The following is a 71,324-nucleotide window of genomic DNA, read 5'->3' as shown; positions in this document are numbered from 1 at the left end:
ATGCAGCATTCAAAGTAAGACAACCGCTCAAAATGCATTAAGTTGAAACGTGGCTCAATAAAACCATTTTGGAGTGAACGTAATGAGCGGAGGAGCATGCATGAGTGACGCTTTATGAAGACTCTGGTTCTGTTTTGGGCACCGCTGGTTTGACAGTCTCCTCGCCGGAAGGCTTGAACTTGGGCAGGTGCAGACCAAATTTTCTCTCCACGCCGGCAAACGTTGCAGCAGCCAGATGGTAGCCGCCCACATGGTCTGCAGTCACAGAGGGAAGGTCGTGGCTCTTGGGAACGGGCTCAGAGCCGACGGGACGACTGAGGAGAGAGCGAGATAAGAGTAAGGCGCACTTCATGACGCTGACGAGGTGCGCACTGGTGCAAAAGGGGTTAAAGTCAGAGGTGGACAAAGTACTCAGATCTTTAGCTTCAGTAAAAGTAGTAATACTGATGTGTATAAATACTCTGTTGTAAGTAAAAGTCCTGCATTCAAAATACACTTCAAGTACCAAAAGTACTTCTTCTGGCCCATTTCAGAATAATTCATATGATCGATTTATTAATGTGAAGCTTGTTTTACTACATATACGGTCAGGTAGCTTGTGAATTTCCCCAAGGGATCAATAAAGTTTATCTTAACCTACAATAATAATAATACGTGTTTGTTGATTAGATTTCTGAATCTTTAAAGTAACTCAAGTTATCAGATAAATGTATTGTAGAGTTAAAAGTACAATATTTGCCTCTGAACTGCAGGGGACTAGAAGTATAAAGTAGCAGGAAATGGAATTACTCAAGTAAAGTACGAGTACTTCATAATTACGTAATTAAGCAGGCTACAGTACTTGAGCTAATGTACTTGCATTCCACTACTGGTTAAAGTACTTACTGTCCTCCGAAGTCAACGTAGAGCCATCTCTGTAACAGTTCATAGGTCACCAGGGTTACACCAAACTGCGGTGAAGATCTGCAGACGCGAGCTAATGGAAGATAGTTTGAAAATTACAATGTAGGATTTAATATTCTTGCGGTGCCTTCGAGACAATTACAGCCTCCACATCGAGCCTCATTTCCCAGTCATGAAACCACTTATAGGACTGTGTGTGTGTGTGTGTGTGTACACGTGTGCATGTACCTCCTGTGCCCTTCCAAAACGCCTTGAAACCTTCCTCCTTGTGGATCTTCCTGAAGCAGTCGATGACTCCGCTGTATGACGTCTGGCCGGCTCGGGCCGCCACCTGGAGCCTGGTCTTGATGACATCAGCAGGGGTCACCAGCGAAGCCGCCGGTATACCTCAAGAGACGTTTCAAAACAGACATAATGAAGCACTTTCACTATGCACAGATGGGTGTCACATCCTGACATCCCTGCTGCAGCATCATGCAGGGCTTGAAATGGGTATAGCTGTATAGTGTGCTATGACAAAAGCACTGTATAGATATATATATATATATATATATATATATATCTATACAGCCAGGGTATTGTGAGGGAGAAAGCACAAACGAGAGAGAAGCAAAATGCATTTCTTTGAGCAGAAAATGTGACACATCCCTCATTTAATCCCCACAGACGCTGAGCTTTCCAGATGTTTGTTACCTGCAATAGCTCCAGCAGTGAGCAGCTGTAGTGCCCCCAGCCTTCCGTCCTCATCTGCCATTTTCGCCTTAGTGTGGGCATAAACAGGGAAGTAGATGGCGGAGAAGGGGATGTCACGCAGGAAGCATGCTTTGGCCCCCTAAGAGAAAAAAAAAAGAGATCAATTAGAATATATATACATCATGAGCACAGTCAGTCACGGGCAGAGGCTGTCGCTGAGGAGGTTTGTCTTGAGGATTAAGTGGTCTGGGAACCGTCTTATTCAACCTACAGGAGGCTTTAGGGTTGATGATGGAGCCAAAGAGCCCTCAGGCAGAGCTGCAGCACTGGGCCTCCAGAGAGAGATCCATCACACACACACACACACACACACACACACACACACACACACACACACACACACACACACTATGGAGTACTGCCATAGACCCCGGTGTGCTGGATTCTTCTGCCAAGAGGAAGTCAGCTTTTTTTTCGTCTTCTTTTTCACAAGCCACACACTGTCTGCTACTCATTAAAATAAGGAGTATGAACACATGACTCGAGCTGCAAGTAAACCCACAAGGATCTGGAAAAGGAGCAGTAGCAAAGCATAATCCTTTACTAATTTGCTGTTGGTTGTTGGCCACAACTCCTTCTTTGCATGTTTGACGCTGTTTTGGAAAATTGCAAACAGTCAGCAAAAGGGGCTGTTTGATCTTCAAATTTGTGATCCTGACCTCCATTATGTCTAAGTACACACACAAGTGTTTGTTCAAATCCAGTAGTATTTCATCTGTGCGTCGTTACAGGAAAAAGCATCAAATCATATGTTAATATACAATTGTGTAAAAGTACTGTATTTTGTATTATTTTACTTTATTGCACTAATATTGTACTTTTTAGTCCACTATGTTGCATGCTACATTAAAAGTTTAAAAATTAATGCACCATTAATAATAAACCAATAAAATCATTTATAATATAAAACTCTGTAAAATGATTACTTTTACTTAATTACATTATCCTGACAATACTTCTGTACTTGTTGAAGGTAGTGTTTTGCATGGAGGACATTTACTTGTGACTAATTGCTGTAACATTGTGGTTTTGTAACTATTACTTAAAAGTAGAGAATGATTGATGATTTTTTACAATTAATCTGCAAATATTTTAACAAATGAATTGTTTATCTTAGTTTCACCTTATGTGGAAATGTATTGAATCTCTTTGGCTTTGGGGAAATTGTGTTTTAATGAATTAATCTTTTAATTATTGGATTAATGTCTGTAAATGTCTTGCACAAAACTTCCTCCATTGTGACATTAAACAATAAATAAACTCCCCATGCTTTCAGTGTTGTATCTCAGAACACCTTTCGCTGCCCTTGTATGACAGCTAACAGAGGTTGATGCTGCAGACGTCACGGTGCTGCAGAGGTGCTGACCTACCTTGTAGAGGCCAAAGAAGCCCAGTTCTCTCACAACACTCAGGGCTTTGACCCTCGGGCCCGTGGTGATCTCTCCAGCCACCTGCAGACGGATCTTAACGATCTCCAGAGGATTGGTGAAAATCACCTGGGAAGCTCCAGCCTGCAGGATGCAACAGGACCCACAAACAGCAGACGAGTGGTTTATATGCACACATTACTCATCTGAGGGGTGAACTTTGGGTGAAAATGTAATGACGTGTAAGCGTTTTCTAATTATCTCGGAAAAACCTCAGCACAAAAGGCACTTTTTTCCCCCCAATCGGATCTCATATAGTAAGAGAGTGGCCTTGACAGGAGGAGGAAAAAGCCGGCATTGATAGAGGAACAACTGGGGTCAGAGTAGAGCAGGCGTAGGGTGAGGAGAAGCCCCGGCTCATGGTTGGGAGGCTCTGACCCTGGCACCAGCCCTCTGCCCCCTCGCCTCCCCTGAGGCACCTCCTGTGGCAGGGTGAGGCGGCCCAGCCCCGCACACTTCCCAAATTCACCCCCATTCCCAGGGGAGAGCGCTGAATCACCCGGACAGCTCGGGGTCCGGACAAGCAATGCCCTAAAGGCACGGCACCCTCTGACTCAGGCACATTTATCACCCTCCCCAAATCTAATCAGGCCCCAGGATGGCTGCTGGTGACATTCAGGGCAGGGGTCTTATCTGTAAACATCCGAGCAAAAGTCTAAAAAAAGCTCTGGCACATTTAGTCTTTTTCAAAGAGGAGGGGGGAATATCCGCCGCTCTGAAGATTGATGCATTCGTCCCGTCTCTTTTATCTTCTCCAGTTCTCTCCTCTGATGGGAGCGATAATTTAACAAGCCGACACATCAACCAGACTTTTAACTTCCTTAAAATAACACGAGGATGTCGTCCAATTCATACCAACAAATATAAATATAATGCATGCCATAGATTGGATGTATCCTGAGAAGTTAACGTGTATTGGAAACATCCTCGTTGTCCTGTTTGGGGACCTGCTCTCTGATCACGCCTCAGGTATGTACCGCGTTGTCAAACTCAATCACACTGAGCTAGAGCCAGCTTCATCCAGGACCCTCCAGGGCCTCTTCCTACAATTACACCCTGACAGGGGTCACGACCCCACAGACCCCGCTCCTCTGTGAGCAACCTGCGGGCTCTGCTGCGACGCCGGCCTGTTCCACTTCACCACAGCCAGTGGAGAGGCAGAGTGAAGGAATTACATGTTGTATCTAGTGTTGCACTCAAACAGTGTCATTATATTGCAATTTGGCCAAGATAAAAAAAAGTTAAGTAAGTATATGATTTATGAAGGTCCATCATCAACATGCATACAAAACTTTGAAGTGGTTTGTGTATATAGTCAGTGGTGGAGTATTACTAAGTACATCTACTCAATTACTAAATAATACTTATAACACTTATCCTACAGATAACACATGAAGAGTTTATAACATAGGATTGAATATAGATTCAACTAACGACATGAAAAAGTAAAAAACTACTACAAAAATAAAAAGCTACTTTCACATCAGTAATAATAATAATCTAATAACATAACGTATAATACTATACTACTACACTCACAGGGCATTTTTCTACGTTATGAGTACTTTTTCTGTAGATGCTCCAAGTAAATTTTGCTAATAATACTTAGTACTTGAAATGGAGTTTCTTATATTGCATTATTGCTACTTAAATAAAGATCATACTTCATCCACCACTGTATGTAGTCCTCTGTAGCTCCGCAGGTACTTTACCATTTATATTATAATGTTTAACATCCAACATTCAACACGCATGTTGTGGGATTTCTCTTGTATTTACAGATGAACTAACCATTTTATAAGTGAACAAGCAAGTTGTTTAAACACACACATTACTATAAAAAAATGCAGGAATGAATTAATAGTAGTATTTAAATTGAAAGATATAAGAGAAAAATGTCCAATATTTACCCACTTCATTACTTAAAATCATGTATGTTTTGCGCACCTTTTTGCTTTTGGGTTCATCTACAGACTGAATTAAAAAAAGATAACTAAAGTAATGCTTACACATCCACCAGAGAGAATCTCTGCAGGCAGAACGATGGTATTATCGTCTGTGGTGAACTTGTCTCTGACAAAATCATTCACCTGGAAAAAAAAAGAAGAAAGAAAAAGGCAGATGAGACACAATCCCAATCTTGATAGCAAGACATTAATGTTAACTTGTGGTTGCAGTCACATCTTGATTGCGAAAAGCGCGTTTTTCTTCTGCGCTCTGTGCATGTTTTTCATTCACAGTGAATCACTCAGAGCAACTTCTTGAGCTACACAGTGGAATGACTTGCCGTGAGTTTGATAGCTTTCTCCGGGGCAACGCCGATGAGCTGCGGGAGCAGACCTGCAAAATATTATTCATAGATACCATTAGAATACCTGACAGAGAGAGATATAGACAAAGCCTGGCTCCAAATGAATGCTCCATTTCTTTTCCTTTTTTATCTGTGCTGAATGAATACATGTACTGACAGCTAGAACAATGTAAGCTGCAGGGTTCTTGTGTGCGTAAAACAAACCCATAAATATTTACAGATGTGACTGATACATCAGATGCATTACAACACAAAGGTCCCATTGAAAGTTAACAAAAGTCCAAAAATATGACACTGCTGGTGCGTATGGGATCAGCATTGTTGAGGCCTGATCCCACTGTTGGTGGGGAACAGAGAGAGCTGTGTGGTCACGGACAAGATCGGGAGAGGTGGGGGGGGGCTGGGTGCTACGGTGGCGATAACCGCCATACTGTTTCACCGTCTGTCCTTCATCAAGCCAGATAAACTTCTGAAGGAGCTGCTGAGTGACTGCTGCTGGTATGCAGCCAGAAAACAGCCGAGCGTGTCTGTCTCCGAGTCAATCGCCCTCTTATCATGAGCAAGAGAGGAGGAAGGAAGGCCGAGGGAAGCAGATCAGAGCAACAAAGAGCTGCAGTGGAGGAGGTAGCAGTAGATGGCAGTCTTGACTTCCTTCATATGAGCAGCCCGAGGGTAGAAGTGTTGTATATCACAAGCCTTCAGCACCATTATCACACAGCCGGGCAGAGGCAGATCAGACACCGCTACTACATGAATTCTGCTGGTCATTTTCCTCGGGGAGCTCTGCCAGACATTGAGATAATGAAAACGCGACCTCTGGGTGTTGCTTCATTCACTGCTGAACAGGGAGGGCAAAGGTTTCTGGTATCAATTAGCAAACCATGCTGCAGATATTAGCACACTGACAAATCCTAATGCTTTCCCATCAGATGGTTTGCTTTGCACAAGAGCCATATGTTGGCCTGCACACAGATTTCCTTTTACATCACTCCCAAATCTGTAAAGGATTACCTCTGTAGAATCCGAAGAAGCCCTCGTAACGGAGCACTTTCTTCGCACAGTCGAAGCTGCTCTTGTACATCAGTTCTCCTACGAAGGAGCCCGTGGAGCGTTGGTTCTGCATGCGCGTCTTCACAAGGTCGATGGGGTACACAGCCGTGGCACCGGTCGCTACAAAACACACACATTTGTTGTCACTGGTTGAAGGGGCAGCGTCTCAATGTTACAATCATTTTGTAACATTGAGACATTGTTATTGTTATTATAAATGTATTGGCTTTCTTAGACACATACAACTGTGAGGATTAGGGTTCCAACTAATTGTTATGTCTATTAAATGTCAGAAAAGAGATCATAGATACACAGAACCCAAGCTGGCATCTTTCAATTCCTTGTTTTGTCCGACCAACAGTCCAAAGCCTAAAGATAATCAATTTACCATCATATATGACAAAGAAAAGCAGACATTTGAAGAGCTGAAACTGTATATTAATATGAAGCCTTTATGCTTGAAGAAAGACTGGAATGATCAAGTTAATTGTTTTATTAATTAATAAATGTTCTGTTGATTGAATAATAAATTAACTCATCTTTTCAGCTTTCGGTTCCCTCATTGCATATATGCAACGTTGTCACCTTAATTCATTTGTTATTGTCTTACACAATATGATTGTACAATAATAATAGAGCAGATATGTTTGGGGAGGGGTCTTTAATAAGTAAGTAGAAGTGTGTTTGTGTAAAAACCATAAACAACCTGTTAATAAGTAGGGAAGAGTAGGGAATCTGGTAAGTGTGGGAAAACTGTTTGGGGAGGCAACGCTGCAGCAAGTTGCACTAAACTCCTGCTCTTTAGCAGCTTTACTTGTCTTGTCTTGTCTGACATGAAAGACTGTTGTAATGACTCGTCTCTGAAACATACACACAGCTCTCTCAGCACAGAGGCCGCGTGAGAAACTGCTTTTATTTTTAAATGGCAGTTTCACCACCAGCCAGCTACAGTATATCTCTTTTTGACCCCGCCTGAATTGGCCACTGGTGAATGAGGGTTGATAAGACTTTGCGTATTTGGGAAGAGCTCACACACACACACACACACACACACACACACACACACACACACACACACACACACACACACACACACACACACACACACACACACACACACGCACACACACATGTGTTCGTATCTGGCGTGCAGTTATGTCAGACGTTCCTTGTATCAGTCTTTCCAGTGTAATTAGACGGAGATTCCAGAGAGTGCGGTTCCGGAAGATTTGTGTCATTCCAAAGCTCCGACTCCAACGACAGCCTGGAGCCACCGGTGGCACGGCAGCACAATGCCGGAGCCTCACATCACAACCCCTCTCCCATGCAGCACAATGGCCGGCTCCGGGGCCTCAGCGCGCCAGTCTGGCCGGCTAAGGTTACCCCTCGGGCGGGCCGGGGGCTCCGCCGCAGACATGTCACTCACCTCCAGCGATTGAGCCCAGAGAAAACCTGTAGGCAGACTCTGCAGCCTGGAGCCAGATGGGACGAGACGTTTCGCGAGTGTGCTGTATAGGAGAAAAAGACACCAGTGGTCAAATGAATCTGGAGAAAGACAGGGGGGGGGGGGGACACTAATCATGAATCGGCTGGCTATTAAACTATAGCGAACCAGATACATTGTGGAAAGAAAAATGCTATGGAGTACTCAACAACGGAGGAAAGCGATGGAATGTGCACATGTCATATAACGTCTAATTCATCATCAGCCAGTATTAAATGTCACAGACAGGCCAGCTCAGAGACAGCCAATGACTGTATGAACCTGCCGCTGAGTTTTCCACACATGCTACATGTGGGAGGCTACAAGCTGCAGGTCTTCTGTTATTCTTACGACAAAGTATATTTTCTCCCCTGCTATCTACTTGATCTCTAGATTGGTGTTTGATGTTGAAAGGGGAGCCCTTTTGTTTTCACTGTAGTGCAAGGGAACAGATTAGCCCCACAAGCCTTTTCCATGTACAGATAAGCATCTACATAAATATTACACAGTCCGAGTGAGACTCTGTTAAAGTATGTGTGTGTGCAGGTTGAGGCGGTGAGTAACTTCTCCCAGACCAGATGAGAAGAGGGGAGTAGAGCAGATCAGGCTTTTCCTCTTCCCAGATGCTTCCACCCGAGGGTTGCATGCTAACAAGATCGAGGTCTTGATCAAAGGGTTTAAACAATTAGCCTACTTCCACTAAAGGGTAGGCCTGAGAATTGTAGCATCCCCCCCGAAGGAATCAAATTCCAGACATCTGAGTGTGAGTCCCAGGAGCATGAGTGGTCTGAATGCTCTGACCACAGCCTGATATAGAGCTGTGTTATCCGGTAAAGGCAGGAACTATTTTGTTCTCCCACATCCACCTTGACTCCCACTCCCCTCCTTCCATTAGCAGACTTTTCTAAAGGCTCCTAAAACTCCTCAAGCCCCACACTGATAAAAGCCTCTTATTAGCTTCTCAGATGTGTGATTGCAGCTCATGTGTATGTGCCGCTATACTGAATAAAAGAGGCAGCTCCTTTCATGGAGAGGTGTAACGCAACAATCCATTCCTCTTCTATAACTATAATTGGTGTACTTTTATCTGGGAGTCAAAGTAATGCACTTCACGAGGGAAGAAAAACACGGGCACTCTGCTAATTTAGCAGCTGAACATTTTCCCTTTTCAGCTCCTTTCTGAGAAGGAAGCAGAGGGAGAAGAGGAAAAGGCTTTTGATGAAGGCAGGAGGATGTGAGGTGTATTAGAGGAGTCAGGCAGGCTACCTGTCTCTGGGTCTCTGCTAGGTGGTAAGGCATGTCTCCTTCCTCCAATGGGGCTATCCTCTCGATGTCAGCATGGTTCAGCCGCCTTAACACACAACAGCAGGGGGGGGAAGGAATTAGGCCAGGAAAAAGCAGAGAGCCCTGCATCTCCTGAGAGCAGCAGCAGTAAGATTTTCCACAGACCTTTTACTGGCATATAACTTTACCTTACTGCAACTATAATTTAAGCTTTTATAAACAACACACAAACAAAGCTGGATGAGTGCCCGTGGCCCAACAACTAAATGAAGGTGTTTTGTTACTAAATGTTTGAGACACAAATATTCCCCACTGGCCTGACGCATCATAAAGTCTGTATCCATGTTTTATGTTTGTCTTGTAAATCAGCCAGTGGAGCCACTGTTGTAAAACTGAATGAGCAATAACTTTATCTTTACAGCCAATAAACAGACCAGCAACGTATTTATTCCATTCATGGTGGAATAAAGAAATAACATGGTTTTGTTTAAATGTTTTGGATACTGTTAGTGGATTTGAATAACAGATACAGAACCCACCAGGGTGGTTGCGTGGATAAAAGGGGAAAAGGTAACATTTCTGGCGTCTGGGGGGATATTAACTCATTTTTACAGACTTTCCACACTTTCATTTTTGTCTTTGTTTACCGCTTTTTAAACTGTATTGTGAATTCTGTATATTTGATGTGCTTACAGTTTCTTTCCTGTGTCTTTAATTAATTTGTAGTCCATCATACACAGGACTACAATTACCTTGATGTTTAGCCACAAGCTCAATTGATGGACTCTAAGTGTTCTGCGTTAAAGCTGATCAAGTGAAGTTCCTTGAATCTGTTGTGCTGCTGACTTTAGTTGCTACCTGTTCTTACCTTCAACAAGTTCAACAGCTTGCTTATTAAAAAATATATATTTGTACATATTTTAGTGTTCAGATGCTTTTTACATTACGTTTGACTGTCCACATGCCAAACACACAGTGCCCTTCTTTTCATCACAAACTAGATCCTTTCAAATGTTTTATTGTCTACATAAATGAGATACTGCGTGAACTCCCCGCATCAGCACTTTCTACTGCTTTTATCAGCTTCTTTCTACGTGATGTATAAATAAAGTTATGTTACCGTAAATAAAACATGTTCAGTGTATGCGCGGATCAATAGATGGACTCCAGAGCGTTAATAGTGAGAATCAGAATCTTACCCGGAGTGAGTGTGGAGACCAACGAGCTGGTACAGGATGTCAACCTCCATCGGGGTGATTTGACCAAATTTATTTGCAGCATGAACAAACTCCTCTACAAAGCAACACAGAAAAGAGGAAATTAAAAGATGTCAGGAAGCTGAGGAGCCACGTCAGGTATGTTCTACAGCGGGCTAGTATCAAATAGCATTTGCAAACACTTGTTTCCTTGTTTGATTTAATGTTATTGTGGGTGCTTGTTGATAAACAGGATATTTAAGGAGATTACAGAGAAATATTTAAAACCGTAAACTCCATTCTGTATGTACCAGGAGTACACTAACTGAGAATGGATTATTTCAGCTGCAGCTTGTGTCACTCTTTTTTGTGTGATTTATATTCAGTTCTTTACTGTTGCCTGCTGAGAAGCCCCATTACCATCAGGTGGTCTTTCTTAAAGGAAACCTAATGGTTGTTGTTGAAGCAGGCAAAAAGATTTACAGGTTACAAGCCTGCTTCTCTCTTCTCAGGTACTGTAATGATACATTTTTCTGTGACTGATGGATGAAATGTGAGTGTTTGCTTTACACTCAATCTGATACACTGTATTCAGTAAAACCAATAACAAACATTATTTGCAAAATAATCTTTTTTTGGAAAAAACCATGGGGAGAAAGTAGAGGAACAGACTACAGTTTGCTCAATGGGAAACACAGTTAGAAGCAGAAGTGACTGACAGCATCAGTTACACGGGTCTACATGTGGAAGGTGATCTGATTACCAGGCTTAAAAATGTTAATTTACCTTTGTAATTTAGTGCTACAGTACATGTTCCCTGTGTGTTCTCTCACACCACTCTGTCAAGAAAGTTAAGACATCATCGCACAGCTACATTTCACATCACATAATGAAACATGACTCATTTCAGACATGTAGGGAGTGTCTCAGGTGTACCTTTGGTAACAAGTGTGTCTCTGTGAATGCCGGCGAGGGTGCTGTAAATCTTGCGGATCAGCTCCATGTTGTTGAGGAGGGCGTTGAAGGCATTGAAGTAGGAGAAGCTCACCATGTGGGAGGTGCTGCCTCCTGCAGCCTAGAGAAAGATCCAGTATGTCATTGCTTCTGTATGGGAAGGCTTCGGGTGGATCTTATTATATTCTCTTAAATGCTCCTCGTTCTGCTGCCGTACTTGAACATATATATTACTAACATGGATGTCCAAGCACATTGTAGATTCACTGGATTCTTCTTGTAAACATTTTTATATAATGTTTTGGCCACGTAGGGGCAGCGGAAAAGTTGTGAACATAACATTGACATATCATTACATTATAAGGTATGAAGGCAAACATTTTACTTATTTACACAGAAGTTACAGAGCAACATTATCTTTCATTCATTTAGAGTTGTGTTTCTGGGTAATATCCACTCTCCTTTTAGCTCTGTTTTGTTCTCTTCCAACTCCTGAAGGAAATATCTGGCTCTTAAGGTGCTACATTTTCCAGTTTGTTCACCAGCTATTCGCTAACGTCTGTCTGGTGCTTAGCAGATAGTGTATATTCGTTTTTTAAGAGATTATTAGGTGACAACAGCTGCCTGCTGTGGCCGAAAATGACGTTATGAAAACGCTGAAAGTGAACCAAAACAGTAAAGTTGCAAGCAGTCTCCTAAACAATGAGCGGAAACATAACACAAAGTTATAAAAATATCTATTATAGCCACGTTAAACATTGAACAAATGGTGTAGAACTTCTTCTGAAACTCACTGAAACCAGGTTCTCCTCTACAAATGGAGTCAGCATGTGGTGTCTAATGGTGGCCATGATGTCGCTGAAGTCCAAGGCAGTGATGGTGCCACTTTTGTTCTTGTCTTTTTGTGCAAACGCCTGGCGGGCATGCTCCAACTGCAGCTCCTGCAGCAACACACACAAAGAGAGGAGGTCAAGCTGTTAGCTGACAAAAGAGGCAAAGAATGTGTTCCTGTGATGAGGAGCGTCGCATTACAAGGGAACAGCGAAATCGAACTTTAGAGGATGAAAGTGTAATAATGTCAGAGTTGGACAGATGTGAAAGTTATAAGATGTGACAGCGTCAGACACTGGCTTTTGTAATCACCACCGTCTCTCTGGAGACTAATGGAAACCATGTCCCGAGAAGTCTGATGCCGGAGCCGAGCCGAGCGGCGGGTGAGGCGGCCGGCAGGTGTGTCCGCAGGAAGATGATTCAATATGACAACCATGCAATCATATGGGGATGCAGGGGGAGGCTGACCTCGGGTCAATGTCTGCTGTCAAAGCTCATCGCATACAACCACAGTACCGTAGACCAACGTCACTGCAATATGCAGCTTCATCTTTACACTCTGGTTCTGATAAGATAATCAGTGGATTGTTGCTGAAGATTAATCCTCACAATGTTTGCTGATTATATTGTTGGATACTCACGTCGCCTCTCTAACATCATACTTTTTAAGCCTACTAAAACTCTACCTTGTCTGCACTCGCTGAAGTTTCAAGTCCAGCCAAATGCTGCAACAACCACAAGGTGGCAGAGCCAAGACTGTTAACAAGCAAATCTGCTCATAGATCTGTACTGCTTTGTATTTTAAATAATACTCAGCTACAAGAAATGAAATGTGCATAGACATGACAGAAGAACAAGATAATAATAATGATTGATGTGAATTCAATCCTACACACACAAGAGTCTTTGGTGTAGCGACGGGAAGCACGAGTCAAGTATGATAAACCACAAAGTGCTCTGAGGGATCCCACACTGCAGTGCAGCCTGTCTAACTCTCGGACCACCCAGCTTCTGCCTAAGACCACAGCAGCCCTCAACTCCAAACCAGGTTCCTCTCTGACCGTACGGCTGCTGCTGATTTAACAGCAGAGTTCTGCGTGAGATACAGGCAACAACCAATAAAGCAAAAACAACTACATTAAGTGTCTTAATGGGACACTGGGCTACCACAAACCGCTAGAACAGCTGAAGAGATGCAACTACACACCACAACGCCATAATCTTAAGAGATTATGTCTGGCATGTAGTCCACGTTCTGTCATTTCCATTTGTCCCTCAGGAGGAAATTGCCTCGCCACAGGATGAAGGTGATCATTATGAATGGTTTCACATTTATTGACACGCACTTTCTAAGATGTTGGGGGGAAAAAACTGCAAATATAAATGATGTGTGCTGCAGAACTGTTCATCTTTCACTCTTCTGAGGAGCTGCTGAAGTCAATGAATAAGAACTGTTAACTTTTAAACACAGAAATAGAGCCATTCTTCTTAGTAAATTTAAATAGATTTCTTTACGTAATAAGAAAAACTAATGCACCTCTCCTCACTTTCATTCAGTAAGTGGTTTGGCCACTACGGTTTACTTTATGTCAGTTGTTCGGATGCGACCAGTGGCAGGAAATTCAGTTTGAAGAGGCGTCTGTGTCACCAAGCAACATGTTGATGATGAATGTAAATGAATGTTATGATTGAAAGGGGAAGACACCCTTCATACCATTAGGAGGGCAGTAACTTGTAACTTTGTAGTTTGCCAACCGCCAACTACGCAAACAAAAAGGAAGAGGAAGATGTCGCATTTGAGGAAGTACTAAAGACACTGGGTTCATCATACAGGGCTTTTCTCATTTCTCGATTTTGTGCCACCTTAAAATCGCTCTCGTCGCACCATCTTGAGTGAAGGCTCAATTCCTAAAATGCATCTCGAGGAGAGAGGAGCCAGGAGAGCTATGAGCGAGGATGCACAAGTGTGCGGAAGTCTTTTCAGCACCCATGTTGTATAAAAGGAGGCGTGACATTGAGCCCCTGAGCAAGGCACTCAACCCTGTGTTGCTCCAGGGGGACTGTGTCTGTAGTTAGTTCACTGTAAGTCGCTCTGGATAAGAGCGTCTGCTAAATGACCTGTAATGTAATGTGATGCAGCTGTGCTATCATATTTACTTATCACTATATCTAAGCTAAGCTAACAGGCTGCTGGTGGTAGCTTCATGTATCGATATTCCCATCTAACTCAAAAATAAGACCGATGAAAGTATAGATCGAGTATATACCTGCAGAAACTGGGTGAACTCCGCGTAGCTGAGGTTCTTTTTCCTTTCATGGCCGAAGTGTAGCCTGATGAACTCACAGTCCCAGTTGAAGGTAATGTGGTGATGAGCTGTGGTCTGGCTGAAGATGTCGCGTACATTCTCTGGAAGAAGAGTGGGACATGAGAGAAAGAGGGGGAAACATGCAAGATGCAATTGTAGCTATCTCCCATCCTCATTGCATTTGTAGAGAACCTCGTCAAAGTAGAGGAAAGACTCCATTGCAAAGCTGAATACGCTGTTTGACAGTCCCACTCCTCCAATTTTCACTTTGAGGGTTTTGAGTCCATACAGGACATGTTCTGTATAAGCACTGCCTCAATTTCATCCGCCTTTACGGAGGCCCATTGCACAGACAGAGTGAAGCAACAGCTTCTTTGTAACACTCTGTCTCTTGGATTATGACATGCTGGATTCATTTCTCTACTTGTCAGATGGAGCTTGTTATAATGTGACGTTCCACACAGCTCGCTTGCTGTCATGCCCTGGGATGAGACTTGCTACCAGCATATGTAACACATAAAAAAAAAAAAAGGCATGGCTGCTGCTACATTTATTGGCAACACATGGTTTAGTTAGAAAAGCCTTGAAACCCATATTGTTGTCATCATCTTCTATTACTTCTTAAATACCTTACTTACATGAAGTCAACATCTTTAGTCAAATCCTTCTAATCTTCTGGTGTTTAAACTTCACTGTATGTACATAACATGATGCTTAGTTCCCTGTAGTTGAGCTTGAAGTCCACCCCCACACCAGCATGCGCCTCCATGTACTTACCAAAGGAGATGTTCCCTGTGCCGGTCTTGTCAAACAACTGAAAGGCAACTATGAACAGGGCATCCGGGGCACACAGAACTGATTCAAAGGCCAGAAACTCCTGGAAAGAGATCAGTCTGTTTGGACAAGAACAAAAGAGTTTCTATCTTAACATAGTGTCTTCAACAAAAGTACCAAACAAACACAGTAATGTGATCCTAAATGTCTTTTTCAGCAATGTTCATTCTTGACCTTAGAAAAACAGCATTTGATAAAAAAAAACAATTTCACCAACAACAAGGTCCATGTCATTTTCTGGAGCTTTCAATCATATCACATGATCTTCATCAGAAAATAGAGTCGGAAGTTGTACATATTCAAATTTCCATTTGTTTTTTAAAAGCACTTAAAGGACGTCTCGTCCCTGTTGAGCTTCAAAGTTCATTCTATTCTTTTTTGTATAAACTATAAACATGTATTATTATTAACAATATATTCAAATGAACTTTGAAGTTCAACTTTTAAGCCAACGAAAACATTACGCCTCAATGTGCTCAGAAAATGAGGAATTTTAACATCTTTTTGTGTGTTTTCTTACAGCTGTTCATGAGACACAGTGGAGTTATTAAAGATGAAGACACGTGCAGCTAGCATCGGGCTCTACACATATATTTTGGCTCATCTTATCACTGGACTTTAGATCGATCAGCTGCAGGTGTAAAACTGACTGATAAGATACCTATGTACTCTGCATACATCATCGAGACAAATCAGTCTCGTTGGCACCTTCTACACATATTGGAGGCACGCCTCTTCAGTGAATCTGAACAATATTTAATCAATAGAGCACAACAGGTGGGGCACTGAGAAGAATACTGATTATACACAGATTATGAGGATTGGGTATCCAAGTGACCTTAAAGGGACAGTTCACCGCAAAATCAAAAAGCAATGTCTCTTTCCAGAAATCGTGACCCAGTTACTCAAGATAATCCACACACCTTTACAGTTTTCAACAGTTTCAAGAAGGAACTATTTTCTTTCTACCGAATCACTGAGTTGAAGGAAGCGTGCATCTACTCGTGTACGAGAGGCTCGTGCTTGTGACAGTGATGTAAACATTAACGGTGTTCTCCTCAGGTGAGCTGTATAAGTAGATGCACGTTTACTTCTGCACGGTGATACGTTTGGCGGGTGTAGTTCGGTAGAAAGAAAAAGGTTCCTACACAAAAAATGCAGCAAAAGCTAAATGTAATCCAGCTCCATTATATTGGAAAGATGGCAGACATCTCTACGGCCGATAATCTCCAACACTCCACATGTATCCACGTGGTTTGTTGACTTGTCTTGTACCTTAAGCACAGTTTGCTTTGTGTAAAATACCCATAAAAGCTTAATTTATCTGGTTCTAAATGAATGGAAGTCAAGACATCAGTTGATTGGTGCAATAAATGTACAGAAATGTGTGACACAAGTTCAAGAATCAAGAGAAACGACATAATGTGAGTACATTAAACACAACATAGTACTCACATAATAGCTAACGAGCCCCTGCTGTGCACTTACGACGCGCTTGTCGTCTTGTGAAATAATCCCTAATCATATACCGTAGTATTGCTCTGACAGCATGTAATCGGAAAACTCTAGTTTGACATGGTTCTTACATTGCTCTCAAAAAAATATTTACTGTTATATACATCTAAGTAGCAGCAGCTGCCTCCAATGACAAATCTGTCGCGACTGCCGGAGAAATGTCAAGATAATGGAAAATCACTTAACAAATATGACGATCAATGTACAAAGAAATACCAAGAGGCTATTTTAGACCAAAACTATTTATTACAGCTGATACTGGGAATTTAAGTGTGAGGAAACCTGAACCCCAATAATTAAAAATGACGCGTACAAAACATTTGTTGAGGAAATACAGACATAAATATGAATGAACATCCCTCTGCCTCATCTCTCCTCCACATCACTGTAGGCACTCACCCATCTTTAGTTGTGTCAGCCACTCCAGCTATCAGATCCACAGTTTTGGGATTATGCTGAGGTTGTGCATGCAGACCCAGGTAACTCTGTACAAAGTCCCTGGGGGTCATATAACGCTCTCCATCCTCCACCACACTGGCATACTGCAGAGGAGACACAGACATAGATGTAAACAAGGTGGACTTCTCATAAAATATGTGAGTTTAGATTAAGAGTCGGCAGGGCAGAATTGCGCGCATAGATGAAAAATGATGTGGAGTACTGAATGCAAAGAGAGAGAGAAAACAACCAATAGGTGAGAAATGGTGTTTTCTTTGTGACAATTTGGTGTTTGTGGCGTTTTCTATGCAAGCACATACATGCGTCTCAGTTTACTGGCAGTATTTTAAATTTATACAATGCTTTCCTGCAGGCAATTATGATCGATTAAATTGAAAAGCATCTCAGTCTCTTTCAAATCATTGTCATCCGTGGACTTAATGTAGGGCAGAGATACATGTCTCCTTGCACTCAATATAATCATATCCATCTCAAAGAGATACACAATTACCTAAAAAAAAAAAAAAGATCAGATACACAACATAACATGCAATATGCAGGCTGTGCCGTACACTTTAATGAATAATACTAGGGGAAAAATTAAAGATAAATAAAAATACTTACTAACAAAAGGACAGCGAGCAAATGCAGTAATGTGATCCTAAACCTAATTATGTTTTAAAGCTAAGATTCCAAGTTAATTTTTGACCTTGGAAACAACATTTGACAAAAGCAATTTCAGCAATTTTTACAACAAGATCCATGTAGCAGCTCTTCAGGAGCTTTCAACCATATCACATGATCTTCATCAGCAAATGGAAGTCTGTCCACTAGTTAACACAGGAATTGTAGATGTTGAATTTTAAGAGCACTTAAAGCATATTCACTCAAATGTAATTCTATTATATTTTGTTATCTATTCTATAAACTATATACATGTATATATTATTAACAATATATTATAATTAACTTTGAAGACAACAAAAACATTAAGCCTTAATGTGGTCAGAACAGTAATTTGAACCATCTTTGGACCTTTTTCTTCTTTTCTTACAGCTGTTCATGAGACACAGTGGAGGTCTAACTGCTGCTCTGCACTCACATTAAAGATGAAGACACGTGCAGCTTGAATCGGGCTCTGCAGATATATTTTGACTTATCTTATCATTGGATGTTACATCGATCAGCTGCAGGTGTAAAACTCAACGTCAAGCAATGTATTACATGTAATATCTGTGTTCATGAAAAGTGCACTGGTGATAGTGTAACATAACAGTGTATAACTGTGTTTTAACATTTATTTATTCTGCAGGAACACGCTGTTCACACTCACGGCTACACACACTCACACCTGGACGCTGCTCAGTACACTCTGCTGGCTGCATGTTCAGGGTCTTGCTGGAGTGCACCTCTGGGATGAGCAAGTGTTGATCTTTCTGTTTCTCCACCCATGTTTTATACTGTCGTACCGAGGGTTGAACCCAGACTTTCCTACCATAAGCCTAGTTCTTTAACCTTTAGGCCACTGCAACTAAAAAAGACCCTTTTATAGAGGCTAAAATAGTGATTTAAATGCCTGACAAATCAAAGTGCTTCATCACATTAATGCATAACACACAGTGACAATAAATGAATCAATAATAATAATTAAAATCTAGATTGTTTTGGTGTGATGTCTCTAACCCACCAAACACAATCTAGATTGATAAACTGCAGGTAAGAGAAAAAATATGTATTTTTGATTGCTGCATGATCATGTGATATCCCCATGTTTTGTTGATTTGAATGTAGCTTAAAAACCTGGTGAAACAGGAACATGTGGTTTGTTTTGTGATAAATACTCGTAAAAGCTCAATGTATCTGGTTCTAAATAAATGGAAGTCAAGGGGGGAGGGGGATTAAACTTTACTTTTTTGCCAAGACATCAGTTTATTGGTGCAGTAAATGTACAGGAATTTGTGACACAAGTTCAGGAATCAACAGAACATGTAACGACATAATGGTAATACATTAAACACAACATAATCCTCACATAACAGCTAACAGGGCTAACACACAACATTTGAATTCATAAAATGCATAACACACAGTGACAATAACTTAATCAATAACAATCGGCGTGCAAGCGTTGTGCTGCGACTCTGTTTCACTTGCAAAAACATGCACAGCCAACACAGCCAACACAGCACTGTGCTGAACCTGAGATCTCAGTCGGGCTTTAAGACGGAAGGTCATTTATAGAGCCGGAGTTGGGTTTCAAACTGGAACAGAGATAGCTCTGGAAACACAAGCGCCACATGAACTGGCAACAGAAAGGCCACGTTCATGGGTGTGAGCCAAGCTAGATAGATAGAGAGAGCCTGAGATAAACAGAGCAAGGGTGTGGGAGGAGACCTTCACGCCGAGTGTTTTCAGGGCTACAATTCAATGCACTCTGCTGAATTAATGTTTTAAGTGAAAATATTAATTCCAAGCAATTTATTGCCACATTACTCCATCACGTGATTGTGTATCCATTTACCCTCACAGTAGGCCTCAAGTAGTTCTTAATCAAATTATACAGGCAGTCAGAATGAGCTTCCAGTAATTAACTCTTCCACCTGAATATGCATTACAAATTAAACAGCCCTCTTATAGAGGAGTCAAGAGATGTGCAGCTACCATAAGGCAACTTGCACCTCAAAACAGAGTCCCTACTTTAAGGGACAAGTTTATACTGCAAACAAGACATGTGGGGGTAAACAAGCCTACTAATGGCAGGGATGTGTTTCTTTGAAGGGTAGCGGCGAGAGTGTGATGAGAAATCCAATGACATGCTGAAGATCAAAACACAAGTATAGTCAAAGCAAGAGGGATATTCTCTGTTGAAGCAGATCCAAAATTAGTCAAAGCATTTGTGTGACCTTTAATGAACTATGTATCCCAATGGACACCACACAGAAACTACTCACTGACTGCAACATGTTAGTAGACTTGTAACACACAGTTTCTGTATGCATGTGTGTTGTTGCCCTGTAGGTTAATGCTCCTAATGTTGCGGACAGCAGTCTTACCTTCAGAAAAATATTCTTCAAGTCATGGGGGTCGGCTCTTTTTGTTGATTGCACCTGCAACACACAAGTTGGAATTTGCTATAAAGAAAATTTAGCCAGATTATCACAATGATGCCTATAATTAAAGACACCGAATAAGGATGCCATCCCATATGTTCGACCTGTTAATCAATAACACTGAAGTTCAGGCTGTCACTGTTTAGCTTTGATTTTTTAAGCAGTCGATCACAGGCGACTGTAACAACAACTATAACACCATGCATGTAAGAAAAGAAATACACGTAAATAAAACCTCTTTAAGCCAAATCTCTCTCATATGCAAAAGCAACAGAGGAAATAAATGACAGTTGTCTCTGCGAGGCCGGCAGAGATGCGCCTATGTAAAGATGCAGAAATACAAGAATGAGGGACTCCGCTGCATTTAAAACAAGAGCTTTAAACCCACGCGTACGACCAGACATGCTGTCCTCCGTATCCGACGGCCGCTTTGCTGCCTTTAAAAAATAATATCTGATAAGAAATATTGACGGAGTCACCTTGACCGCCATGCTGGGTGTGACGTCAGCTGCAGTGAACTAGCGCAGGCGCTGGGCGCGAGGATGACAGCGGGCATGGCACAGGACCGACGAGGTCCAAGACACCAAATATATATTTAGCCAAGTATTGTCCTTTTCTGTTTGTAGGGCGGTGTGTCGGCCGAGGAGCCGTCGCGAGACACGATGCTCCGGATAGAGAGACGCAGAAGATGTGTGTGTTACAGCGTTTCCTGTGTGCTCGGGTCACACGAGGACACGGTTCACTGTGCCTGCAGACAATAAACAGGACAGCATAATATACACAGCGTGCTGTGACGAGGGATGTCATGATAAATAAATAAAACACTTTAAGAACATTAGGAATATTTAGCTTCAGAAAACGAATTGTGTTAAGGGGCTGCAGCTAATATTTTCCTTATCCATATTTGGTGTATATGCTGTCAAACCCACCTACCTCGTGAATATAGTACTTACTACAACAACATTTACACTCTGCACTATTGTCTTACTGTTTACAATTTCATTGTGTTGTTTTTTATATGTATATATATATATATCTGTACATAGTGACATTGTCCATTTCTGTGCATGTACATTGAGAGCAACACATTCCTTGTATGAGTACACATTTAATTAAAGCCATTAAAGCTGGTTCTGTTTTTTAAAAATTGTTTTGTCGATAAAATGTCACAAATATTGAATCATTTCCATAAGAATTTGCCATAGTCCAAAGTGACATTTTCAAATTAGTCTATACTTGTGTTAAACAGTTAAAAACCCAAAAGTGATACTCTCAACTGTGATATGAAAAGAGAGAAAATGTACTAAATGTTTCAGCTCTATTACGTGTACCTGACACTATAACCAAAATATTTATGTCATCCCTTAAAGGGTGGTACATTATTTTATCTCAATAACCAGTACCTCAAAATTGAGTAAATGTACTTAGTTACTGTCCACCCTCAGTATAATGCACAATATTTCAGTTTGAGATATACAGTCCCACCATGTAAAATACTAAATGTGCATTTCAAATCATGTTGGGTTTTCTTTTAGTTTTTACATTTACCCCTTCTACACTTACTGTCTCTAACCTCATCGTGTGCTCACTTGTGAAATGTGACAGTTTCTTCTCTGTGTTGTGTCACTCCTCTCATTTACACATTCAAATTGGCCAAACTGCTCTACCACCTCAGATATTGCTGCTTACCTGCAAAACTGTTCAACACTACGACATTGTGTTTCCTTCCTCTATTGTGGGATCCTATCATTTCCTGCATTTGCAGAGAAAAAAAGTCCAAAAGACTGTAGTTTGAAGTTCAGAGATCAAGCAGCATGTATTGCCTCCATGTAGACACAATTGGTTGCCTTTGCGTTGTAAAAGGTATGGTATTGTTCAGGAAAGGGATAATCTAGTGCTGTCAGTGTAAAGGTAAAATTACAGTGGCTTAAACATGACTGGGTTCATTGGTGCACCTGGAGGACAAAATAGCGGAGGCCAGGATGATAGCACAGCATTACCCGGGCTCAGAGCGATGTTCACAATTGCACTTTTCTCCCAGAGAGTCAATTTCTGTTTATTTTATTGATAGTGCTAACTTAAACCACTTTCTGAATAACGAGTTTCATTATTCTCACTTCTAACTTGTCCAAATGAGGTGTGATTGTATTTACAATGTGTTGTTTATATCACATTTGTATACATTGTATTGCACACTGCTGCATCAAGCCAACGCAAAACGATGAAAAGACAAATAGAAAAGTGGCATTCAAATGTATAATTTTTGTGTTTTAGGCACCAAACTTAACTGCATTTTCTGTATCTTCAGATATGTTCAATATAGGAATTTAATTATTATATTGTTATTAGCCAAGTATTTTGGTCTCTTACATAGAGTAATCTAATATGCTTTAACTTTGTTTGTGTCTGAGCAGTGGGCAGCTATTATATTAGCAATCACTCAATATATAAAAATGTTGATATTTCAGTGTTTTTTGAGGAATCGAAATCTAAAATAGAAATGCTAAAACGACTGTTGCTAACACTGTTATATTATTATATTATATATTATATAGGGTATTATTTTTACATTGAACTCACCTTCCTTTGTATCCAGTAATTATTTGCTCACAAGTACTATTTTCATTTACATTACGGAGTAAATATGTGGTAAAGTCACAATTTTAACTGTCTTTTTATGAAAATCTACAGGCGCCGTTAAGAAAGAAAACTACATCCTGTTTCCACGGAAACACAAGGACCCGGAAGTTGTCCTGATTCCGCGGGTCTTTTGGGACAACACATCTCCGCACAACACAGTGTGCAGAAATGGCGGGTAAGTGGCTAAACGCTTTGATGCTTTGATGCTGCTGTCTTCGTTTTCATGCATATTCACCGAAAAATGGACGCGGGTCTCGTTTTAGGCCCCGCTAGGGTTGTAAACTGGCTTGTGATATGTTCAAAACAAAGCCAGCTAAGCTAACGTTACGATACAAAGCAGCAGTGGGGGCCTGCTTGCTAACTTTAGCATGCTATCTGTCAAAGCCTACAGCGTGTTTGTGTGTTTATGTAACGCTTGGATGCCAAGTTGAATGTGTACCTTCAGTGTTTGGATGCTATCATACTTAGCGTTACGTTTGCTTTGGTGCCTTTTCCCACATAACGCAAATGTATCTTACCTAAATAGTGTTAAAGGATGGTAGGTTCATCTGTGTATAGCAGCTAACATTGGCAGAACACATGATCTAAATGCTATACTGTAATGACCTCAGCTTCTATGTTACTCCATGGAGTGCACAAAAGGGGATTATAACGTTTACAAGTCTTCTCCAGCAAAACCATTTCCAATCAGGTTGAATCTACACAGTCACATGTAAATAATATATAGCCCAATATCAGCTTTACAATCTGTACAGCATAAGACACCCTCTTTCCTTAGACCTTTGCTTCAGATAAGGAAAAACTGCACAAACAACCCCTTTTTTTAATGGAATAAATCTCAGGAAGAATGTTGTGTTTACAGAGTAGACTAACATAATAACACTACAATACAAACAATTCATATGACAACCTGATGCATAGAATATGAACATATATGGCAAAGATGGACCCAGGAGGATGTCAAGCTGCTTTACTGGTGTCTCCAAACAGCTAGAGCCTGCTCTGCTCCACCATGGAGTCTTGAAAGAGGACAGGATAGGGCTACACAAACACACAAGAAGCAACACAGAAGCACATCCTTCAAACAAGAGGAGATGCTGAATCTCCTGGAAGAGAAAGACAGAGAGCGATCTTTGAATCTAATTACAGTTGTATTATATGATCACATTTGTTTCAGAATGATATCCAGCTAACTTAGCGTTTGAGAACGTCTCAAGCTGCTGCTGACATTTAAGTTGAATGGAAAGGAATTACTTTAGTATGCTTTTCTTCTGAAGAAATCAGCACCACTGTTATTGTGCAGAAAGAAACCTATACACTAATTAAACTCTTAAGATGAAATGGAGGAGCAGAAAATGGTTATTTAAAAACTGACACCAGAATTACAATTCCAACATGTTATTTGTGTGTTTCCTCAGGAGTGAATACTATGGAGAAGAAACTGGCTGAATACAAGTGTGACACCAACGAAGCTATATGTTTGAAGCTGGGTATGTTTATTTTTTATATTTTGTAAATGAACATGACAATAGGTGTGTGTGTGCAGTGACTGTTTATTGGAATTAGCCTCTAATTCTTCACTTAAATTGGATGAACCGTGTCTCCTGCGCTCAGTTCGCTTTCCGGAGGATGTTGAGGATGACGGCACTACATTCCACCCTGAGTACAGCCACCAGATTTATGGGGATGAGTGAGTATTTTTTGTCATCATTACTTTTCCCTTCTTGTTATAATGATTCAGAAATAATCACACTTTTCCCTGTGCAGAGAAGGAAATGCCTCACTTTACATTCATCCAAATATTTTATTCACAACTGTGAGCTGCCCGGTACAACCAGTTTAAGTAATGGCCCTTCAGCAGACACCAATGAACAATACCGGCTGATGTGCTTCCCCCAACGGCACCCTGATGGTACTTTTTGAATGCATCTAAATTTGGCTGAAAAGAGTCCTGGGGCCCTGTGTCGAGGTTAGGGGTGTAATGTCAGTTTGCAATGCAGTTTAATAGACGATACATTGCTCATAGGTAAAGACATTAACAAAGTTTGACTGAAAATAAACTTTGACAGTACTTTGATAAACTTTTGACCTAAAAATGAAATGGAAATATCTGTTTGTAATTGTAGCATAAATTCAAACTAATAAACAATAGCTCATTTGTTCAAGGTGCTGAAAACTGAAAACATCCGGGGGAAATGTTTGTTTTAGATGATATCTGATGACAAGTGGTTACTTGATGTATTTGAGATGCATTTTGATTTTGGGTGTGCACTGCAGTCCATCTCAACTGGATCTAAACACAATCTGGAGATACTGTAGATATACTTGCAACACTGCATTTGCTTAGTACAACACATCACTTGTGCATAAGTGTGTCACACCTAAAAAAAAAACTATATTTTTTTCAAATCAAAAAGCTTAGCAGTGAAGTTACAGGAAGGACTCAAGAATACCTATTTTGGATTTGGCATGTTCTCCAATGTTGTTGAATTGCATTATCTTTTTATGGCTTTATGACTTTCTCTGACCTTTAAGCACCTGCCTTTCCTTATAATCTGCTGATCCCATTGAGTATTTAAAAAAACAAACTGTTTGTAAACCTCACAGCAAGCTTTCCAACACTAAAGATATGCGTTTCAGTCAGATGTTGTATTTTCTCTATATATAAGTCTTTTTAATATTGAGTATCTGGATGAAGGAAAGTTCACTGTAGGGTTTGCCCATTATAAAACATGTGACCATGAACGAAGGTCGGCACTGCATGTTATTTTAGTCGCACAAAAACTCTTTAGAGTCACATAATAACACTAATGTGACGCACAAAGAGGAATCGCTGCTTACTACATTATTGGCAGTGACACCTGTGTGTAGGCTTACAGTGGTGTGTCGTTATGTTCTAAATTGCATTTCCAAATTAGTCAGAACTAGGATTGGTTATTTTTGCACTTGCTGCAATCAGCTCTAAGGGAACTCAGTAATTGGGGCATTAATTATTTCAGCAAGCGTAATTGCTAGTAAAGCTCAATCACACAGTTGCATAATGATGAAATCTATTTTGCCATAAACTGCCAGTGATGTAGTAGTAAAGAAAGAAACAATGCAACACGCTGAAATAAGTGGCCAGACCTACAATAAGCATTTATCATTCACTCCAGGTGTATATTTAATAAATTTCATTAAATGGGAATAATGAGATGTTGATTATTTTCCCCCGGATAAGAATTTACCCGAGACTGCACATTACGTAAACCGGCTGTCTTATTGTTTTCTGTTTGAAAGTCATTGTCCTGGTTAAAAAGATATGTAACCTTGTCAGGATGCTTAATGATGTCAACCCCTTTGTCTGCAGTGAGGTCGCTTTTGGATACAAAGGTCTTCAGATACAGCTCTTCTACACTGCTGGAAACTTGAGCACCCTCTTCAAAGTGAAATATTCCTCAAAAGTCACTGAGACGTTTGATTGTGTGGAGGTAGGACATGCACTTTATCAAGGTGTGATCAAAAACACATTGCTTCCCGCTGGAATATATTTTACTTTATCCAAAGCTGCTCCATTATGCGTTTAAAGACGGGGGTATTATGGAACACAATCGTTAGAAATAAATGTAGCATGTTGGTAAACTGAGGAGAAAAACACATTAGTCGTATGTTGAGTGTAGTTGTGAAAATGTTAGTTTTGATACCTAGTATCACATATAATTTGTGTTTTTGGAAAACTAACAGCGGGCGACGGAAAAAGTAAAAATGTCACACAAAAAAAATCAAAGTCTGGCAATAGATGTCCTTAGTAATCTAAAGTTCAGTAAATCAAACTAAGTTTGTCAAAAAAATACTGGGCAGCTTTACTGCGCGGTTGTCTCTGTAATAGTATGACCGCAGGATTCTTTACGTGGGGTACAGGGACCTGAGTTGCTCTTTTGTGGGCAGTTTTTGGTGCCATAATGCTGTTTCTTCACATACTGAAGTAACCTCTCTGGGTGGTGACATTGTTCCTGTTTTGTTAGACTAAATCTCAGCCCACCATGGCCCCCCGTGCCACTACACTAATCCTAGTCCTCCCTGTCGGAAGAAAAAGGTTTTGTGTGTGGGGTCTAACGTGAGGCATTGATTTTCTGAGGTTTGTGTGATTGAATCAGCAGGAGGAGTAATGTGACACGGTTGGATATCCAGTACATGTATTTCCAGGAGCGAATTGTTGCTCAAGTCATCAACAATCAAAATCGTTGAGGTTGAATATCTGTAAACTGATCTTCAGTAGGTTTGTATTCGGTTTTTCCTCATGTGAGACGACACTTTGTATTACTTTGCTAATGACTTGACAATTAGTTTCAATTTTCTTCTGAGAGTTGCACTGCTTAGCATGTAAAACGTTCTGCCTTTTTTCTTTAATTGCCATATATAAGAATTTACATATGAACAGATAGTATTTGGACAGAAACGGACAGTAAAGCAAAATGCTCTAATGTCCTGATTGCTCCTTCTCTGAGACTTCACAAAAGGCCACTGGCAGCTTTGATTATTTCCTGACGCTGTCAATGCAGCAAACAGGCAAACGAATACAAGAATTAGCCAGGGCCCCTATTGAGGTCAAATGATTCAACTGTGGGACATCTGTCCTGTCTGGAAACAGTAGAGGCTCCCTCACTGGACAATGTGGCCTTCAACCGGGAGTAGTGAGGGCAACTTCGAACTTTTTTTACTCAGTTTGTATGCACAATGCCAGGGTTCAAATTTAACTCTTCTGTACACCGGCCGAATGGCTAGTGAATATTAAAAACAATTCTAGCCACTCAATAGAATACCATTGTTTTTTAGGCTGATGAGAGATGCAAATCTACTAGCCACTTGCATATTTGACGAGCATTTGGCTTACACGTGGTTCTCATTTGGCTCAGTAAATGGTGCTTATTTTGTGCCCTCCCAGTTTTCCTGAAATGAGACTTTTTGCAAATTGAAAATTGCAATATCTGGCCTTACAGTATTTCAACAAATAGAATTGTAAACCCTGTATCATGATGAGTATTGTACCGCCCCATTCTTGCCAACACACAGCCCTAATGCGTCAGCGATGGTTCCTTCCGACAGGCGTATGACATTACTTTCATCTCTGGTAACTCCAAAAACAATGCTATGGCAACCAATTGACTGTTTTTAAACCTTAAGAGAGTCATTAGACTTTTTGGGAACATAGTTTAAAGCTGATATTCAAACTGAAATGTGATGGCTGGCTTACTGCCTGTGTGTGTCACTTCTTTAGTGTTCAGCGTTGACCTCTGAGTGTTCACCTTGTTAAGGGTTTGAGTGCAGCTGGTGTAGAGGTAGAGAGTGAGGGGAGCAGCAGAGTTCAGGCTGCATCTGAAGAGTGTTTGTCTCTGAGTGCATGTGGACGGTCGGGGTGCGGTGCAGCTGGTGAGAGAAGAGGGCGAGAGACGAGGGGAGGCAGAGATGGAGTTTATGCAGCTGCCACGTTGATACAAGACTCTCACCATCACATCACCTTCTCCCCTTTTTTAAATCAGCCAAAAAACACCGTACCGCTGGTCCTCTCACCGAAAACGCTGGGCACATGGCTGAAAACTGCCGAACGCTCGTAGTAGTTGTATGTCATTACTTCTATTCCATTTAGAATCAATATGGATGTGTAAATATGCTTTAACTTTAAAAATGTTAGTCAATACTAACAAACGGGGACACAAATGACTGCCGGTTTTGAATGTAGTACGGTCTTTGGAGTAGATTAAAGAGATGAAGTAACACCAACACAACAAATTAGATGGTTTGTACTCCCTTTGTGCTCATTGTTAGAAATCAAAGACATTAACAAAATGTTCTAAAGGTACTTTGTTAACTTATATTCATGCCAAACTAAGGCATCTATTCTGGAAGGCTGTGCAATTTAGTGTCTAGTATGTAGGAGAGTGCTCGGGACAAATGGACTTGTTTGTCCATGGCCTTTTTAAGTATGGTCCTTGTTCCTTAGAAATGTGGCTGAACAATTACAATGGTTAAGAGGCATTCAGCTGCAGGTGCATTACTTCCAGTTAGATATTAGCTGATGTCTGAAAAGGGGGAGGAATTAGCAGTATGTTGTATTAGCCTTTTGTAGTGCATTTTGCTCAGACCTTCTTCATTTCCCAGTTTTCAATGCTGAGCAGCAAGGGTCTCTGTGCTGCAATAATGCCCATCACACATGTAAATGGTGTGAAAGGGCTGCTTAGCAAAGTGTTCTCATGTCAATCCTTGTGGAAATGGATACAATGCAAACATTACAGCTGAACTAACCACAGGTTGCACTGAGTAAAAAGTCCAATGGTAGGGCCCCTTTGTCTCTGAGGCTCTTTGAAAAAAACGCAAGGGCAAATTCATTTGATTGGGTTCACTTGGCAGGATTAGAGGAGAGGCCTCTATTATGGATGCCCCAAAGGTTTGTTAAGTTGAAATCAATTCACAAGATTTTATTTATTCATGGTTTAACATAAGTAGTAAATGTACTGATTTAAGTGGTCTTTTCACCGGGGTGGGGAGGGTGCTGCTGTGGCCTCTGCTCAGCTGACACTTTTAATTGCCTAATGGTTTTCATTTCCTTGGCACAAAACGTATGCGTCCAGTCTTATTTTATAGAATTTATTGCACGTTTTCCCCTCTTGTCTAATTTCAGAACAAACATTTTATATGAACATTCAATCTGTGTATCATAACAAAGTGTTTCAACATTTATTTATCATTTATTATTATTTATAAAAATTTCTCACCGGTCACATTTATGGAAATAAGTCTTACAAGCGTGTGCTAGATTTGTCCTTTTATCACCCTGATCCTGTTTGTTGCATGACTAAATTCTGCCACACTGTGTTCTCCAGCCAGATGATATTGAAGGGAAAATCCGGGAAATCGTCCCCGCTGGGTTCACCTGCAACACTGACGACTTCATCTCACTGCTGGAGAAGGAGGCCAATTTCCAGCCCTTCGGCACCCTGCTTCACACGTACACAGTCCACAGCGAGGAGGCAGGAGAACTCACGTACCAGATTCACAAGGTATGAGCGTCACAAAATGCCTCAACAAAGATTTTAATATCAGTTTGTAACTTCTTCTTTTTTTATATAGTCGCTGTTACTCTTGCGATTTACTGGCGGGGACGAGATTTGACTCTAAACCTGATGTTTTTGCTGTTTTCGCCCCCCCAGGTTGATATTACCTGCCCGGGATTCCAAGAGTACCACGAGCGCCTGCAGACCTTCCTCATGTGGTTCATAGAGACTGCCAGTTTCATCGATGCAGACGACGATCGTTGGGACTTCTTTCTTGTGTGAGTGCCCTCTTTAATTGACATCATACCCCCCCCACCCACACCACCCCTACCCTAAAGCCTTTATTGTGCCATTGAAAAACAAAGCCCTCCTTTGTGGCGCTTGTGACCAATTACCAGGCCAGTTTGATTATATTTCTCCTATAGTAGAATTGTTGATCGGGCAAGAGCTTCCTTTGTGCCAAAAGCCCTTTTCAAATTTTTCAGGGGCAAGAGCTGAATTGAATCCTGTTGTCTTTTGATACACTGAACAATGTCTTAACAGTAAAAAGAGCCTCTGCCAGTGTTTTCTTTACCCTGGCAACTATTAATACTGACAATGGGGAAAATGGACTGAAGTGATTTTGAGGAGCTCAGTCCCTCCTCCAACCCCTTCTCTTCCTCTAAGTTGCAGTACTCCAATTAAGTGCATAATGTATTCAGTTTGTAGCAGGTGTACCCATCGGGCCTGGCTGCTCTAACATGCTGGCGTCGGGGGGGGGGCGAGGGTTGGGCAACGAGAACAGAGAGGCCAAAATGGACACTGCATGGGAGTGTGCCTGTAATTGACCTGTTTGCCTTTTGTGTTTCATCTGCAGATTTGAAAAGTACAATAAAGATGGGGAGACTCTCTACGCGACTGTTGGCTACATGACAGTTTATAATTACTACGTGTACCCAGACAAAACCCGACCACGTGTAAGGTAATTGCTGGGGCAGCACGTGCCTTCCCATTCTTTTGTATGGAAAAGGAGTGGAAAATTATACATTTCTTTATCCTCTTCCCAAAGAGCCCAAATTACGGGCTTATATAGCCAACCATTCAACCAGAGTTTGTTTCATTACCAAACCAGGGTGATTAGTATCTGAAAACAACTTTATAGATAAGCTTTTGATGTGATTTGTTGCATTGATGGATCAGGATAACAATCTATTATTTCCTGCGTTGAATCAAAGAATATCTGTTCCTGCTCAGAATTACCACATTCATTTGTTTTGTGACCATAATTTTTAATAAATCTATTTTCTCATGTACGTCTGCCCTTTTAACTAAACAGCCAAATGTTGATCCTGCCTCCGTTCCAAGGAGAAGGTCATGGAGCTCAGCTTCTGGAGGCAGTGCACAGATTTTACTGCAGCCTTCCCAAAGTGCAAGACATCACAGGTGAGTGTGTGATTTATTTGCTTTTAACAGCAGTTACTGCGTTGAAGAAGGCATGGATAAACATTTAATCTGAAAGCTTCATGTCTCCCACAAACGTTACATTTTCTTTTCTCAGCAGTCGATGCATCCAGGAGTTAAATTAATTTGAAGTGTTGGCATATATACCAGAATGTGCAGAAGCTCTATTGAAACTAGTTTATTTGCATGGAGACAGAGGATGAATACTAAAGAGGCATCCTTTGAGACCGGAATCCTTTTCAAGAAAGAACTTAACATCATCAGAACATTCCGTCTGGCCTCAGCTAATATTTCGTCATTGTTGTTTATAAATAGCGTCTTGAAAGAGTTTTTGAAAAGATTTGACATGTCAGTTTTGCTCTTGTTTGTAAAGCCAAAACATTCTCTGATCCTCCAACGCAAACATTAATATAAACTCATCGCAATAATAAGTGTTGAACTAAACCGAATGTCTGCAAATTATTTCAAAACCTTGTTTTTAATTGTGTGATGGTGTTTTGTTATCAGCCGAAGACCCCTCTGAGAGCTACGTGAAGCTGAGAGACTATGTGCTGGTCAAGCTTTGTCAAGGCCTGCCGTCCTTCGCTGCGGACAAGCTGCCCCTCGGCTTCTCCGCTGACATGGCCAAAGAGCCACAAGACAAGTTGAAAATTAACAAGGTGCTGTACGAGGCTGCAGCCAATGATTATTCCTTCTGTGTTGAATAAACGGGTGTTGTGTATAAGATGTTAGAAAACAGTGGGGGGGAAAGGGAATCATAAATTGTAGAACTCCAAGGTGACGCCTTCATATTTCGCGGTTTGTCCAAACAACAGTCCAAAACCACAAAATCTTCATCGTACAGTGATTATTAAACAGAGAAAAGCAGCAAATTTTCACATTTAAGAAGTTATGTATGTTATGTATGTGCTTGATAAATTACTATGATGGATCACCAATATTGTCTGTCAACTAATCCATTAACTGACCATTAATCTAAAACGTGCTGTACATGCAACAGCTTCAGCATTAAGACCCGAGCTTTAAGCTTCACAGTATGGTTTAGGTTAAAGCTTGCTGGCCATAAGAGTTGCAAGGTAGATAAAGGCTTTAACTGGTCGTTTCACTCGCCTCTACCGGTGAAGTTAGCTCATAAAATGCTAACACGTAGCCTTTTGAGACTAAAGAAGAGTGGCAACGATCACAGTATTGCTAAAACTATCATTTTAATGTTACTTAGTTTGAAAGATAACTTTTTATTTTTACTCTTGTCTCAGTTTTGACCAAAAATGCAGATGCAATTTTAAGGTCATCCTTTATAAATGACCTTATATTCAATGTGCCAACTTGTTTTATCCCTTTCCTCCACCGTGTTGATTCATGACTTCCTGTGGCCATTGTGCTGGAAAGTGTGTTTGGCACATGGGTACACTACATTTAAAAAATAATAAGGATTTCTTTTCTTTTCCCACAGAAACATGCGAGGCGAGTGTATGAAATCCTGCGTCTGAGAGCAACAGACATGAGTGATGAAGAAAAAGCAAGAGAGTACCGTCTGGAGGTGAAGAAGAGGCTATTTGGACCATACAGGGTGAGGTTTTAATCATCACATCTTCAGACTGCCAGGGTGGAGAGGCTCAAAAAGAGCATGCAGAATAACTTTCTCATTAAGTGATTTCCTGATTACATTAAAAATAAATCTGAACGTCAACACTGTTGCTATCAAGCAAGAATCCTCTACCGTTTTGTTAGCATAACATTACAGCTGTTCTTTGTAGGAAGCAAAGTGGCACGTGTGTGGCACACGCTTGATCGGCCTACAGCGCCGTATTGTCATTGTTTAATATGTTCCCTTTCAAAACAGCAGAAAAAATTGATCTTCAGTCCCGTTAAAATTGATTGCTAGTGTCGTATTGTTACAGCCACAATGGGGCGCACCAGGCATCTGTGGGTTTCCTGCCGCTGGAGCTTTTTTTTCAATTGAGGCACATGTCATTAGTCAGGATTTGCATTTCTTGGGGAGAAATCATTTTCATTTTTAGTGTGTTTGAAGCACTTTGTCAAGAAAGCTGCTTCTATTCAGGGTTCTGTGGCTTTTCAAACTTCATCAGGAAAAAAATATTTTTTATAAAATCGCTTTTGTTGTATTCTCATGTTCTTTTGGGCACGTTTTATTAGATTTTCAGAGATTTAGTGTAACAGGTTTAAGCCTGGCGAACAGAATATCATAAGCTTTTCAGACTCTGTTTCACCAGACTTGACATTAGGAAACTCTGAGTAGATTTCTGTGCACCATCATATAACACCCTACATCCTGTTTGCGTCTGACATTTTATGTTTGAGCTGCACACTGAGACTTTGCATAACAGCCATTAGAGAATTTGCTGTCAGCAGGGTAACCACATGTCTGAGGGAAAAAAAGGCAGTCTGACGTGGAAATGACCTATGTGGTAAAGCGGGAAGTAGGAATCCTTGGGAGAGTGGCAAGGAAAGATCTGGTGGCCAGATGCAGAGCGTTTTTCCTTCCCTGAGGAGATTTTGCATGTAGTTAGTTGAATGGCAGAAGCCGCTGCTCTGTGAATGTGAGGGGATTATACATTTCTGCTCTTACCCCCAATTCCCCAGTGACCACGTCTGCATGCATGTGCGTGCAGGATTTTTTTTAAGCAACAGATTGCACTAAACTCAGTTCATGTGTACTTCCATGCGTCCATGTCCGGAACCTTTCAGCATTCTGATTTCACTACAAATGTTAATACCACCGACTAATAATTAATATTTTATAAAGAGTACATGTATACACTGTAACTAATGGATTCATGCATTGTTAACAAATAAGTCTAAACACTAAAGGTCAGCCATTTGTTTGGACAGTTTTCTTGGTCTGTCCTGCATATGAATTAAATGCAGATGAATTACTAAGCAGGTTTATATGCCTTTTTTTGGAGGATGTGACCGAACTGATTAACACCTCACCTGTGTTTGTGCTGTTAATGTCGTGCAGAAGAATCAGAGGGAGATGGCGAAGATGAAGAAGTGCCTGCGGCCGGAGGAGCTGTTGTCCCACGTGGATCAGATGGACACTCAGACGCAGCACGAGGAGCTGGAGAAGAGTTATCAGGTTGTTGTGGAAGACTACAGGAGGATCATTGAGAGGATTGCGACACATGCCTGATCAGACTCTGAGATGCTGCTGGCCTGGAGCCCACCCCTCTCAAACATACAGGTGGTCTGCCCTGTCTGTACAAAGCCCACTTCACCACAGACTTTAGCTGCAACCAAGAAGAAACTCTCCCGATGTAACAAAATCACTGTTTTAATTAAAGAGTGTTACAGATGTATTGTGGCTGAGTCAGGGGATAGATTGCAGTGGAGAAGACCTTTCTGTTTCCCAGCTGATGTTGATACAGTAGAGGAGAATGGTGCAGCTGGAGGGTTGATACTTCCTGTTTGTTCCATGAGTTTAATCACATTGTGTGAGATTAACTGATATGTAATATTTCACAGGTGATAGGAGGTCCACTACTCTGCAGAGAAATCCTGCTTCTTCTCCATCGTAGACATTTTTTAAGATCTTTTGTCAGAACGATTCCCAATGTGTGTTTTGAAGCACTTCATACTGAAAATAAAATAAAAAGTTTTGTATATTGCTCAAATGGTGTCATTCTTGTTGTCGATAAGAAAATAAAAAGGTTTTTATTTGAAAAGGTTAAGACAAATTTGCATTTAATTTGAACACAGAGGAGACAAGCCAACATCAAAAATTTATATCAATAAACAACTACGTCAACATAAATCAGTCCATTAGAAAGATCCTGTCACCTAGATGTATACTGCCAACTAATACTACATACCTTTTAGGATGTGGCACACTTAAGAGCACTCCAGCACCTATAATATCTCAGACTGATGGATTTGACAAGATTAAGAGTACATATAGGAACAGCTAAATGCTCAGAGTAGCTTGCTAACTTGATCCCAATGATAATGCTAGTATGTTGTTTAGTGTATTAGCATGCTAATATTTTGCTAATAGGCACAAAACACAAAGATGAGTCTGATGGGAATGTCACTATCTTTTCAGGTGTTGGATATTTTGGTAACTTTTGACTTGATAATGCCAGATGAAAGGGAATCAAAGGTTTTTCAACTCATCCTCTGGAAACCAATACTGTATCAAATGACATGGGAATCCATCCAGTAGTTAAGATAATTCAATAAAGAAAAACAATGACAACCTCATGAGAGGAAATGTCAGGGGATTCATGTTCTTTATTATATACACAGCAATTTAAGAGAAACTGTCTTTGGCAATGAAAATATATGATATATGAAAATATATATATAAAATATAGGGCTAAAATATAAACATAACATAAAATAAAGTTATATACATTTGTGGTAGATTTGCAAATTAACAAACTGAATGTTAGCAGGAATATAGTAAGTGGATATGCATGATGAGAAATAATAAATGGTCTAGACCATTTACTCTAGACAGTAAAACAGTAAAGTATAAAGGTTAAGTGACAGTATTATAGTAAAATGTCACCAAAGTTATGATTCATCTTTAGGGGAACATGAATGTTTATCAAATATCACTTTAATCCATAGTTGTTTAGACATTTCATTTCATGACAATCCATCAAGCAGTTGTTTAGATATTTCAGTCTGGAATAATAAGGTGGTAGCTATCACGGTTAAAAATGAGCAAAATGCAAACCAAGGTTTCCTGTCAAAAACATGGCGCCTACATTACCCGCCTACATTACCCACAATGCAACTCCGCTGTCAACAGTTTGGGTCGGATTCTGTTTGTTTGCTAGTAACGGCTAATGTTGCCTTGAACAGAGATGAGGAGACAGCTACGTATATCTGGTAAACACTTCTTTCTAACTGAAACTTTCATTTTCAAAAGTGTAGTCTTCAGTCATAAACGTTTTGTATACAACGTTTGTCACATATACCAAAGATTACTTTACTTTAATAACTTAATATTTTCGACTTTCTAGTTTTAGGATCCAAGTTTTTTTTTTAGCTATTCGTCCAAAGTGGCGGTACCGACATTACATGTCCTTGTTACACTTTTTTGGGGGGTTAGGCCCATTTTAAACTGAGGGGTGTCAAATTAGTATCAGTATGTACAATTTCATTCTTCACTTTCATAGTAACATAAATCCATTGTCATATTGTGAATTTCATATTAATCTCAGATTTTTGCAAAACTAGTGTGAGTATTAAATAAGTTATTTTTTATTAAACTACTAATGCAGAATGAAATGAACTAGAAGTATCTAATTTACTTCCTCCTCTTCCCTGTTAAACTCAACGACTGCGCTCCTTAGCTGTGAATATTTCCAAATGACCCCTTTTATCATTTATATAAATGGTTCTTTCAGCTTCTCAAACACTTCAGTAGATTTGAATTATGGCTCTATTATTTCTTAAAAATCATGATGTTGTGTTAATGATTTTATTTCACTTATTTCCTTTGTTCTGTATTAAGGCATAATAGTATTTCCTCTAGCATTTGTGGGTATTCTCATACCCTGAATTGATGCCTCACGTGAATTTGCACAGAAAACGTCATTGATTTTTAATGGTCAGTCTTGTCAGGGTGGTAGAAACTGAAAAAGTTCAGCACTTGAGTGCCACCTAAATGAGACCTATATATCAAGGAAACAATGTATAAGATATTCATATGGGGATTTCAAATATTCTTAGTGTATATTTCTATCCGACACATCTCAGCTGGCCTGATTAATGCATTTTCCAGTATGTGTTTTATATATTTGAACCATTTCAGAGATGTAATTTTGTCCAGGCACCCTCTCACGGCTAATGCAACTTCTGATTGCCGCTGATGTTGAGTGTTACACTAATGAGTATTATGGTTTTCAATTGAAAACCTTTGTGCCACTGTATTGCCCCCGCTTGTGCAGATCACTGTGATGAATACTCATCATACTTTATGATACTTTAGCACATTGTCACTAATTGAAGGCTGCCGGGTCAATTTTCAATTTTTTCTCCCTCTTCACACGAAACAAGACAAAACCTTGGAACCCTTCACATCTCTAATTCAGATTGATTGAATCCACTCGTGGCCACAAGGGGCCTCATCTCACTGTAGTTTTCTCTTCTTTTTCTGCTGTGAGTGCACATTTCACATTGCACTGCACAAGCTCAGCTGACAGACCTGCTAGTGGGAAGTGGCAATATTGTTTAGTAGGCACATATGCTGTCTCATTAATTCCACCAGCAGTACACCACTGTTTAATAGAGCCATCGTCGGCTTTTAATGCAGGATGATGATGATGCACCGTCCTCATGTATCTGGTCTAGTAGGAGAACAAACTAGTGTTGATTGTTTAGATGATCTGCAGGCCTCTGTGCAGTTGTCACAAAACAACTGTTTTTGCTCCATCAGACCACACAGTTGAGTTTACAGAAGCTTAATTATTCCCTCTACAGTTCACACACTAAGTCTATCCTGGGCTCTCACAGCCCACTGCACCTGTCTGCAAATGCTCACAAGTATAAAGGAGCTTTATTTAAAAGAAAAGCTTGGCATTTTGGAAAATATGCACACTCGCTTTCATGCACGTGTGAGACCAGTGGCCCAGCAACCATAAATAGCCCGATACATAATCGCCTGTAAAGTGGCAATTTCACAGGCGCGACCACAGTGGACATACTATTTGGTCATTTTTAGCAACCTTCAGAATACACTGTAATTGCAGGATTGTTATTTTACCTATAACATGTTGTTACTACTCAGTATTGAGTATGCACTTCTTATTAGAGCTTAAACGATAAGTCGATTAATCAATTAGTCAAACAAACTTAAATAGTCATTTCCAGCTATTTAGATAATTGATTAATTATTTTGGGTAATTTCTCAAGCATACATTGTAAACATGCCATAGTTCCTGTTTACCCAATGTGAATATTAACTGCTTTTCTTTGTCATTACATTACAGTGAATTGAATATCTTTGGGTTTTGGACTGTTGGTCGGACCAATAGTCGATTGGCAGATTAATCGATAATTAAGTGAATGTTTACTTGCAGCGCTACTTCTGATGTAATAGACATCAGAAGTTCGGGAAAATAACTATTTTGGTAAACAATCGGCAACAGTTTACTCTCTTAGATTTGTATTCTTATTTTTTCCTTCATTTTCTGTCCAAACTGAATATTATAAGAAGGCGCAGATTATCAATCTCTGTGAATCCCCTGTCTTGATCATGAAGTACATCTCTTCTAGTGTTTAAGATGTCATAGTGGAATATGTCAGGTTTAAAAAAAAACAAAGCTACATCTAGGCTGAAAAAAGCAATTTTCAACACGTCTATATTAGCTTATTCCCCCTCTGTAGTCGATCAGCCATTCAGATGCAGTGGATTGAAATCTAAAGAAGGCAGTGCACTTTCTTCTGGAGTCGAGGCTATTACAGTGGATCCAGCAGTGGGCCCTGAGTTGCTGCACTTTTGTAAGGGAGACACAGTCTGTCTATTATGTTGTGTCAGAGTGGAGATGTGGGAGGTTGATTTATGTCTGAAACTGTCATGGGTTTCAATCTACCCTCTCTCACTTTTATTATTTCACAAGAAAAAAAATGGGAGTAACATCCATTAATTCTTGCATGTCCTCGCTTTTCCCTGTCAAGTTTAATCATGCAGATAATTCCATGTAGCTTACATTAAAGCAGGCAAAAGAGGCTTAATGCCATTATTCTGTGAAATGACAACAACAGTATCAAGCTTGACTTGAATATTTGGTTTCACCTGTTGGCGTTACTGCTACTGTTACCTTATGGCGCCTCCACATCTCTCCACTGAGACAGACAGTGAGGGAGTTTTGGACCGGAGCCCAGCTGTACTGAGGGACCTGCTGAACATGATACCTGTGTGGAGGAGCTCCAGCGTCTTAGCCCCCAGGTTCCCAGGAGAGAGCCAGGCAGGAAAGTTGGAGTCTCCCCTCCACACCCTACCCTCCCACCATCACGGCTCTTCTTATTGTGTTCACGTTTTCTTTTGTGCTCCACGGTTACATACATACCCCGAGGCTACTGAGCCCCCTCTTCACCGTCAGTGAACCTGGTCGGTCCCTTTTCTCTGCTAAATGAGTCCTCTTTAAGATAATGTTTGATGCGCTGACAGCCAGAACCAAAACAGTGTAAAAGAAACCGAGTTTGACATCTTTTAATTGTACGTCGGAAAGCAGAGATTGCAGTTTCTTGGACTGCTTTCAGATCATGCTGCTGATATGGTAATTTGCTGGAGTGAAGGATGTGATGAAAGTGGTGGTGTTGATAGTTTAGTCGTAGAAGTCCCTGGAGTCTAGTGTGCGGCTCCCCCTCTCCATAAACATGACATGATTCCTCTGGCAGTGCATATTTAAACAGTATTTGTTTCAGTAAATCTAAAAATAGCAGCAACTATTGGGGTTTCTTTTTCAAACAACAACAGGATCTTCTAACAAAATGTTTTTACATAGGACATGTTTACATCATTATGATTTTACAATAAATGGCAGATGTGCACGAAATGAATAAGTCCTGAACGTTTTATTCGTTGTTGCAATATTCATAATAATTGATTTCCATCTGATTTAAGGAAATGATTATGGATCATGGTGCACTTTGAATCAAGCATTTATTAAGCCAGATTTCTATTTAAAGATCAGTTTGTGCACATAGAGCACTGGATTTTGTTATCGATATTGACAGTGAGTGAGCATGTTTGTAGAAATAATCCTGTCCTTCCTTACAGCCCGATAAAGATGATGTAGCTTATTGAAAACCTTTTTAACTTTCCCCTCTTTCTTTCTGTTCAGCTTTTTTAATTGAGCAAATGCAAAAGGCCCTATGAGTTTTCATACTACATATAATCATCGATGACTGGAACCTGCTGCGGCATTTGGTGTTCATTTACTCCACGTGCAGCACTAAAATATGACAGAACAACATCTACCAAGAAGATTGTTGAAAATCCATAGAGGACTAATTTTCAATGTGTGCTTTAAAAGAAAATGAGTTGTGAGTTATTATTAGTTGGAAGAACGGGAAACATTCATGCGCTGCGCAGCATGGAGGATTTAAGTGTGAAGATGTTTCTGTAGAGAAAATCAACAGAAAACATTACAAGAGGGGGACTTGTGTTTGGATCTGCACATGAATAGCCTCCTTGACTAGCTGTTATTTCTCAACACTGACTTTTCTTGTAATGCACGACCTGCTTGCCTATTAATCTCTTAAATGAGCCATGCTGTGGAGTTGGATGAACATGTGCTTTCCTAGATGTAGTTTTCTAATTAAAACTGTCCCATTAGGCTGTAATTGGTGCTATCTGAGGCTGGGACAGGGTCGCAGGGGAGGGGAGCGAGAAGTCAGACTGAGATGGTATCTGGGCCGAGGAGACAGGAAGCCTCTGTGTAATCTTGTCAGGTTGGAGATCGAGGCTGCGATCAAGCCGACTGGACTGAACTGTAGCTTCAGAGCGAGTGTACTTAACTGCTGCGAACTCTTATCTTTGTTGTTGCCACAGAAGCCTGGATTTAACCAGTTTTAATATGTTTGAATACTTTCAACTTCGTACAGGAGAGTAGAGTGTTATAGTTTTGATCAATGTGTACCATCTGAAGGCTTATGCGGTTAGTTTGTCAAAACACGGGGCGTAGAATAACACCAGTAGAAGCTAAACGTGTGACGACAGGTTGTTTCTCGGCTGCGTTCGTGGGAATCAAAGTCCAGTCACATTACATGTAGTTTTAAACCTTTTCTTCATATGTGATTTTTCTCAGTTTCAAAATAGTAGTTGGCTGTAGGGCAAACGGAGAGGGAACATTATCCCTTTCATACTTAATTGAAGTAATATATATGGATCTCCTTAAGAGGAGTGTCGTGTTCTCGATTCCACTGACGACACGATTAAATTCAGTAGCGCAGGCCATTCAGAAGAATTAAACAACTCCACACAAAGAGTATTTTTTACTAAGCTAACAGAGTAATGGATAGGTTGGTGGGGGTTGTATGTGACCGACAGTAGAATGAGAAATGCTCAGTAAACCTTAACCGTACACAAGAATCAGGGGAAAGTGAGAAGACTGCTATTAAATTACACATATGTCACTCACAATACGATAATAACAACGCTCTCACAGTGTTTTTTCCAGCAAGCTTACTAAGTAAATAGGAATGCTACACACACACACACACACACACACACACAGACACACACACACACACTGACATTTGCCAGATGCTCGGTGCTAATTAGGGCCAACTATTCCCCCTCGTATGGAGTGTGTGAGAAACCACAAGTGCACCGCTGGCCGACCTGTAAGACCTGACGGGCTGAGCTCTGTGTTTGTATTCTGAACATCGAACAAAACAAACTCAGGTTTGTTATTCAGAGCAGGAGTTTGTTGTTTCAGTTTTTATACAAGGAGAAACAGTCCAGTCAAGGTCCAGTTTTCTTTGATGCGAGTTACTATTTTTGAGGAAGATCTCTGTTCATTTGGAATTAATTGTACTTGTAAGCATTAGTGTTAAAGCCCAGGATCTCGCAGAAGCTCCGGTTAGATGCATGAACAGATATTTCTCTGACTCTCGACTCGAACTTGCAGTTCAGTGCTGCCTGTGTGGGAGAGCCTCGGAAAAACGCAGGTGCTGAGAAGCGAAATGCTTTCGCCTTGTTGCTATTTTCAGCAGTTTGCCATCGGCACGTTATCCTTTACATGTTATGAAATTCATCATTTATCATCTAGCCTCAACATTTTCAAACACAATACCGCCTACAAGCTTCCAAATATAATCTACCCATATTCAAAGACCTGTCCCTCCCTCCAGCGTAATGACCAACTCTGCAAACCCTCCTCCACCCCCAAAATGGTGGTGGTGGGGCACTAAGCAGGAAGTGAAAGGAAACCTGAAAGCTCCAGCCACCCACAGTCCCACCCTCCCCCCTCCTCGCCCCTGCTCTCCCAGGCTGCAGCGTGACTCTGTGTCCTGGCTCCTGTCCAGGTTCTGATGCTGTGATGGGGAGGGTCACGCTTTGCGTCTGACCCTGGGCCTGCATGTTGGATGTTGTTATTATTAGTGATGTGTGCCCCCCGGGCAGGCGGTCCCCAAAGCAGGAGGAACTGTTGGGCTCTGGAGAGGCTCTAGACCTGGAGAACAGCTGTGCGGGTTAGAGGCTGCTGGGGCCCCCACAGTCCACTGAGAGCACCGCTGCACGGGCCCGCCAGGAGGTTTCTTATAGAGACTCACTGCACAAACTCAACATGCTGCTGCACAGCAGGACCGTGCCAGGTTACTGGATACACTGTCTCATGTGCAGGGGATCTTCATGGTTACAGGAAGCTTACAGTAGACATGCAATAAATGACAATATAGAACAACTATTGACAACCATCAAAGATATGCCATTTTGCCATGGTACCATCCCTTAAAGGAATACTTCACCCACATATCATTTTTATATTATAACTCGCCCTGTGTTACATTGAATTGTTGAAGAAAACTTTTTTCTTCACGGTGATAAAAAATAAAAAACAGAAGTAAATGGGGGCCGCATTTAACGACAGCAAAACTATATCAAATGTCCGTTTACAAACTATCACACAACTCGTGCAGTATAGTCCAAGTCTCGTATATATTTAGTCATATGCTCACAACTTGCCAAACAAATGAATTTTTTCTGAAAATCTTACTATTTAAAACATTTCGCATGCCTGCGTAAGCGTGAGGCTGTTTATGCGGAAGTGTTTTAAATAGTAAGGTGAAAGTGTTTGTGAGCATATGACTGGATAAATGAGACTTGGATTATACTGCACGAGTTGTGTGTGAGTTTGTAAACAAATGTTTTGATATAGTTTACTTCAAACCTCAAGACTTTTCTTCCTTGTCCACCCTCGAGGCATGCGAGGAAAACAATAAAAAATGTTGTTTAATAATTCAAGGTAACAGGGGAGTAATGGATGTACAAATGGCTATGTTGTAGCTGAAGTATAACTTTATTGATCTTTGGGTGTTTTTGACCATTGGTTCACAGCTTCTGCTTGTGAACCAATGTGTCCGTGGGTCCACTGATCACAAGTTATTCCACAGAATGATATTTGCTTTTCTGATTGTTTTATTTGAGCCCAAGGAGGTGAAAGTATCATGTGTTTTAAAGAAAGGAAAGTCTGTAGCTGAGTCTTTTTCATCTTGTTAGCCTTCAGGTTGGGAGTCACTGTTTTAGACCATTATGAGCAATGTTAAAAATCAATTAGCGGGATGGTTTTATGGCAATATTGGATTTTTTTGTATCTGTGTGATGAAGCACTTTTGATTGGATTTGCTGAGCTGTCAAATAAATAAACATCCTCTCCGTCTTCTTTTAATCCATTAACAATTTCTCTATTGATTTTCAAGATACTTAATTATATATCATCCAACCCCTTGAGCCAACATTTTAAGCTTCCCAGAAGTTCATTAGCGTTTATTGGAGCGCTGTTATATTGTAACAGGTGCTCCTGTCAGTGTGTGAACTCTTTGAATTCAAAAATGTTATTTTTGAATATATCTCTGTATTCTATATATGCTGCAGAACACACACAGGCAGACATATTCTTTTATTCGCGTAAGCCAGCAGTTTCTTTTGTGAATGAATTGCAGGCTGCAAAGTGTATTTAAAAGCCTACCTTACCATCTTAATTCTGTCTATTCTTGGCAGTTCTGGAGGGGGGCTTTCTAACTGTGTAAATAGCTCTGGAAATTGCGCGTGGCCTTTGACTGTCTCTATAATTGCGAGACTCTTGCAGTATTTTGCTTGGCAGTCTAAGAGGTTAACCCCTGAGGGCTGCAGGCCTGGAGCTCTCCGTCTGACTGGCAGAGGGCTCCTCAAAGCCCCTCTTGTTCACCTCCCAGCCCCGGCAGCTCTTAGCCGCCGCTGATCCTCTTCTAGACGAGAGGAAGAGTGAGAGGCTGTTGCATACAGTGATGGCTGAGGCTCTGCAGGGTGAAGCGTAACTTGGCCACACAGACACACCCAGCTCCCCCTAGTTGCACCTGGGCAGTCGGTAGCGCTCGTGGTCTCGTCACCAGCACCAAACTCAGGTTTTTAGCCGTAATCAGATTATACGGACGCCGCCGCAGTAAGTGGTTGATCAGTTTCCCCACAAACCTTTTTTCCCATATTCCCATGAAACTGTAAATGTGGACTTTTCATTTAGTTAATGGTGTGCAGATGGATGCACTTAGTTTGGTTATATTGACTGAGTGTGTGATGCAATTGTGCACTTAAATGTCAATTTAGCAATTTATACAATGTATCACTGTTCATTTACAGAAATGCTCATTACAAAGCCACAGAATGCACTTGGCAGCGTCAGAGAATAATGTAGAAAGAGTCCAAAAACAATGTTGTGTTGAATTGATTTGATCACAATTCTGCACATTTATCCTGTCGTTTGAACGGTTTTACATCCATGGCACTGTTGAACGCCTTCACCTCAGAAGAATTCAGGGGTCAAGTTGGGGACTCGCGTTGTAAGGTACAGTTGAAGCAGTCTGCAGTGATGGATGATGTTGCTGTATTAAATGGTCTGTAAAGATGCAGCCTCTTTTGGACTCAAAACAGAAACTGCAGAGAAAAGACAACATGTGCAGTTTCCTCCTTGGGTTCCCACATTGTTCTCGCCAGCTCTGCTCCCCCTGGGCCTTGCAAACGACTCTGTACACCCCAGACAAAAGTACACAGACAGAAAAGAAATATCAAGGCACAAAAGCTCTTTATGTAATGCTGTCAAGTTGCATTGATTTTCTTTTCCCTCGTATATTTGACAGACAACATAAAATCGTTGCTTCATGTCATGTCAAGCTGGGCCTCGGAGATCGCTTCGGCTCTGCCAGTATCACTCAATTCTTTGGTACAAGTGTTTCTTGGACTCGACGTCCTCTGACTGTGAGTAATTCATTTATGTGAACTATGAACACGTTCGTTGCCTTTACACAGCGACACAAAAACAAACTGTTCTACAGAAAGTCAGCCCGAGTTAGTTTTGTGACTAAACTTTGCAGACTACGAGGCAGTGTGGAGTACAGTGTCTGAGGTCCGCTCTGTTTCATCTGTGGGACAGTGGATGGAAGGATTCAAGGACTGGAGCAGGAATTGGGGTGCTGGTTTGTCTCTGGGTTTTTGTGGAGGATCAGCAGCTGTGTAATCAGACCTGGCTCTGACCCTACCTGTCCGGACGTTCCTCCACACCCTCCATCATGTCCATGTGTCACGCACACGCTGATGAACCGCTGGTCGCGTGCAACCTCTGAGCTGGCTCGACCTGCAGTCTGATTTAGTGAGGATATGCCACAAGTGCCAGTACTGTACTACAGTACATTATTCTCTTTCATTAACATTAACCAGAGCTTTATTCAAACTCCCACTGAGTTACTGTTGACCTGTGCAATAAATTGACAGATAACAAGAACATCAGTAAAACACACTTCAGTGCAATTTAGAGGTACTTGTAGTTTATTTCTACTTTTACGCCTTTACATTTCACAGTGAAATATGTGTACGTATGTATCTGACAGCTATACTAGTTACTCAGATTTCCCAAACAAAACGTACTGTAGGATCAACAAATACAATATATTGTATAGTTATAGATTAAACTATCTGCAATATATAAAGAGGTTAAAATTAGCCTCATCTGGACCAATAACAACATTTAAATGCTTTTTTACAGTATTCAGGCTGGCTGGGAAATTGCAATGGATACAAATTTAATTTCATGTCTTTTTATGCAAATTGACCTTAAATAAATGCCATAAAGTTAATAATCCTTCATGACTTAGTTTAAAGTAATAAACTCGAAGATTTAGAAATCTGTTAAGTATCTATATCCTGAATGAGGTAACACAATGGTGATGGAGCCTATGGTCCACTGAGGCTCTGTGGCGACATACTCCTGGTTTTTAGATCAGTTACTGCAAATTCTACGTGGAAATTGTACATTTCTATGGTGTAATACACTTGTTGTGTGGTAAAACAGATGCCAAAAGGTCAAATTAGGGTTTTAACTTTGGACAAAAATGTAGTTACTGCGTTTTTGCTTTGTCGTGCAGTTTAGTATGGATGATGCACGAAGATTGAAATTGCCTTTCACATACATAATGATTGTGTTACTTGAATAATGCCTTAATAAAGGCCATTCTTCAGGATAAACCTTGGCCTTGAGGCATTTCTTTCTTCTGTTTTATGGTGCACAACATCTGTACTTTTATTTGAAATGTTACACATAAACATGATATGATAGGTTTTTGTTTTTAATACATGTATTACCTAAAGGTGTCTTATATTTTAGTTTGACATACAGCGCTGTCTTTTAATCGCACGCAGGATGGGCCAACTGTCATAGTTCATTTTTATTTCCCTGTCATGTTTTTATTGCCGCATGGCATTACACGAAAACTAACTTTGGTAATATATCATTAGTAAAATCATGAATGCAAGACTTTCACTACTTTTACTTAAGTAAAGGTCTTCCACCCCTGATGTCTGATAGAGAACCGCATTATCTGCTGATATTGTTTATCTGACGATTGAGTTGAATGTGACACAATAGAGGAAGCAGCCAGTGTCAGATGTGGATGCTCTGTGGTCCCTGTTGAGAACACTAAGCTCTGTATTTGCACTCCTCTTGCTGAGGATAACAGCCTCTCCAGCCCAGGTTAGGAGTGGGGCTCCCTGCAGCTGCTGTCTCTGAGCCTGATTAGTGCGGTGATGAGCGAATGAGGGCCAGGGGAGCTGCGTACACATACTCTGAAAGGGTTAAGCAGCCGGTTAGGGAGGAGACCTGCTCTGTGTCCAGGATGTTGAGTGCTGCAGCGCGATGGTGTGCTGTTACACTGCATGAGGCCTCGGCTCCACTTGGGTCCTGATTGGGTCTGTAAGATCACAGCCACCCCCCCTCCCCCTCCTCCCTGAGGGTTTCGCTCTCCACATCCTCCCTGCTGATTATCACCACTGCCAGAGCTGACTCTTGCACTCCAGCTGCTGTCCACACTCTGGCTCTGGGGCTAATTTAACCAGGCTGCATGGAGGGAGAAAACTTTCTCACACAGCCTGAAGGAGCAGAGCTGCTGCACAATAAAGCTCCTCCCAGGCTTCAGCTTGTTGCCCTCCATCAAGCTGCTGCCGCTCACTCCGAAAAGAGCCGCCCTGCTACATGCCTCTCCGTCTGGCTTTCCCTAGTTGCGCGTTTAAACAATATCCAGAGCTACAAATGATCAGAACAAGGTCACAGGCTTCTTTACTTGGGAATATTTCATCGGTGCAAAATAGACAGGGGGGGGTTTCCCGGCAGACCAACATGTGTTGCTCTCTGCAGGTGTTTCCTCGGAGCAAAGTCAGGGCAGAGTGCTGCCTTCACTGTCCAAAAGGTGACTCATCTGTCATTTTCAATGTGAAACTCAACCCTTAAGTTCTTAATATAAAACACGTACAATATCTTACTACTCTACTACTGTATAGCAAAGCATTGTGTGCGTCCATCACAATACAACTGTGAATAACGGGGGGGAATGATGTTTGAGTTGGGAAGATTGGCGCCTACTAGTTAAAGAAGTGACTTTGGAGCAGAACAGAGGAGGTGGATCTCAAAGAAGACAGGAATCAAATTCCTGTCGCTTTTAAGATTTGAATTTTAAATGTAGCTTGCAGAAAATGTATTGAAACCGGCTCGTCAAATCCAAAATTAATATCTTACTTACAGATTATTACCCCAAAAATACAGTATACCAACAATTATAGTTTACATTAGTATTAAATTCTCTCTGGCAATTGAAGCGATATGCACCCTGTAAACATTAGGTGTATCCTCTGCCCTGGCAAATATCCATACGGCACTTGGACTCGTGCCAGCAGCTCTCGGAGTGAAGCCTTGTCTTACTTGTGAGAGTGTGCCAAAGCAGCATTATGTGAGTGTTGATGGGGAGTCCGCTGTCAGCCTGCGGGGCTCCGGTGTCTCTCTGCCGGGCCGCCCTGGGTCGCACGATTGGGCTGAGAGGGCAAAACGCTGCTCCACAATCCCCCCCGGCCCCCCCCTTCCACCAGCCCTGCCATGTTAAATGGAAGCATTGTGACTGCAGACCTGCTCTCATCTTCATGTACACTTTCTTTTTTTCTCCTTCTCCCAGCACATAATGACCCCAGACTATGTGACGACAGGCATTGTATCCGACTGGGCCGACCACATAGAAATTAAAGATGAGGATCTGATTCAGAGGCAGCTGCAGGTCTTTTTCTGCCGTGTGGTGTCACTGGGTCCAGCGATATTTAAGGTGTGTGGGTATACATGCGTAGTTGCGTCCATTGTTTGGTGTTAATGTTTAATTCAATCACATTTTACATTCTGATTGTGTGTGTGTGTGTGTGTGTGTGGTCTCCTTTTGTTGTTGCAAACATCGAGCCAGGTGGTAACAATTGACTAAATCAAATTTCTGACCAGAGCAAGAATTCAATTATGGCATTAGACCTGTAATCTGATGCATTCGCGCCTTCACATGCAGACTGTGCAAATTGTCGTTTTGATATATTTATAGTGTCGATCCCTGTAATTTAACTTATTTAGGAGGTGCAGAGGTTTCACATGTGAGAGCATTTCAATATCAGATGTGTTAAAAGTGCATGCTTTGAATATATTTTCTGAACAAGTGATCACATACATTACACACGCATACATTAAATATACTGTAGAGACAGTAAGTTGAAAACAACCCGCATGTTTTATTAAGATTGACATCGTTCAGATAAACTGTTCAGAAAAAAAGAAAAGAAAATCACACTTTTTTCTTTTTTTTTTTATGTTTCTTCTCCACAGAAATTTCCCTCCATCAGTCTTTAGAGTGAACAATGCAGTCACACTACACCTGACAGGTATTTAATCTGTTGTAGCCATTTTATCTGGGAATTCACCCCCTCTTACAATTACGAAGTGCAATTTAGAAATCAAACCCAGCAGCAGTGTTTTCTGGCAGAGTGGTTATGAGAAGATCCCCCTTTTTTCCCCCCATTTAACTAGAACGCTTCGAGAACTCACACGGCGAACACACAACCTTTTGTGCACAAGATAAGTGCTGAAACATTGTCATGACGATGTACAGTAGATGATGTTTTCTTTTTTTTAAAGGTGACCGTGTCATGATGAAAAACAACACAAGAACAGACAGAGGTAGGTTGTACCTGGGTTTATAATATAGAAGTAGTATTGTATGTAATGTTTTTTATTATTATTATTATTATAAGGTAGTTTTGACATCTTTAATGTGGCTGTAGAAGTACCGTAAATATTGTTTTTATTTTATTTATATTTTGGAAAATGATTAACACATTTTGCAGCTACTATATGAATGGATTAATTCAACTCTTTGCACCAGCTTTGGTGGATGTTCTGCGGAGTCAAACTGACCACAGAGATAGCATCTTAGGTCTCAGAAGGCAATTAAAAAGAAATTAACTCTAATTTTGTGTTGTCTGCAATTTTTCCGTGTTTATTTTTGAGGTTTCTTGGAAACTCCCACCTTTTTAATTACACCAGATGCTTATTTTAGATTCTTTCTTCTTTTTTTTTTAAACCGGTTTCCACTGGACTGCAAAATGCTGTAGATGCTATCAACAATGCTGTCAGTGTGGCTATTTCTGCATTCAACACACACATACACACAAACATATACACTAATCTGGGTGCATGTATAAATAATTCACGTAAGGTCAAGCTTTGATCTCCTGATACAGCCTCTTGGATTGCCAGTAGTGGCAGGAAAACCAGTAGATTGAAAATGAGGAATGCATCAAGGGGTGTGCTGTTTACTTGTATCGCAGGCAGCTGGTTAGCCGCCCCTCTGCCGTTTACACCCCCCTCCCTCGCTTTTCAATTCCAGCCAGACCCCAGGCTCGGCCACTAACTGGGGGCTGGAATATTGTGCACTGGGGATCAATGCGGCCCTGAGTGAAATGTCACCGTGGCCCTGCGATGTGTCAGGCTGTGAGGGAGTTGTAATGGCTATTGATCCACTGTGCGCTTAATGCAGAGCTGCCCCGCCACAACGCGAGCCAGCTGCAGCAGAAAGATATATGTATGAGATGAGCTAAAACTGAGAAAATAGAAAAGAAAGAGCCCACAGTTTTGTCCCCCTCCTCACATCCCTCTTTCTCTGGCTGCAGATTGATCTTCCTCTTCCTGCTGATTCTAACTGGGGTCTGTCATTATCTTACTCTGTCATTAGGGGCTCCATTGACAGCCTTGGCCTGTCTGTGTCACTCTATTGAGACAGCGACACTTTTCCCATGCAGTGTTCCCTACATTTATTAAAATCTCTGACAGCCTTGTCTTAGCTTTCTCCATAGATGGCTGAGCTTCAGGCAGCGGTGCAGCGGTGTAATTGGAAGACGAGGCTTTCTGTTCCTGGCTAGTAATATCGGTGAGGTACAGGTCAGACTGGTTTATATCAGACTGCTGGCGATGAAGAACAAAATGAGACCTCCTCTTTCTGAGGGTCAGTGTATGTGCTTAAGTACACACCCTACATGTATGTCTTTATCTGTGACTCACGTGTGTGTGTGTGATCAGGAATTTTCTGTTTTTGTTGGGGGGGAATATTTCCAAACTGAGGCAAAGGACTGTATGAAACTAATAGGAAGTTTTTCTTTTTTGCTGAGAAACTGTATTTTCGGAAAAACGGGAGGATCCTTTGATTTTTTTCTTTTTTTTTTATTCATCCCAGGTTTAGATTTAGTTTTATTGTTTTAAAATGTTTAAATTAATGCCTGTGCACCACGTACAATCGTGTCTCTGTATTAGAGATTAAGGATGAATATGTCACAGAATACATGTGGATCCTATATTATTAGTGATTGAACGCTACCTTGACTTTATTTTGCATCTTAAAGGTGCAATGTGTAAGATACGTGCAAATGTGAGTTTGAAACATAAAGAATGAACTAACATCATCAACAGAATGTGAAGAGGTGTTGACGTCTGTGTGTTGCAGAGATATCTACTGAGATTAGCAAACCTGTCTGCCCTCAGGGTCCGTGTATGTTTTGATAGTTTGTTTATTGGTTTAAATCCAAAGTGGCAGAAACGAGAAAACGACTCGTATTTTTGTTTCGTCCTCTCCGACGAGAATTAGAGCAGGCACCGGCTCCGAGAGACAAACCTTCAGTTAGCGGGCGTAGCAACTTGACAGCAATCCAGCGCAAACCCCAGCTCCAGGGGCGTTGCTGGATTTAATCCATTAAACAAACTATCACAACATTCAGAGACCCTGTACCTTCAGCGTGATTGGCGTACAGCCCCCGGTTAGTGGCACAAACACACAGATGGCTAACGTAAACTATAGCCCGACGCCACATGTGAAGATTATGAGATAGTGTTATTTTGACTGCCTCTTGGAGTTTCAGAAGTTTGCTTGAATTTTCATATTCTTGCCCTGTTTTTTTTTTCATAACTGATGTGTCTGTACATTTCAAAGTTTGTATGGACCCAGTAGTAGAGGTGAAATGCTGCCCCCTATTACGTTGGAGCACGCGACCAGGCGTTACACATTGCACCCTTAACAGAAAGCAGACCTACAGTAAATGTGTCAAATAATGTTTGTCATATAAAAATAAGGAATGGCTGGAATATGAGGTCCAAATAAATTAATAATAATGCTGGAAAGTCTTACTTGTTCAAATTAAAGAGCTATAAGGTTCAACCCTTATAATTTGTATACAGTCCCAAAGGAAAACAGGTCCCCTTTTTACATTTTAGCTTGACTAACATGCATTTTGGGTTTAATTGAAGGGTTTTAAAAGGCCAGGGCGTTCAGTATTTTCTCAAACCATAGAGTCATGTCAATTTCATTTAATTAAAATCACTTCTTTTCTTCAGAGGGATTATAAATGTGTACAACATACGATACGCTCTATCTTTAGCCCCTTAAGCGAGAAGCACGATATTAAATAATCTGTGAAAATGAGTTAGAATTGTAAAGGTTTCACAGGAGCACAGCAACATGTTATTTTGGTGCCGTATCTTTTGCATTATGTTCAGCAACACATGCTTCAGTGATTAAGAACTGTACAAAAATGATAGGAGCGGTGAGGGGAGTTTAAAATTGTGTGTCAGATTGTTTTTTATGTTAAACTGACCCTAGTGTTCATATTTCTTTTGAACTAACGGGAACTATTTGTTTGCCATGAGCAACTAAAAATGCATAAATACTTTAAGATGGTGTACTACTATTTGAACCTTAATATGTTAACATAACACAAGCTTTTACATAACCACCAAGTAAAATGAGCTATGGGCAAACATTGTAAAATGTAACTAAACATTGCCGCTTTTTTGAAACCGAAAGCTTTTAAATGAATCGTTTTTATCAATGTTGTCGAAAGTTATATCAAATTATGGTAGAGCCTGTTTGTAGCGTATGAGAATAAATGTAATTAAATAATGATCTGGAATGAGAAAACCTTTGATAATCCCTCCCTACTCAGAATCTTTTGCCTACAGCAAAAAGACAAAACACACAACCCTCTCTCTCCCTGCTCATTGTCAGACAGTTCCTTACCACTGTCAAGCTAAATAAATAAACCTGTTTGTACTAATGAATTTGTGCTCAAATATCACAACAGCTGCTGCAACTCAAAGTATTACATGTAAGGAGCCAATTTGGTTCAGTGTCAAAGTGACCAAATAGTAGAAACATGACGGCAGATTTCCATGTGAAACAAAGTGAAAGCAGGAAATGAAAGAGCCTGTAAGAAACAACCCAAACAGTTTTATTCTGGCAGTCTTTACATAACCTACATTTCTGATCATATGATCATTGTTTTGTTGAATTCTTCGCTCCCGGACTATTACTGTAGAGACTTGACAACTTGAAAACATTTCTGGAGGCTGTCAGGAAGTGCACAGTGGGGTGCACTGAATTGAGATTGGTGGTTTGTGGGTGTGTGTGTGTGTGTGTGTGTGTGTGTGTGTGTGTGTGTCTGTTTGTGTATATATTTGTCACACAAAAGCAATGCTTAGTATAGGCTGGTGTTGGGACCAAGCTGCTTCTCCATGTTACAGGAGGCACAATCAGGTAGGACCAGGGGGTCTCTGGCTGTCTTGGCCCCCGTAACACACGAGGCTGCTCAATGGGACGGAAGTTATTGGAGGGTTGGGCTGAAACGGATGACATGGTGTGTGACAGAGATTCATCATTTGAGTGTGATACAAGTATTTGAGCTGCAGGGTTGTAATGTTACTCGGCTTGTCTCAAAAGATTTATTCCAGATTGCAGGGCCTGAGGGGTCAGCGGCTGTACATGTGGGAGGTTTCTCTGGAGAGAAAAATGCTCTTTTTGGGGGGGGAGAGGGAGAGGTTTTGGACGTAATGAGACAACATGCAGGAGAAGAATGATTAGTCTAACTATCATATCTATAGACCAGTGCTGAACACAAAGTATACAAAGCTCTTACAAGACATGGTGAAGAGTTAATTTAGTATTTGCTTTCATGCAGATGTATGTGTTGCACACTTCCTAGAAAGAAACAATGAATTTCTTTCTCCACAAAACTTGAATTTAGAGCCGTCTGACAGAAAGATGCTTTTTTTTTTTCAGGGAGGGAAAGGAAATGTTTAATCCAATACCTACTGTGAAAGGAAAAAGTAATGCATATCTCACTATCTCGCCTGTCTCCCGGCGCAATGAAATTGAAATTTTAATGCATTTCAGAGTTTTTCCCCCGAATGGAGAAGCTGATAGACACAGGGATGTCATATTTACAGTATGAACACCCATGGTTTAATGCACTCTACAATACTGCCATCTCTAAGTTCTCCTGAACAAAACATGCTCTTGAACATAAAGGAAAGGCAAAGAAGAAAATTATTCCTCAAGCTTTCTATCAAGCTTCTGCATTCATGGCAAAGCCTAAAGGGCATGTCAGTCCTCCTGCCTCTGAGGAAGGTAATTATCCTTTTCCTGTCAGAGAACAACAAATGATAGCCAACTATGGGGGTGCATTTTCAGGAGCTGAAATTTGTCAATTGGAAGGAGAATGAGGTTTAATTTTCTGGCAGCTGCATATCTACTTTTATCATGCCTTCTTCAATGGTCATTTGTTGCATGTTTTTTTTCTATTCACAGGAGCTCACACAGGGTAGTGCTTTGAGCTTCTGAGGGTGTGTTTATGTGCCCTGCATTAACATACCTATTTATAGTCCTACACTTTCTTACAGTCATCTTTTTTTCTGTTGTGACCATTTCACAGATTATATATTGTGCAAGTAATTTCCCTTTCAGCATCTGTGTTTTTTAGCTTTCAGAAAAAAGCAGTGAATGGAGGGAAAATTATCACAATTACTCACATAATTGAGCCATCTTTGTAGCAAGTGCAGCTTCAGTAGCCCTTTTTTTTCCATCAGCCAAAATGGTTTCATTATATGGGTTTTTCATATTCCCTGACACAGGGCTCTGCTGAGGGCCTGGCGCGTGGATGAGATGCAGGATGAACAGAGCGAATCATTAAGGTCACAGTAGGAATAATTATCCCAGCTATGGAAAGAGCATCTACAGCCTTTTTTCTCCCCCGGCACAAATGCAGTGTCCACGGTTTTGTTACGAATAGAGCTTCCACCTTCTACTTATACAAAGAAGAGAGGGGGAGAGCAAGACTTGTATCAACATGACAATTTTCCATCATTAAGACTAATGACAGGCACAGACTGTGGGGATCAAGGGGAGCACAAAAAAGAGAGGCGCATTCAGGTGTTGGCTGAGGGCTGACCTCCTTCCTGTCTTTGTTGGAGACTTAACTCTTAACAAATCTAAAAAGGGGTTTCAGACTAAAGGCGCAGCGGCAGCTGAACGTCAAGCAGCACGGCTCTCCATGGGCAAATGACTTAATTGGCGAATTTGCATGTTATCCATTTGCAGGGAAATTAATTCAATAAGACCTACATGTAAAGATGTTTAATCAATCATTGTTTTAGTGTTGGTGAAATAATGCCCAATCTTATAGCTATATTGATTCTATTCCTGCATTAAAGCTCTAACATCCCTACGCGACGGTCAAATTTCGATTATCCTTAAAATTGATCTTCTGATTAGTTGCTGATTTGATGCCAAGATCTTGCCTTAACATGTGGGGGATAGTGTAACATGTAACAAGTATGAAATGTCAATGTGACACTAGTTTCTTTTACAGTTTAGCTGAATTAAGTAAAAGCCATATTTTTCCAAGTTCTTTCTCCCCAGCCTTCACTCAGGTAATTGGTCATTTTGCAGCCAATTTCGGTCAGGTTGGATGCTTGCTGCCATGGCCTGACCCCTGCTGCTGCTGTGATGGGGACAGCATTTCTGCCAGTTCGCTGGGGGCTTTTCCACACTGTGTTCCCCAGAAGAAAATGTATGAAAGAGGAAAAAATAAAAAATGAATGTTAGTATTTAATGTAATGCCACATTTACTGGCTCATTATTTATATTATCACCAGGCTTCAAGGCTCAACGAAGGTGTAAGTCTTATACAGAACGATAAGTCCAGTTTGGAGTCCCAGTTGCATTTGGTCAGAGCATCCCAACCTGATATGATGCAGAGTCATCAATGCCTATAAAAACAAACAAAACAATCATTATTAACCTTTTTTTCATTATTTAATTGGTGTAGAAAACATTTACATTATTTTATAGTCATTAAAGGAAATGATTCTACTGGTTAGTGTTTATTAAAGCCAAAATATTTGATCTAAAAATATACAAAATAGTAACACCAACATTTGAAACAGAAGTCGCAACTGCTATGAATCAAACTTACTGACAGATCTTTGAATTAAATGAATATTTATTGATATTTCCTGATGTTTTACCAAATAAGAAACATAGAAATGTTTTAATTGAAAAGTCAAATGATCCAAATAGAGTTTTAATTCAAATAATACATTATTTATTGGGCCCTTAAAAAACGCCTCAGTCATTCTAAGTGTAATTTAATTTAAGAAACGAGGTTATGACCTTACAGGCAATACAATTAAGTACTAAAATCTGATTATCACACAAAATTAAAGTAGCCAATAATGTTTTTTTGCAAACACATTAAATTGTTGTGACTCAGCAAATTTGTTTTTTTGACAGTCAGAAATAAATTGTATTCCTCTGTATTTTCTGAAAACAACAAAAAAACAAAACTTCACATAATTTAATTTTCCCCCTGTGTCCCTCCTGGCCCTTATGATAATGCAATCAACTAACCAATGTAACACTCTTGTTTATCAGATATTATGATTAATTTTTTGTTTAGGTATAACTCCGTAAACAAAATCAATTCACATTTTGATGCCACATTAAACATGAAAATAGACACTGAATCGAGTTAATTGTAGTGCATCTAGTTTGCGTTCATTGACGTTGCTGCAAATTACAGGATGGCAGCGAGCAGCAAAGCCAGAGAGGAAGCAGAACAAAAGGCAATTTCACTTGTTTGATCCACTGCCTTTAACACGTGAAATAAACCTTTATATAGTGTGACATGTCTGCTGGAAGTCACTCACAGAATTACATTTGCATTTGTAGCTGAGGTCATGTGGTAATAATGTCCTTAATGGGCAGTTTCAGACATGATGAGCTGCATTAATGTAAAAACAACAAAAAAGGCATGAGAGAACAATTTATTTTTTGTTTGGAATTAGTATATTTGAGATGGATATTTATGCATCATGGTGTTGAGTTCATGCATCTAAGAGATGGCATATACAAGTTGTAGAAAATGATTTAAATTTACATTTGAAAAAAAGGCTTTTCTTTTTATTTGCAGACAGAAAATCACCCAAAAAGATTAAATGTCATCAGAAACCTGAAATCCCATGAATCCATTCAATAAAAAAAAATATATACACCTGCATTTTGTCTCCCTCAGAAAGGGGAAAAAAAAAACTCCCTGCACCTCCAATGACGATAATTAATCACTGCTCACATGCAGAGTCTGCAGGGTGCACGTGGAGCTGTGCCTTCACACAGCATGGATACACAGTTTACCAATGCACCGCGGTCGGGATAATATTTGGTGGCTGTGAAAATGTGGGTTGGCATGGCAGTTGAGGAGGGCTTTCGATCACCGGACTGAAATGAAGTCTGTGACATCTTGGCCCGTTTACCCCTCCACCCCCCCCCCCCCCCCCCCCTCCCCTCCTCTTTCTGTCTCTCCACCTCTGCACTAACCCTCAGGTGAAGAGCAGCAGGTGTTAAAACACCCTCAGCCACAGAGCTACTCACTCCTAATGAGTCCTGCCTCCGCGCTCCATCCATGCATGGAGGACTTTATTTTTAGTGTGGCTAGTTAGAGCCGTGCTGCAGGACGGACCGCTGTGGCCTGCTCTGCCCTCCTGCCAGTGAGCGCAGGAGTCAAATTATAAATTAAAATGGTAATATTATCACATGCCTGCTCATCCTAATGAGACTGACGATGGCTTGAGAAAATCCCTCGAATAAATAGTTAATCCTCTGAGGTTGCAAGCAAATAAACACTTTGTAAATGATTGATTGTTTGCAAAAGGTATCAATAAAATGAATAGGATTTATGCAGCATATATTTCGTGAGCCTGCTCAGCCCTAAATTACATTTACTTCAAGAAAAAAAACTGTAATTATTATTGCTATTATTGATAGTATACTCGTGGTATTATTTTAGACTTTTCTGCAAATTCTGCCTCTAGTCTGTTAATGGTTTTGCTCACAGCCGCGTGTCAATTTGCAGATACTATAATCGTGGGAAAATAATGACAGTTATCAGTCGCACCCACCAAGTACCCATAAAAATCTGTCCTCTGTTCTGGAAGATGATAATTATTGGTTGTACTACCATTATCGTTGTCGTTGTTGATAGAGGAAGTCTTGAAGCATTTCTCGAAAGTAATTCCAGAGAAATCACTTCAAATTGGCCTATTTTAGGGGACAAGGGACCAGCTTTCGTTATAGCCTAATATTGCACAGAAATCCTTAAATCCAGGCATCCGCAGCCGCCTGGCACACTGTGGCACACGTGCCGTGATGTCAGCGCCTGCATGTTTGATAACACATTTAGCAAGTTGCTAGTTCTGTTTTGAGTTCAATTATGCAATTACACTGATAATCACAGTGACGGAATTTAACTGCCTTTAATTTGTTATTCAGGTGGAGATGGAGGGACTGCGGATGGAGCAGCCAGGCTGTGTTTCTGCTCTGCACAGACACCAGAACAAGAGCTGCAGCCTGCAAATGGATCCTAATAAAATGAAGAGTTGCCCGGATACTTTCTTCTTCTTTTACCAACTGCGCCCTGCGGAGGCTCTATGGCCCTGGATGGCGCGGATTTATCTACTTCTTTTTCATCACATGGTTTTTAAAGTAAGTTGATTAAGATCTTTTTTAAATTATTTTTTAAAAATAAATATACATCCTGGTTACACTCTATGTACAGCTGCAGCAGTGATCCTGAGCACTAAACCTGCAGCTCAAGAAGAAAAAAAGTCTCCTATGTTAAGTCAGTCGTCAGTTCAATTAAATCAAATGTCCATGGATAATTATTCTTGTTAGGCTGTGGGAGGCTGGCCGCACCCCCATCCCCTCATAGATTCATGCTAATCAAAGGTGCCAGTGTTCAACAAAACTGTGACCATTAATTGATTGCGATAGAAGCTGCGTAAAGTCGTTTGGAAAGCATTTAAATGTGATAAGAAAATAGGCCCATGTGCATTCATGGCGGTGTTATAAAACAGGGAAAATATATATATATATATATATATATATATATATATATATATATATATATATATATATATATATATATAAGAAAATATAACCAACAATTGTACACGATTATATGTCATATTGTTGTAAAATAATTAATAATTAAATCCGCTGCATTGTTAAAGCTGTTTAAAATACACTACACATTTGTTAATTCAAACAAATGTTGTTTTAATAGCCTATATATATTTTTTTTGTATGCCGGCTGTGACGTCGCTGAATATTTTCAGGTGTTATAAAACATCATTAGGCCTATAGACCTGAACCAACAAACCTCATTTGACATCAGAGCAGAACTGTTTTACTGTCGTATCGGCTGCCAGGTGTAACTGAGACCTCAAGGCACTGTACGTGTTAAATACATGACTAATCACAGATCTACTTATGAAAATTGAACACTAGTGTTATGCTAATATACCTTCAGATAGAGCTTTACTGGCCGGTAGAAAGAGCAGCTTTAACGAGGCTGGCAATATTATTTCTTAATATATTATTATTTATTATTTAATAAATTACGTTTTTATGACAACCGGCACTTTTAATACAACGTGGCAACCTCATTGTACCATATTATCGAGTGCTGCACGGATAGAGATGACAATATTTTATTACATTTTGAACATTTTGGATAGTGCTGGGACAAAAGTGGTTCAGGTATTATCACCGTATGCAATATTATCAACATGTGATACCTCATAATACTACTAATAATAGTAATGATAATAATTATAATTAATATTAAGACATGTCAAGAGGAAATCTTAGGTTTTTGTGGTTTTCCTTGACTTCATCAGGTTCTTCGGACCCAGCCCCAGCGTCGCCAATCGGCTTCCCTCTTGGAGAGAGTGGACCAATCAGCGACAGTCTTTGATGAATATTCATGAGTCCGAGATTCAAACCTTTGAGCGAGTTTGTCTTGGTCCACAGCATCATACCTAGGACTTTTCACAGGCACAAACTACATTTTCTTATGAATGGAAAGAGAAAAAATCAGTTCGGCTTAAATTGGGACTCATCCTTCACTGAGATCATAGAAGGAAAACAACAAAAGCAAGACAAGGGGAGCCGCCAGAAGAGATGACAATGACTACGATTCCAGAAAGTCTTAGCCCTGCCTCAGGAAAAACCGTTTTCATGGAGTTTGGACCCCCGAGTCAGCAAATGTCGCCTTCCTCTATGTCTCACGGACACTATCCAATGCACTGTTTACATTCTGCAGGTCATACCCAGCACGACAGCTACAGTCCAGCCTCGTCGTTCCCCAGATCTTTGGGTTATCCATACGTAAACTCCGTCGGCAGCCATTCCACCAGTCCATATCTCAGCACAGTACAGACTTACCAAAACAGCTCGGCACTCACACAGACGCGGTTAGAGGAGACGGGTAAGTGTGCAACAGCATCTTTGGATCTTAAATATGAACTTTCTGTGTTAGCACGGCTTTCATCTGTGTACAGTTCTCGCTGCAGCGAAAAGACGAGCCAGATGTTGGAATTAGGCTTGGTAATTATTTATTGCGTAACGCTTTAAACAATGTATGCAATTAAGGGTAATTATACCTAAAGTACAGCCTGTAAAACTTGCGCTGTAGTATTCATTGCTGTGCAGCACTATTGGCCACAACTGCCTGCTCATTTTTTTCTTCTTCTCCTTGCTCTTTTCTGTCTCTCTCAGCGCCGGAAACAGAGAAAAACACTGTGATCGAGGGCGGAGAGGTTCGCTTCAACGGGAAAGGGAAAAAGATTAGGAAACCAAGGACTATCTATTCCAGTTTACAACTTCAAGCTCTGAACAGGAGATTTCAACAAACTCAATATTTGGCGTTACCGGAGAGAGCTGAGCTCGCAGCGTCGCTGGGTCTCACTCAGACACAGGCAAGTCCATGAAACACACTCACAAATAGCTTTTTATTTTTTTTACACCTCTTAAATGTCATTTATTTTTTCACAACATGCAAAAGTATTATTGTTATTATTATTATTATTATTGCATATTACAATTCATATGGAACACCCTTCATCAAAGAATAACACGTTTCACACCAAATTAAACGTTTTTTATTTTATTTCTCTGAATATTACCGTCATCCACGTGTTCTACAAACCAATGACATGTTAATACAGTAATATCACAATCAAGGGCAACATATTAATATTAAATATTTTTTGCTCGTGCCCATTTCTTTTACAACTGTCGTTTTGTCAATTTTCTAATAATATCCTTTGTCTCTCCAGGTGAAGATTTGGTTTCAAAATAAACGCTCTAAATTCAAGAAACTGATGAAGCAAGGCGGTGGCACAATTGACACCACCGCTTTAGCCACCGTCCGTGGACTGTCGAGCGGCTCTACCTCGGTGGCACCTGTCTGGAGCTCGCCGACCACCGTGAAGACTTCAGTTGGGACAACCGGATACATTCCCAGCTACACCTCATGGTATCCAACCACACACCAAGAGTCTATGCAACAGTCACAGCTCATGTGAACAGAGACCTCAGGCCTCGACTCTGCCATGGCGCGTGTATCAGGACGGTGAAGGGGCCTCAGCGCGGCCCAGCACTGGTTATACAAAACAACAACAACCCGGGAGTTTGCTGCCACATGCCGCCAGCTGACACAGTGGCCTCCTCATACCGGATGAGAAGAAGAAGGAGGAGGAGGAGGGAGCTGAGAGACTGAAAAGGCACGCAATGCGCCCAAGGGCAACAAGTTTGTGTCATTCAGTGGAAATCGTGGACAAATTGAACCTTTATTTGGGTACTGTTTTATCACTTTTGTGTCCGTTTTTTTCCCCTTAAAAAAAAAAATCATATTTGTGTGAGTTATTCTGTTTATGAAAAAACACGTGTTTGTTTACACCAGATGTTAGGCCCAAAGTGATGATGACCAGAAATCAATTTGCATTTATTAACAGTTAAAGGTCTATTAGGCCATAGGAGTGTTTCTTAAACCAAATAATGATAATGACTAAATTCCACCATCACCGTTGTGCTTAGGCTACAGCACATACCACATGGCATTTTGTGCAAAGCCTCGAATCGCTACTTTTTTGTTTATATGCGTTTGTTATTTAAGTTAAATTATTCAGACTAGTTTTGAGGTCTGTCGAGGTCAGTCTGTGTTCATTTTGTAAGTGTGTTTTGAAATGACAACACTGTGTCGTTGATGCTGCATTAACGCAAGCAAAGCTTTTCTATGCCGTGGCCCGATGTTATGTGAAAAATGTAAAAGGCCTGACAATTTGCTGCTTTAGAAAAAAAAAAAATATCCTGAAGGTGAGCAGCTCATTTGTCACTGTATTTTGTACATTATTTTCAGATTTGTTTTTGTGCTGTACTGGATACGCTGTGAAACAGGGTTTTAGGCTTTCTGTATTCGTCGAGATGTGTTTAGTCAACATAGAAAATATTTAGTTTTGTATTGATCACTTTAATTTATTTATCTTTTTTCTGAAGTTTATGTACACACTGTGCAAAGTTTTAAAAGCAGTAAAAAAAAATGATTTAAATTATGTCAAGAAAGGTGTCTGATTCAACCCCCCCCCCCCCCCCCCTCCTCCTACTCTACCCTCCTCTCATGTGAAAGAAAGGCTTCAGCATGGTGCAAGTTTAATGTGAGCTGACACAAAGCAGTATCATGTTGGTTATTGTAGCAGACACCGTGTGAGTGCGTTTGTGTGAGCTGCAAAAGGCTCGTCGTTTACATTTATGGTGGTGTTCAGCATTTAGTACATGGGTTCCTGCTGCTGCTGCTGCTGCTGCTGCTGCTGCTGCTGCTGCTGCTGCTGCTGCTGCTGCTGCTGCTGCTCACCGGCTGCAGATGTTGTCTCTGAAGTGACCTTAGAAGTGGGAATCTGGCGTTGCATCTAAACAATGAAGTGAATCAAGACTCTCGATGCATATGCAGAAACATACTTTTACTGCTGCATTTTATATATTAAATGGAAAATACAAAAAAATAACATAAGCAACCCGAAAAAAGCCAGAAACCACTGGGAACTCTGGTCGATATAAACTGCATCGTTTCTATTATTGTGATTTAACCGTCGCGGTGCGGGAGACCTGGATTCATTCAACAACATCGCTTATTTCTTTTCAGCTTTTAAAAAAAAAAAGATAATCTTCTTTGTATTTGTCTTCCGACAATCCCCATTGTCTGCCATGAATGGGAGAGATCAATTGTGTGTGTGTTAAGTGAATAATCGCGTGAGAGGCAGGTGCTGCAAAAAGACTGGATGAGCACGCGGGACACAGGGGGGATCAGATGGAGATCAGTGAAAGTGAAAAGTTCAAAGGCCTTCTTGTTTGGCCTTCACACTTTATTCAATTACTATATTACGCAATCTTGCAGTAAGCCGTAAGTAAGTAAGTTTTTTTTTTTATCGTATATTAGCATTTGGTTAAATATGCTATAAAATATGGGTTTTGTGCTTGCATTTTATTAATTATTATTTATAGAAAATTCCAAAAAAACCTAAACTGCACAACACAGGGAGAATTATCTGTCCATTCAAACACCCTAACACTGGACTGGTTATACATAGCAAACATTATAATAATGAAAAAAAAATAACACAACCGAAAATAATAAAGGCAAAGATATTCGAGAAAACAATACAAAGCATCTGAATCTGAAGCCTTATGTTTGTGCCTGAGAAGAAACAAATAATAACAAAAAAAGAAATTCAGATGCGCGACTTGAAGCTGCAATATCTCTATGAATATATACATGTTTTACAATTGTAAAGACATTATTTGATGCAACTTGTGCGGTCTGCACAGCATCCCTTAGAGAGGCCAGGGAGGTACATGACATCATAACTGTGCACTTAATTATTTTCATATTTGTTTCATTATTAATGTATTCAATGTTAAAGGTTTTATTATTATATTATTTATTAGGCCTATATTATTATTATTGATATCATCATCATCATTATTATTATTATTATTATTATTATTATTATTATTATTATTATTATTATTATTATTATTATTATTATTATTATTATATGAATACTGGTACAGTTTTGATACAGCAACACCATCCATATGAACTATTCATCTTCAGAGGAACTAAAAATAAATAAGCTGTGGCCTAGTTTATCTATAATGTCTGCTCCTTGTGCAACATCCCTGTAACAACCCTGTCTCTATTGTTACTTTAATACAAAGCTCAGAACATATACAGTCCTTCATATTACGATACCATAAAGAAAGAATATGAAATGTGTTGCTGCTGTAGTGAACATAAATCTACCTACCTAGTCCCAGAAAGGCGCAGCTGCACATCCAAGAGGGTCAGCGTTATTTCGCTGTATTCTCCCCTTGATTATACGAGCTGAGCCCATCAAACCCAGCATAATTACAGTAATTTCGCCCTTATTTATTCTAATGTAGTTTCCTATCTCTGGGGTAATTATGAGCATTTTTTTTTCGCACGGAGGATCTTTCTGCGTTGACAAAAGAGATGCTCTGAAAGAAATATGCTGCTGCAATAGAAAAAGAATTAAATAGCGAAATAGGTGAGCTGCCATTTCGCCACTGTTCCCTTAGACTTAGCCTATGTGTAAGGCTGGCAAATTGCTTGCAGGTGTACATCATGGAGTTGTCAATGCGAAGAGGCTTCAAAATTAGCGAAGCACAATGTAAGAGTAATCAGAGCAGCGACTCGAATAAAGAACAACTTGTGTGTCTCCCCTTCCTTACATATCCTCTCTGAGTGAACAGCTTTCTTTGCTATAGGACTTTTCCCACAAAAGCAGCACGTTAAATACACTGGGGACATTTGATCAAATAGCGAAGTTACAGGATAAAATAAGCCTAAGATTTTATAAGGGATTCTTTGAAATAGTTTTACATCATGAAAGAATCAGCACGATTCACATATTTGACTAAGAATTCAAATATAAAATGTTTTTTTGTTTTTTTTAGGATTAATTATGCCTGTAACGAATCGAGCTTGTTTCCTGTGTTTGCTTATCTCAAATGCATTCAGTCGTCGCACTACTTTCAATGAATTAAAAATAAACATTTAATACACACCTTTTAGCAGAAAATGAAGAGGCAAGCTCCTTGGGATTTTGCAGAAATCAGCATGGAGGCAGAAGAGCTGCAGCATCCTGCAGCACAGACACAAGATAAGCGCTTAAATCCCACAAAATGTGTCCCATGTGTTGGTCTAAGCTATAGCAGCAGAGTTCAGAATATGACTGAAAATGTCTGCTTTATTTCCCCTCTTTATAGCTGATGGAAAAATGTAGATTATTAGCATAAATGTTTACTCCTCATTACGCTGATGACATTGTGCACTCGAGATCTTGGTAATCTTTGGGGGAAATTATGAGTAATTTTTTAAAATTTAAAGCAGCAGTTACCATGCAATTCAGGCTAATTCCGCGTAGGCTCCACACGGATATAATTATCGTTGAGTCAAGATGTTAGGCTAAAAACTATGCATTGATATTCCCATTTATTATGTACATTCAACTTTGAAAATGTTGATGCTCGAAATAGCATGGAATTGTCTTGTGTTAAAATAGGCTAACACCCCATATTAGGACATCTACAATTGCGAAGAATTATATAGTAATTGCAGGCTTTCAGATTTGAAAGCCATAATGCTCAAACCAGGGAAAATGTGGATGAAATTACAGATCAGGGTATAAATTAGGATGGCATTTACAAGTTGCCTGGAGAAATACAAACGCATAAACAGTAGCTATACCCCATGAAGGAAGTCACATGGAGCAGCAGAAAACATCCATAAATCCTTTGCTATTGTTATTATTATTGTTATTATTATTTATTAGACAAAATCGATAAATTGTATTGTTTATAAATATGGGCTGATTAGTTCTCAGTTGGTGTAAAGCCACACATACGTGAATAGGAGAAAAACAGCAAGGCTCTAGTGTTGTTTGGTGCAGTGGTCATGCAGGCCTGTCATGATGCATGCACTTATAGGCTACTTTCTGTACAATAATACGAATTTAATCTGCAAAGGTCCACACAAATACAGACCTATATATATATGTGTGTGTGTGTGTGTGTGTGTGTGTGTGTGTGTGTGTGTGTGTGTGTGTGTGTGTGTGTGTGTGTGTGTGTCTGTCTGTCTGTCTGTCTGTGTAGATGTAATGTGTTGCATGTCTGGGGGATCTCATCCCGTCAGCTCCAGGGAGGAGGCTCCATCATGAAGATATAGCAACCGCTGACAAGCTACAGTCCTAATTATGTACAAGGAAACGATCCCACTTTATGGCCCGTGGTTGTTTGAATGGAAGCGTGTGGGATAGACAGTGATGATCATGAATGAGAAGTAATTGATGGGACTGTGTATTTATAATAAGACCCCCTACTCTATCCATCTATCCATCGGAGTTAAAATAGCTCTAATAAAAAAAAAATAGCTAAAATAAAATGGGCTTTTCCTGGCAGCAATAAATTTAGTTTTTTTGGACGTGTGCCTTTGTTTACCATGTAGCCTACAGGCCCTACATGAGCCACATAAATAATATAGGTCAATGTGCTCGTCTTCAGAGATCACAGACTCTACTTGTGAGACGTGAGAAATGTTTCCATGATGTTGTTTAGCTCCAGGCTGACTTGGACCTAGTTCCTCTCTTTTTTTCTTGTTAGGCTGAGTTCATAAAATGTCTGGAAAGCGACTCACTGACTCCACAGAGTCTGAGGAGCTTGTGCTCATTCATACCAACCCTCATCTTCCCCTCTCTCGCATGCCAAGGCGTGTTGTTGCGTTGCCTCCCCCTCCGCTCAGCCTACGCCCCGGGCCTCTGCCGCTGCCTGCCTGCCTGAGCCCCGGTCCGGCTAATCATCTGCTGACGGAACCGGATAAAATAACGCGACACAGCTGAAGAATCGTCTTAAGCTTGTCCACGCGTGTGATAGCACACTAGCATGCTGTTTTAAATACAAACAAACATAATATTCCTTAATAAATCAGTATAAAGTTACTTTAAAAGTATGCTAGGCTAAAAGCTTAAAGTCCAACCTTCCTGCTAACATGGTTGCCAAGCAACAACACAACGTAATAATTGTGTTAGCTACAGGTGTGCGTTTATCGGGTAATATTTCACCGAGTTTCAGCCTATTGTAACCAAAATACAGGTAACTTTCATTTAAATAAATCATTGTAGTATGTTTGTGGCTGCGTAGTTATATTAACAGGATTGGCAAGTTTCCCCTAACAGGTTCATTTTTTAATATTAAGCTTATTATTTTCTGAAATACATACATTTGACAGGGAAAATCATGCAGCACTCACCACCACATTAACTGAGCATATGCTTAAAAAATATATAAGCTATCTAAATTGCTGTAAAATTAAAAATAAAACAAATAATTTAGCAAAATAGCCATATATTTATTATTAGGCTCCTTGCAAATGCAATAAATAAGGAAACACAAAGTATCCCACAGTCATCCATAAATAGTTAGGAAAGAAAAAGAGAAATGCGTCTGCACAGAAAACATTTTTATTTAAATAACGTCTGGTCATATATGGAACACTGCTAAAAATAAATAAGACAAAAATACAATTAAGTGTGATACAAGTAAATCAGAGGGTAGGACAATCAGTAGCTTACGGGGGGTGGGGGGGTCAATGGATTTGAACCAATAGCCTAAAAAAAGAGTCAAAGCAACATGGGCTATCAAAAAGCTGTGGTTAAATATTTACAAACGTGGATTTAGACACTTACCCCCCAGGCCTATATTCAAATAAACTAATGACATAAGGAATGGATAAAGGTAGGCTAGGTGTTTTATCGCAAAACATAATGAGGTCATATTGAAAAAGGCACGATACAGTTAACTTGTGCTACATTTGTGACAGGTTGTCCTGCGATGAATGTTTAGTTTTTGCAGAAATGGCAAAAAAAAAAGGAGATGTCCGCGTAAAATAGGCTTGCGCCCATGCTGTGATTGCTTTGGGTAGTGGTTCATTCATCCCTCGACATAAACAAAATAAATAAATACAAAAATAACCGTAGAAATCTGGGACTACCATTTGCCAGCGCGAAAACGGGAAAGGTCCATAAGCCTGTCTGGCTCCATTAACTTCTCCTATATGCTTGCGTAAAGTACGCATACGAGGTCTGTAAAATTGGCATTTTTCTTTTTTTTCACCAGTATTGTCCGATTTAAACCCGATATTTGTGTTGTTGTTTGTTTCAGAATATTGTCCCAGCGCTTATGGCGGAGTTGTGGTGGTGCTGGATCAGAGGAGGCTGCAGATGCGTCGCAGAGTTCGTGGTTGAGTACCAGGAGTAGTTTGCCAAAAACGATGAAGGCGCAGTCGTGTTGGGAGGGCTGCTGCTCTGAGGTAAACTGGGGTTGACAAGGTTCATTCTTTGAGTCTGTGGAAAGTCCCAGGCAGTAGTTGTCGGAGACGTGCAGGGGGGAGATTCACTGGATGCAACATGTAGCTCCGGGGGGATTTCTCCACTTTTCCACAACTTCTTGAACTTGGAGCGGCGGTTTTGGAACCAGATTTTGATCTGAAACGGATAAAAGCATAACATTGATTAACCATTATTTCCCGGCTCAAATTCGGCCACAGTTTTATTTATTTTTCATATGGGGCACAATGTGGATATTTGACAGCGTATGAATCCATGTCTTAGATGAACCCACCTGTGTTTGCGTAAGGCCCATCGAGGCTGCCAGCTCGGCCCGCTCCGGTAGAGCCAAATACTGCGTCTTTTGAAACCTCCGTTGAAGTGCAGCCAGTTGGAAACTGGAATAAATGGTTCGAGGTTTCCTGACTTTCTTTGGTTTTCCATTAACCATCCGGATTTCTGGTTCGCGCTGTTCTTTGTCTGAGGGAATATTCAAAACATTTTTTACGTTATGCATGAAGGATATTGCAAATGTTCAGTTACATAGAACTATCATGCATTTTGCACGGGCATCAGTTTGTGTTAAGCAGACATATGTTAGGCTACACCAGATAACTGATTTGGGTTTTTGTCAGATTTGTAGGCTATATTATAATTCCGAGGGGAAAACAATCAGAAGTAGTCAAATTTGCTTGAGATTTGTGTTTAACTAAGTTATAATAATTAAACATGCACTATCAGTGTTTAGCGTGCTTCTTTGCAAGACAATTCTGTGTAATCATTTCTGATCACAAAATAATTATCTTGTCAATTATGTTGTGCATGATTAATCTGGCTCCTTACACATTTCATACCAGTAGCAAGTTTGGAAGTTTGACCTCAACCAAAAGCATGAAATTAATTTTAAAAAAGAAAGAAGATAAAGCAAAGACAGCCAAAAACAAAACAATCCAAGAGCTTACCTGATTCGGCTTGAGGAGAGGGGTTGGAGACGTAGGAGCTGTATGCACCATAAGATGTGTTAAAGCCAAGGTCGTATGACTTTGCGTTATATGGCACAGTGCTCGTGGCGTTGCCGTGGTACTGATAAGAGCCGAGCTGGCCAAATGGAGACCCTGCGCAATGGCCCGGCTGTTGGCTGTTGTAATAGCTGCTGTCCGTGGCCGTGGACACTGGCAGAGTCGGGGACTCCTGCGATTTGTGCAAGCTGTGGTAATTGCTTGAGGTAATCTGGTTCGAATGCATATCAGTATTTAAATTCTCAAAAACCCCGGTCATCCTCGAGTTGGCGCGGAACAGACTCCTAACCTATGCGCAAAAGAAAATCGCAAAACTGCAAAACCGCACGCTGAAAAAACGACTCAAATCTTGGACTGATGACAACTTTTCGTGAATCAAAACGCATCCCTGTGTAAACTGGGACAAAATCAGCGGAAGGTGTGTCTCTCTCAGAGTGGCCTGTGATTATCTGCTACGGTCGGTGGTGGGAGCGCATTTATGAGACAGTGAGAGGGAGCGCCACTGAGGCAACCAATGAGTAAAGGCTGCACGATGACTACTCCCCACCGCGTCCACCCTCCATTATTTGTTCAGGTCTGTCTGTCCCTGTTGTCTGCAGAGAGATCTTCCATCAAAGCATCTCAAAAGAATCAGAAAAAGGTACTACCGTGGTCAAATCCGAAGGCCCAGGTCTGACAGATTCAGTAATTCATCCGTGTGAACAAAAGGCTGCAAATCTAGGAGCAGAAATGTGACCGCAACACATGGAGTACTACATATAATGAAAAGGCACTATGAAATTGGTGCCACAATTTAGCTTTTACTGGCATTGCAGATTAACCTTCTTCAGTTGAATTTCACGCTTGTCAGCATATCATTTAGAATCATGACTGTTTTATATTGTTTTAGTTTTGGTGGAACCACATGCCTTTCTGGTATCATTTACATTTTGGTCCAAATAAACTAGAAAACTATGTGACAAGTACAAAACGAGTCAGAACCACACATATAAGGACACACACACACACACACACACACACACACACACACACACACACACACACACACACACACACACACACGGTCAAAGGGGGATTTAAATGTGTTGATACAAAATTAAACCCTATGAATGATGCTATAGGTGGTGACTACAGGAGAAAGCTACAGCGCCTCCAGGTGTTGAAAACCTGACTTACAGCCAAGTCCAATGCAAAAGGAAAACTTTTGCATTTCCTTTTGTCTGCATTGAGTTGACAAACGAAACATTCACTGCCTCATAAACACACTCCCTTCTGTGTGAAGAGGTTCACATAACTACACTATAACTTCAAAAAGTCCAAAGTGTTGTTTATGCGTTTAGTTTTCCTGACGTACAGTTCACGTGATGACAGAGTTGTTGAGACGCCTATGTTCACCGCCACAAGATGGCAGCATAGTTCCTTTTGTGGTTGAAGGGATGGGGAAGGAATCACTTATTTATACACAAACAAACCCTCTAATTTAACAAAACACGAAATATTCAATCCAGTGTGACGTCACTAATTTCAAGCAAATAAAAGAACCAATTGACGAAGTTTTGCCTAAAGGGCAATTCCAGCAATTTAGTGTTGCACTTCCATAAAGTTGGGTGACATACAAAAGCCAGATTTAAAAGAGAATGGCCCAAATCAAACCAGCAGA

At 40.5% G+C, this 71,324-nt stretch overlaps 4 protein-coding genes across 7 annotated transcripts in view; 2 read left to right on the top strand and 2 right to left on the bottom strand.

The window, feature by feature from the left end:
- The window catches only part of LOC115026413 (calcium-binding mitochondrial carrier protein Aralar1-like), a 21,417-nt gene extending 277 nt beyond the window's left edge, over window positions 1–21,140 (bottom strand). Inside the window, exons 1-18 of the mRNA XM_029459246.1 lie at window positions 20,875–21,140; window positions 20,339–20,392; window positions 17,247–17,389; window positions 15,276–15,391; window positions 14,460–14,599; window positions 12,156–12,302; window positions 11,344–11,482; window positions 10,411–10,504; window positions 9,194–9,278; window positions 7,871–7,952; window positions 6,406–6,564; window positions 5,371–5,423; window positions 5,093–5,173; window positions 3,027–3,167; window positions 1,597–1,735; window positions 1,132–1,290; window positions 886–976; window positions 1–314 (exon numbers count right to left, since the gene is read on the bottom strand). The exon at window positions 1–314 is cut by the window's left edge and continues 277 nt beyond it. Coding sequence (XP_029315106.1) covers window positions 113–314; window positions 886–976; window positions 1,132–1,290; window positions 1,597–1,735; window positions 3,027–3,167; window positions 5,093–5,173; window positions 5,371–5,423; window positions 6,406–6,564; window positions 7,871–7,952; window positions 9,194–9,278; window positions 10,411–10,504; window positions 11,344–11,482; window positions 12,156–12,302; window positions 14,460–14,599; window positions 15,276–15,391; window positions 17,247–17,389; window positions 20,339–20,392; window positions 20,875–20,886 — 2,037 coding nt within the window. The 5' untranslated portion in view covers window positions 20,887–21,140 and the 3' untranslated portion in view covers window positions 1–112. The remainder of the gene's footprint in view (window positions 315–885; window positions 977–1,131; window positions 1,291–1,596; window positions 1,736–3,026; window positions 3,168–5,092; window positions 5,174–5,370; window positions 5,424–6,405; window positions 6,565–7,870; window positions 7,953–9,193; window positions 9,279–10,410; window positions 10,505–11,343; window positions 11,483–12,155; window positions 12,303–14,459; window positions 14,600–15,275; window positions 15,392–17,246; window positions 17,390–20,338; window positions 20,393–20,874) is intronic.
- Window positions 21,141–23,121: 1,981 nt separating this feature from the next.
- Window positions 23,122–35,135, top strand: hat1 (histone acetyltransferase 1). Of its 2 annotated transcripts, XR_003834296.1 has the most exons (12): window positions 23,122–23,210; window positions 24,454–24,525; window positions 24,650–24,725; window positions 26,385–26,505; window positions 29,896–30,072; window positions 30,223–30,344; window positions 30,923–31,027; window positions 31,382–31,488; window positions 32,014–32,165; window positions 32,960–33,076; window positions 34,490–34,711; window positions 34,993–35,135. XR_003834296.1 is itself a non-coding variant. In XM_029459251.1 (11 exons), exons 1-11 carry the CDS (start codon window positions 23,204–23,206, stop codon window positions 34,658–34,660), a joined length of 1,227 nt encoding a protein of 408 aa, XP_029315111.1. In that variant the 5' UTR covers window positions 23,122–23,203; the 3' UTR covers window positions 34,661–35,135. The 2 variants fall into 2 exon arrangements, 1 of the variants encoding a protein (XP_029315111.1); XM_029459251.1 differs by having other exon boundaries at window positions 34,490–35,135.
- Window positions 35,136–36,262: 1,127 nt separating this feature from the next.
- Window positions 36,263–62,798, top strand: dlx1a (distal-less homeobox 1a). Of its 3 annotated transcripts, XM_029459803.1 has the most exons (8): window positions 36,263–36,363; window positions 48,673–48,816; window positions 49,356–49,411; window positions 49,665–49,706; window positions 58,675–58,887; window positions 60,084–60,673; window positions 60,964–61,163; window positions 61,524–62,798. In XM_029459803.1, exons 6-8 carry the CDS (start codon window positions 60,367–60,369, stop codon window positions 61,770–61,772), a joined length of 756 nt encoding a protein of 251 aa, XP_029315663.1. In that variant the 5' UTR covers window positions 36,263–36,363; window positions 48,673–48,816; window positions 49,356–49,411; window positions 49,665–49,706; window positions 58,675–58,887; window positions 60,084–60,366; the 3' UTR covers window positions 61,773–62,798. The 3 variants fall into 3 exon arrangements, with proteins under 3 accessions (XP_029315663.1, XP_029315664.1, XP_029315665.1); XM_029459804.1 differs by lacking the exon at window positions 49,356–49,411; XM_029459805.1 differs by lacking the exons at window positions 48,673–48,816; window positions 49,356–49,411; window positions 49,665–49,706 and having other exon boundaries at window positions 36,269–36,363.
- Window positions 62,799–67,570: 4,772 nt separating this feature from the next.
- On the bottom strand, window positions 67,571–70,109 carry dlx2a (distal-less homeobox 2a). The gene is made up of 3 exons (XM_029459062.1): window positions 69,608–70,109; window positions 68,941–69,125; window positions 67,571–68,804 (listed from the first exon to the last, which is right to left on the bottom strand). The coding sequence occupies exons 1-3, from the start codon at window positions 69,921–69,923 to the stop codon at window positions 68,478–68,480; spliced, it is 828 nt and encodes a 275-aa protein (XP_029314922.1). The 5' UTR covers window positions 69,924–70,109; the 3' UTR covers window positions 67,571–68,477.
- Window positions 70,110–71,324: the final 1,215 nt, after the last annotated feature.

Source organism: Cottoperca gobio, chromosome 21, assembly GCF_900634415.1.
Source record: "Cottoperca gobio chromosome 21, fCotGob3.1, whole genome shotgun sequence".
NCBI lineage: Eukaryota > Metazoa > Chordata > Actinopteri > Perciformes > Bovichtidae > Cottoperca > Cottoperca gobio.
The sequence above is the reverse complement of the archived record's forward strand: the minus strand, read 5'-3'. Positions and strand labels throughout refer to the sequence as shown.

Excerpts from the sequence above, each read along its gene's own strand:
- dlx2a (XM_029459062.1), bottom strand. The coding sequence starts at position 69,923 with ATGACCGGGGTTTTTGAGAATTTAAATACTGATATGCATTCGAACCAG. Across the intron at positions 69,126-69,607 it reads CTCTCCTCAAGCCGAATCAG|ACAAAGAACAGCGCGAACCA; the intron begins GTAAGCTCTTGG and ends ATATTCCCTCAG. Across the intron at positions 68,805-68,940 it reads TGGGCCTTACGCAAACACAG|ATCAAAATCTGGTTCCAAAA; the intron begins GTGGGTTCATCT and ends TATCCGTTTCAG.
- dlx1a (XM_029459804.1), top strand. The coding sequence starts at position 60,367 with ATGACAATGACTACGATTCCAGAAAGTCTTAGCCCTGCCTCAGGAAAA. Across the intron at positions 60,674-60,963 it reads GACGCGGTTAGAGGAGACGG|CGCCGGAAACAGAGAAAAAC; the intron begins GTAAGTGTGCAA and ends TGTCTCTCTCAG. Across the intron at positions 61,164-61,523 it reads TGGGTCTCACTCAGACACAG|GTGAAGATTTGGTTTCAAAA; the intron begins GCAAGTCCATGA and ends TTGTCTCTCCAG.
- hat1 (XM_029459251.1), top strand. Across the intron at positions 31,028-31,381 it reads AAAACCCGACCACGTGTAAG|CCAAATGTTGATCCTGCCTC; the intron begins GTAATTGCTGGG and ends TTAACTAAACAG. Across the intron at positions 33,077-34,489 it reads GGCTATTTGGACCATACAGG|AAGAATCAGAGGGAGATGGC; the intron begins GTGAGGTTTTAA and ends AATGTCGTGCAG.